This window comes from Cnephaeus nilssonii, assembly GCF_951640355.1.
Source record: "Cnephaeus nilssonii genome assembly, chromosome: 7".
In the NCBI taxonomy this organism is placed as follows: Eukaryota; Metazoa; Chordata; class Mammalia; order Chiroptera; family Vespertilionidae; genus Cnephaeus; species Cnephaeus nilssonii.
This window is the reverse complement of record NC_137078.1, coordinates 91,581,731-91,652,199: the sequence shown is the minus strand read 5'-3', so window position 1 is coordinate 91,652,199 and position 70,469 is coordinate 91,581,731. Positions and strand designations below refer to the sequence as shown.

The following is a 70,469-nucleotide window of genomic DNA, read 5'->3' as shown; positions in this document are numbered from 1 at the left end:
TCTGGTGCCAGTTATGGTCGCCCCACATCAAACCCCAGGAGAAAGAACCAGCACGAGCCTCCTCCTCTGGAAGAAACCTTCGTGTCCTTTAGCCCTCGTTGTACAAATGGGAGACAACACCCTTGAAGACAAGGGGACTTGCTCAGGGTCACACAGCAAGTTGGTAGCAGAGCCAGCTCTCTAGGCAAAGCTTTGCCCATGATGCCTTTCCTGCCGCCCCGTCATTAACAGGTGAGTGAGTGCCAGCGCCCTCCTGCTGCCATGGCAATGCCCCTCCCTGAACGTGCCGCCTGATTACTTTCTGCTGCTCTTACATCCAATCTCAGCGCCAGGAGAGAAGTTACTTATTCGCACTATAAAGTAAGCGGCTGATCAGCGCCCATTTTCCCCCAAATTTTAAAAATATCTCAGAATTCCTCTCCCGTGACACACAGCTGCCACTCAATAACGGCCTTGATGACAGCAGGGAAAGGTGGCAGTGGGCCCACGAACATCAGCAGCAGTTAGGAGGGCAGCTTTGGGTTCAGACAGATCTGGGGTCCGATTCTGAAACTGGCATTTAGTGACTGTGTGATCCTGGGAAAGTCACTCAACGTCTCTCGGCCTCAGTTTCTTCATCCGCAGAGTGGGGCCACACTATCCACCTCTCGGGGATGTGGCAAGGATGAGGGGAAGGCAATGCATGTGGAGTCCTTTACCCGGAGCCCAGAGCACAGTGAGCACTTGGCCGTGTGGATAAGAACCGTCCCCGTTTCAGATGGGGAGACTGAGGCAGCCAATAGTGAAAGGGCTCTCCTCAGGCCACAGCCTGGAGACCAGGGTCCTCACTCTCCTCCTCCCTCTGGACGCTGGGAGGCTGGCTCCGCCTATGGCCCCCCGTCTGTCCACACGTGAGCCCCACAGTGCTGATGCCACCACCAGGATGTTCTCCCAGTGCCGGTTTCGTTTTCAGGTGCTCTAAGGCTGTTGGGGAAACAGAAGAGACCCACACTCCCGTTCACACATGCTGTCATCACTTTGAAATGTCCACCTCTTCTCTGTCACACAAAGGCCACTGGGCCTTCTATGTTGCCTTCCGGCTGCTCCGGTCCGCCCCTGCACCCCGACCGCCCAGGCAGCCGGCCCTGCCCACTCCCCAGCTCCTCTCCCCCCTCATCCTTCTCACCCAAGCCTCCGCCACGCGGGACTGCCTGCAGTGCCTGGGTCTCGTTCCTCCTCCCTCCCAGCCTTTGCAGGTGCTGTCCTTTGGCCTGGAAGGCCTTTCCTTACCCCCCCCCCCCCCGCACACATCCCTCCCCCCCCCCCCCCCCCCCGGGCCGGACCTACACGTTCTTTAGAGCTCAGCCTACGCCAGAGCCGGCTGGGCTCTCGGCCTGCATTCCACGGCACCCAGGACACGTTACACATATTTATAATGACCTAAGCATTTACCACTTAAAAATAGCTTCAATTGCATATAATCATTTCATCCTCGACAGGTTGAGAGCTTCGTGAGGAAAAGCCCTGTGGCTACCTTGGTTCCGTTTGTCTTTCAGGGCCTCGCAGAGCCCCTGGCACCTCACATTTCTTGACTGTCTGACCTACTAAGGCAGAGAAAACTCCCATTTGAGTGTCTGCTCTGGGTGGGTTCCTGTGTGTTATTCTATCCAATCCTCACTAGTAACATGGGGTTGGTTGCCCCATTTTACAGACGAGGAAGCTATAGCTTGGAGGGTGATGCAACTTGCTAGAGGAGGTGAGAGGGACCCCATGGAAACTCAGTTCCTTCCTTCTGGGTCCTCGAGAGTCTCCCCCCGCTTCTAAAACTCCCTGAGGTTGTTAGGGGAGGTCATTGTTACATCCTCTGCCCTTGAAGTCAGTCCAGACGTGCCCCAGGCTCCAAACAGGCTGGAGTGTCCCAGCTCTACTGAGGACCCAGTGCTGTGGAGCGTCCAGGCTTCAAGGCTCCCTAACGGGTCGCAGGCTGATAAATCATAGATGACCATAGCACCTCGGCGCCCTCTAGTGGTGGCAGGAAAGAGCGTCCAAGGGGGAAGGGAGGGAGGGAGAAGGGAGAATGAGCAGGAAGGAGATGGGGAGAGAGAGCTGAGGAAGGGGTTGGGCAGGAGCAGGAAGAGGCAGGCAAGGCATTTTGCCCCTGGCTCCAGAGTCCCTCCTCTACCCCCTCCTCTGCCAGCTGCCTCTGGGTTTCTGTCCTCCAGCTCAGCCTACATCCTGGGGACCTCAGAGGGGCACCCCTGCACAGGCTGAAAGGAAGGACCCATCTCTCCCTTGGGACTGGGACAGTCCATCCCTCTCCTGGGATCGAGCTGCTGACCTCTCCCGCCAAAGGCCTCACCTAGCCTTCCTCTCCTTCCCCCACGGTTCCCCCCCAGAGAGAGTGGGGCTCTGCACGTGGCCCCCCAAGATCACAGGGACCATGAGCCCTAGGTCTGCCCCGCCCCATTCACTCCCTCCCCTCTCCCATCCTACTTCCCAGCCCAGCCACCCCAAAATCCCAGCAGCTGTGGTTGCCATGGTAAGAGCACCCCCAGCCCCTGGCACATCAATAAACTGCAACCTGGGGACCTGGCGCTACCGGAAGAGGCCGAATGTGCAATGTGCGGTGCCAGCTCATTCCCGCTCCTCTCACTTTGGGATAATTAGTGCAAATTAAACTTCACACCCCTTCTCCGAGCAGCGAGAGCTCCCTGGGAATGGATGCCCACGAATCCCGGGGGAGCGTACCCCACGGTCTCTTTGCGACGTGCAAACATGAGAGAACATTTCTCAGCTGCGAGTCCTCAGCGAGTCCCCAAAGTTGTTGACGCCCAGGCTCAGACACACTTACCCGGCGCTGTGGGTGGAGAAGAAGAAGAAGTGGGGAGCGAGTTCAATCCCAGCTCTGCACCCTTCCCCCAGGCTTTCCTCATCTGTAAAACCAAAAGGACGGGCCATAGAAAGGAAGCCCTCGAATCACCAGGGCCTCGAAAACACGGTGCACATCCACACCCACATGCCTGCGCTCAGAGCTGCTTCCTCCCGGGACCTGGGTGGTCACACAGGCTCCAAGCGAAGAGGTCACACAGGCCCCAAGCTTAGAGGTCACACAGGCCCCAAGCTAAGAGGTCACACAGGCCCCAAGCGAAGAGGTCACACAGGCCCCAAGCTAAGAGGTCACACAGGCCCCAAGCTTAGAGGTCACACAGGCCCCAAGCGAAGAGGTCACACAGGCCCCAAGCTTAGAGGTCACACAGGCCCCAAGCGAAGAGGTCACACAGGCCCCAAGCTTAGAGGTCACACAGGCCCCAAGCTTAGAGGTCACACAGGCCCCAAGCTTAGAGGTCACACAGGCCCCAAGCTTAGAGGGCCAGCGCTTGATTTCAGGCTGTCTGCCATCTAAATTTTTAACCAGAGGCCCACATTTCATTTTGCACTGGATCCTGCAAATTCTGTAGCTGGTCCTCCCTGCACGCGTTTATTTACACATAGTAAGTATCTGAATAAGCAAACCGCTACACGCACCTCCACACCAATAATAATGATAGCGGACCACATGCTGCCTTCAGTGCTTCCTGTAACTTCACCCCGTTTAACCCTCGCAGCAACCCCGGGGGGCTGGTTCAGACAGAGCTTCTAGAACTGTGATGCGCTCAGACCTGGGGACCGTGTTAAAATGCAGGTTCTGAGTCGGCAGCTCTGGGCAAGGCCTGTGAGTCCACATTTCTAACAAGCTCCCGGGGGGTGCGGGGGGGGCAACCGGGGGAGGAGGGGAGCCCCTGGAAGGGCCCCAGGGAGTCTCCTGGTGGCAGTGTCCCTCACGGAGGACAGGAAGTGAACACACTTCTCCAGCCCTCAATGGTGGATCTAATGCTAAGCCCTCCCCAGGCCGTTCTAACTGGGCTTGACATTTTCTTCCGACAGCACATTTTCCTGTTTATTACATCATGTCAGGTAGAGCTTTCGCTCATTTTTATTGATTTGAGAGAGAGAGAGAGAGAGGAAAGGAGAGGGAGAGAGAAAAACATTGATGTGAGAGAGAAACATCAGTCGGTGGCCTCCCCTATGCATCCCCACTGGGGATCGAACCCACAGCCCAGATTTGTGCCCTGACTGGGACTCGAGCCTGCCACCTTTGGCCGACGCTCCAACCGACTGAGCCACCCAGCCAGGGCTAGAGCTTTCACTTTTAAGCTTCCAAGTTTATTTACTTATAAAGTGTTGGCTTTACCAAGAAGGATACTGAGTGCACATTAATAAAGCCATGTACCCCCAGCCAACGATATAACCGCCTCTGGTGGAATGGGAGTGAGACCACGTTAGACTCTCTGCCGCATCCTTTTCACCGGCCCTGACACTGAACTTCAGCCCCTGTCAGATTCCCAACTGCAGATGCTTCTTTTTCTCATCTTTCCGAAAAGCAGTGACTCATAAACAAGAACAGATTTCTCTTGCTTGCAGAAAAGGTAAATTGCTGGCAGAAATAAATTTGCAGATGCTAGAAATTCACAGAAAGGAGCTCGTTGGTGGAGAGGGTTTGATATCCTGCCCTGTCCCTCACACACACCCCCAGCCTTTCCCTCCTCCTGTCTGTACCCTTTTTCTTCCCTGCTAAGCCAAGCCGGGTGCTATCGGGGCTTGCTGGGCTCCATGCTGGGGTGCTAGACATGGGGAGGAGGTGGGCTCCGCTCTGGAGAATGACTCCCCTGTTTATCTCCTGGTTCGTCCCAGTTCCTGGGCCTGGGATTGGGCCAGGGGCCCCTGAGGTGGAGAACTCCGGCATCCCGGCTCCACACAGTACACTGACCTCAATTTATGTGGGTTACTCCCAGCCTGTGGACCTGGCGCCTGGTGAGCAGAAGGCCTGTGGGACCTGCCCAGGGCCTGCAGGAGGTGGTTCCTCGCTCAGGCACACTGTGCTGCCCAAGCCAGCAGGAGCCGGTTCTAAGAGTGAGGAGGACCTGGGGGCGGGTCTAGAAACCTCTCTGACACAGAATCCATGGCAGAGGGCAAGAGTGGTGCCATTTCCTGTGCTCTCACCATGCCAGGCCTCCACATGCATCTCCCCGAGTTCTCACCATGACAGGCCTTCACACACATCTTCCTGTGTTCTCACCATGACAGGCCTCCACATGCATCTCCCCGAGCTCTCACCATGCCAGGCCTCCACATGCATCTCCCCGAGTTCTCACCATGCCAGGCCTCCACATACATCTCCCCGAGCTCTCACCATGCCAGGCCTCCACATACATCTCCCCGAGCTCTCACCATGCCAGGCCTCCACATACATCTCCCCAAGCTCTCACCATGCCAGGCCTCCACATGCATCTCCCCGAGTTCTCACCATGCCAGGCCTCCACATACATCTCCCCGAGCTCTCACCATGCCAGGCCTCCACATACATCTCCCCGAGCTCTCACCATGCCAGGCCTCCACATACATCTCCCCGAGCTCTCACCATGCCAGGACCCCACATGCATCTCCCCGAGCTCTCACCATGCCAGGCCTCCACATGCATCTCCCCGAGTTCTCACCATGCCAGGCCTCCACATGCATCTCCCCGAGTTCTCACCATGCCAGGCCTCCACATACATCTCCCCGAGCTCTCACCATGCCAGGCCTCCACATACATCTCCCCGAGCTCTCACCATGCCAGGCCTCCACATACATCTCCCCGAGCTCTCACCATGCCAGGCCTCCACATGCATCTCCCCGAGTTCTCACCATGCCAGGCCTCCACATACATCTCCCCGAGTTCTCACCATGCCAGGCCTCCACATACATCTCCCCGAGTTCTCACCATGCCAGGCCTCCACATGCATCTCCCCGAGCTCTCACCATGCCAGGCCTCCACATACATCTCCCCGAGCTCTCACCATGCCAGGCCTCCACATACATCTCCCCGAGCTCTCACCATGCCAGGCCTCCACATGCATCTCCCCGAGTTCTCACCATGCCAGGCCTCCACATGTATCTCCCCGAGTTCTCACCATGCCAGGCCTCCACATGCATCTCCCCGAGCTCTCACCATGCCAGGCCTCCACATGCATCTCCCCGAGCTCTCACCATGCCAGGCCTCCACATACATCTCTCCGAGCTCTCACCATGCCAGGCCTCCACATGCATCTCCCCGAGTTCTCACCATGCCAGGCCTCCACATGCATCTCCCCGAGTTCTCACCATGCCAGGCCTCCACATACATCTCCCCGAGCTCTCACCATGCCAGGCCTCCACATGCATCTCCCCGAGTTCTCACCATGACAGGCCTTCACATAGATCTTCCCGAGCTCTCACCATGCCAGGCCTCCACATGCATCTCCCCGAGTTCTCACCATGCCAGGCCTCCACATACATCTCCCCGAGCTCTCACCATGCCAGGCCTCCACATACATCTCCCCGAGCTCTCACCATGCCAGGCCTCCACATGCATCTCCCCGAGTTCTCACCATGACAGGCCTCCACATGCATCTCCCTGAGCTCTCACCATGCCAGGCCTCCACATGCATCTCCCTGTGTTCTCACCATGCCAGGTCTCCACATACATCTCCCCGAGCTCTCACCATGCCAGGACCCCACATGCATCTCCCCGAGCTCTCACCATGCCAGGCCTCCACATACATCTCCCCGAGCTCTCACCATGCCAGGCCTCCACATGCATCTCCCCGAGTTCTCACCATGCCAGGCCTCCACATACATCTCCCCGAGTTCTCACCATGCCAGGCCTCCACATGCATCTCCCCGAGTTCTCACCATGCCAGGCCTCCACATGCATCTCCCCGAGCTCTCACCATGCTAGGCCTCCACATACATCTCCCCGAGCTCTCACCATGCCAGGCCTCCACATGCATCTCCCCGAGTTCTCACCATGCCAGGCCTCCACATACATCTCCCCGAGCTCTCACCATACCAGGCCTCCACATGCATCTCCCTGAGCTCTCACCATGCCAGGCCTCCACATGCATCTCCATGAGCTCTCACCATGCCAGGCCTCCACATGCATCTCCCCGAGCTCTCACCATGCCAGGCCTCCACATGCATCTCCCCGAGCTCTCACCATGCCAGGCCTCCACATACATCTCCCTGTGTTCTCACCATGCCAGGCCTCCACATGCATCTCCCCGAGCTCTCACCATGCCAGGCCTCCACATACATCTCCCTGTGTTCTCACCATGCCAGGCCTCCACATACATCTCCCCGAGCTCTCACCATGCCAGGCCTCCACATGCATCTCCCTGAGCTCTCACCATGCCAGGCCTCCACATGCATCTCCCTGAGCTCTCACCATGCCAGGCCTCCACATGCATCTCCCCGAGCTCTCACCATGCCAGGCCTCCACATGCATCTCCCCGAGCTCTCACCATGCCAGGCCTCCACATACATCTCCCTGTGTTCTCACCATGCCAGGCCTCCACATGCATCTCCCCGAGCTCTCACCATGCCAGGCCTCCACATGCATCTCCCCGAGTTCTCACCATGCCAGGCCTCCACATGCATCTCCCCGAGTTCTCACCATGCCAGGCCTCCACATACATCTCCCCGAGCTCTCACCATGCCAGGCCTCCACATACATCTCCCCGAGCTCTCACCATGCCAGGCCTCCACATACATCTCCCCGAGCTCTCACCATGCCAGGCCTCCACATGCATCTCCCCGAGTTCTCACCATGCCAGGCCTCCACATACATCTCCCCGAGTTCTCACCATGCCAGGCCTCCACATACATCTCCCCGAGTTCTCACCATGCCAGGCCTCCACATGCATCTCCCCGAGCTCTCACCATGCCAGGCCTCCACATACATCTCCCCGAGCTCTCACCATGCCAGGCCTCCACATACATCTCCCCGAGCTCTCACCATGCCAGGCCTCCACATGCATCTCCCCGAGTTCTCACCATGCCAGGCCTCCACATGTATCTCCCCGAGTTCTCACCATGCCAGGCCTCCACATGCATCTCCCCGAGCTCTCACCATGCCAGGCCTCCACATGCATCTCCCCGAGCTCTCACCATGCCAGGCCTCCACATACATCTCTCCGAGCTCTCACCATGCCAGGCCTCCACATGCATCTCCCCGAGTTCTCACCATGCCAGGCCTCCACATGCATCTCCCCGAGTTCTCACCATGCCAGGCCTCCACATACATCTCCCCGAGCTCTCACCATGCCAGGCCTCCACATGCATCTCCCCGAGTTCTCACCATGACAGGCCTTCACATAGATCTTCCCGAGCTCTCACCATGCCAGGCCTCCACATGCATCTCCCCGAGTTCTCACCATGCCAGGCCTCCACATACATCTCCCCGAGCTCTCACCATGCCAGGCCTCCACATACATCTCCCCGAGCTCTCACCATGCCAGGCCTCCACATGCATCTCCCCGAGTTCTCACCATGACAGGCCTCCACATGCATCTCCCTGAGCTCTCACCATGCCAGGCCTCCACATGCATCTCCCTGTGTTCTCACCATGCCAGGTCTCCACATACATCTCCCCGAGCTCTCACCATGCCAGGCCTCCACATGCATCTCCCTGAGCTCTCACCATGCCAGGCCTCCACATGCATCTCCCTGAGCTCTCACCATGCCAGGCCTCCACATACATCTCCCTGTGTTCTCACCATGCCAGGCCTCCACATGCATCTCCCCGAGCTCTCACCATGCCAGGCCTCCACATACATCTCCCTGTGTTCTCACCATGCCAGGCCTCCACATACATCTCCCCGAGCTCTCACCATGCCAGGCCTCCACATGCATCTCCCTGAGCTCTCACCATGCCAGGCCTCCACATGCATCTCCCTGAGCTCTCACCATGCCAGGCCTCCACATGCATCTCCCCGAGCTCTCACCATGCCAGGCCTCCACATGCATCTCCCCGAGCTCTCACCATGCCAGGCCTCCACATACATCTCCCTGTGTTCTCACCATGCCAGGCCTCCACATGCATCTCCCCGAGCTCTCACCATGCCAGGCCTCCACATGCATCTCCCCGAGTTCTCACCATGCCAGGCCTCCACATGCATCTCCCCGAGTTCTCACCATGCCAGGCCTCCACATACATCTCCCCGAGCTCTCACCATGCCAGGCCTCCACATACATCTCCCCGAGCTCTCACCATGCCAGGCCTCCACATACATCTCCCCGAGCTCTCACCATGCCAGGCCTCCACATGCATCTCCCCGAGTTCTCACCATGCCAGGCCTCCACATACATCTCCCCGAGCTCTCACCATGCCAGGCCTCCACATACATCTCCCCGAGCTCTCACCATGCCAGGCCTCCACATACATCTCCCCGAGCTCTCACCATGCCAGGCCTCCACATGCATCTCCCCGAGTTCTCACCATGCCAGGCCTCCACATACATCTCCCCGAGTTCTCACCATGCCAGGCCTCCACATACATCTCCCCGAGTTCTCACCATGCCAGGCCTCCACATGCATCTCCCCGAGCTCTCACCATGCCAGGCCTCCACATACATCTCCCCGAGCTCTCACCATGCCAGGCCTCCACATACATCTCCCCGAGCTCTCACCATGCCAGGCCTCCACATGCATCTCCCCGAGTTCTCACCATGCCAGGCCTCCACATGTATCTCCCCGAGTTCTCACCATGCCAGGCCTCCACATGCATCTCCCCGAGCTCTCACCATGCCAGGCCTCCACATGCATCTCCCCGAGCTCTCACCATGCCAGGCCTCCACATACATCTCTCCGAGCTCTCACCATGCCAGGCCTCCACATGCATCTCCCCGAGTTCTCACCATGCCAGGCCTCCACATGCATCTCCCCGAGTTCTCACCATGCCAGGCCTCCACATACATCTCCCCGAGCTCTCACCATGCCAGGCCTCCACATGCATCTCCCCGAGTTCTCACCATGACAGGCCTTCACATAGATCTTCCCGAGCTCTCACCATGCCAGGCCTCCACATGCATCTCCCCGAGTTCTCACCATGCCAGGCCTCCACATACATCTCCCCGAGCTCTCACCATGCCAGGCCTCCACATGCATCTCCCCGAGTTCTCACCATGCCAGGCCTCCACATGTATCTCCCCGAGTTCTCACCATGCCAGGCCTCCACATGCATCTCCCCGAGCTCTCACCATGCCAGGCCTCCACATGCATCTCCCCGAGCTCTCACCATGCCAGGCCTCCACATACATCTCTCCGAGCTCTCACCATGCCAGGCCTCCACATGCATCTCCCCGAGTTCTCACCATGCCAGGCCTCCACATGCATCTCCCCGAGTTCTCACCATGCCAGGCCTCCACATACATCTCCCCGAGCTCTCACCATGCCAGGCCTCCACATGCATCTCCCCGAGTTCTCACCATGACAGGCCTTCACATAGATCTTCCCGAGCTCTCACCATGCCAGGCCTCCACATGCATCTCCCCGAGTTCTCACCATGCCAGGCCTCCACATACATCTCCCCGAGCTCTCACCATTCCAGGCCTCCACATGCATCTCCCCGAGCTCTCACCATGCCAGGCCTCCACATGCATCTCCCCGAGTTCTCACCATGACAGGCCTCCACATGCATCTCCCTGAGCTCTCACCATGCCAGGCCTCCACATGCATCTCCCCGAGTTCTCACCATGACAGGCCTTCACATACATCTTCCTGTGTTCTCACCATGCCAGGCCTCCACATGCATCTCCCTGAGCTCTCACCATGCCAGGCCTCCACATGCATCTCCCCGAGCTCTCACCATGCCAGGCCTCCACATGCATCTCCCTGAGCTCTCACCATGACAGGCCTCCACATACATCTTCCCAAGCTCTCACCATGCCAGGCCTCCACATGCATCTCCCCGAGTTCTCACCATTCCAGGCCTCCACATGCATCTCCCCGAGCTCTCACCATGCCAGGCCTCCACATGCATCTCCCCGAGTTCTCACCATTCCAGGCCTCCACATGCATCTCCCCGAGCTCTCACCATGCCAGGACCCCACATGCATCTCCCCGAGCTCTCACCATGCCAGGACCCCACATGCATCTCCCCGAGCTCTCACCATGCCAGGCCTCCACATACATCTCCCCGAGCTCTCACCATGCCAGGCCTCCACATACATCTCCCCGAGCTCTCACCATGCCAGGCCTCCACATGCATCTCCCCGAGTTCTCACCATGCCAGGCCTCCACATGTATCTCCCCGAGTTCTCACCATGCCAGGCCTCCACATGTATCTCCCCGAGTTCTCACCATGCCAGTTCTCCACATGTATCTCCCTGAGCTCTCACCATGCCAGGACCCCACATGCACCTCCCCGAGTTCTCACCATGCCAGGACCCCACATGCATCTTCCCCAATCCTCACAACCACCCCAGGGAGTTATTGCACCCATTTTACAGATCAGGAAGCTGAGACACGGGAGAGGAAGTCACTCACGCACCCTCTGGTGACAGATCAGCAATTCAAACAGACCCTGCAACTGGTCTCATTTACATTTTCCTTCAGACCCTCCTTCCCTTTCTCCCTGTCTCTCCTCTTCTCCCAGTCCTCCTCCATGCCACCCCATCCTCCCCCCACTTCACTCCTCTACTGGAATCCTTACTCTCTCCTCCTCCCTACTGCTCTTTTCACTCTAAGCACAGAGCATCCAAGAGAGAACATTTTTCCAAAGAAAACAAATGTACTGGAGCCAGAAGTGGGGGTAGGAGAATCTCTGAGCCCAGTAGGAACAACTCAGCTCCCAACAGCAGCAAAGGCCTCAGAGATGGAGGCCAGATGAGGCTTAGACCCTCCCCGTCTGCCATCAACACCCAAGGCCAAGTTAGATTTGCAGTCCCCCACCTGCACTTCCAGACTACCTTAACAACTGAATTTTAAATTGTTTAACAGCCCTATACTTCCCTCCCATACCTAAAGCTTTTCATTTCTATTAAAGTTCAAGTTTCGACACCCTCCCAAGCCCACTACCCTTCCAGAAGAAGTTAGTCATTTACACTCTAGTGTGAATAAGTGTCTGACCACACACACACACACACACACCCCCTGCCCCCTGCTCCCCCTGAAAGAGGATGTTACTAGCAGAGGTTAGCCACAGAGAGAACCATGGGCTCTCTCAATGTCCATTTTTCTCCGGCAGCTGGAGGGACTCCATGCCACATCATCTCTAAGGGACTCCAGGGCTAAGAGCTGCCAGATGTGGCCAATGGCTGTCCCAGAACAGGTCGGGTGCCTCCTCTCACTAAGTCCTAGCATGGCAAAGGCCTGACTGAGGTCCCTATAGACAGCAGATGGCAAGCCAACTTCTGCGTTGCCATAGCAGCCCTGGAAGGGGGGTGAGGAGACTGCGCTGTGTCTTATGCCTAGATTACACGGGGGCACATGGATGGATAGATGCAAGTTTCAGATGTTATTATCCCCTCCCCCAACCTCATCAGGTGGCTGCAGAAGTCCCTGGAGGTGCCCTGGCAGGGTGGGGTAAGATGGGACCCAGGACCTGAATGTCAACAGACCTGGGCTCCAGGCCGCCCAGCTCCTCTGGCTGGATCGAAGCCAGCTGTAAGGTCAGGTGCACCCAAGGGGCTTCCTTCTGGGAGCCCACACACCCCTGCTTGGAGGTTCAAGGACCCCTTATGTATGGGGCCCTCCCAGAGGCAAAAGATCTGGGGGCCACAGATCAAAGGGCAGAGTGCCCAAAAGAGGCCAGAAGAGATGCAGGTGCCGAGGTCTCTCATTGGCACCAGTGTCCGGCTCAGGACCCACTCCGAAGCGATCCCTCTGCCTCCAGCTCCCTATAGGCATCCCAGTCCCTGGGGCTGCCTGAGCTGTGGGAGCAGGCACCCCAGAAGCAGGATCTGAGGCAAGCTAGCAGGACTGGGCAGGACATGCACACAGCGCTGAGCCTTGAAGCCCTTCCCCCTCCACTCTCAGAGCCAATCCTGATTCTCTGAGGACTGACCACCATGTGCATTCACAACGTGTATGGTAAGTGGTGTGAATGCAACTTGCACACATATAATGTGCACGCATACGACCTGCACACATACAATGTGAACACACTCAGAGTTTACATGCAGTACATACATGCAGTGTATACAGTAGGTGCTCAGGGTGTGAGCACATCATGCACCTGCTCCAAGGACTCACTTATCCACCTGTGCATGCACACACACTGTGCACCACTTGTGTGCACACAACTCATGCATAGGAGACCCACACCTTGGGCAAAGAAGGTCCAGCAAGAACTTATGTGAACATACCCGCACACCTACTTCCAGTGAACACACAGAATGAACACGGCATGCATGTGATTAACACGTGTGCACACATGCACACACACACACAGTACCCTCGGCCCTATAGGGCCAGCCTGTGGAAGGAACACAAAGAGGCAGGGAACCCCTTGCCTCCTCCCTGGAGACAAGCTAAGACATGGAGGATCATCCGCGGAGGCAGGCTGGGGCCTGGGGAACTCCTTACTCCGTATCTGTGCTGCCCCCGCTGCAGACAATGAGGTCAGGGATCCATCCCGAGAGGGCCCGGGAGACAGTGTCTGGGCCACAGCCAGGCCAGCGGCCCTGTAATCACCAGGGACAGGGATGGGTTGCAGGACAGCCCCAGGAGGCTCCCTGAGCCAGGCTGAGGCCTGACAAGGGGCAGGCTCCACCCTGCCTGACTCCTGTCTTCTCTTTCAGTTACACCCACAGGCGTCCAGGTGGTGGGGGAAGGAGCTGAGAGAAAGGCCCAAGTTGAGGGTCAGGAGGCCTGGGTTCTAGGCCTGGCTCTGCCTCTACCGAAGTGGACATACTGGGCAGAGCCCGGCCCCTCCTGAGCCTCGGTTTCCCCATGGATACCCAGGGAGCTAATCTTGCCCTCTATGTTCTCACTGAGGCCTGTGTCACATGGGTCATTAGTCACCTAAACACCTGACCTGACAAGGTGGTTGGCCCTCCAGGAGCGGCCCTGGCGGGGCTCATGGGAAAGATCAATGAGAGCTTCACCACCGGGAGGTTCCTGTGCTGGACAGGGGGCGGAGTCCTGCTTGAGCCGCCAAGCCCAGAAGCACGAGCATCCCACCAGCATGGAAGGAGCGCCAGGCTACAGCCAGGGTGTGATGGTTCCAGCCACGGCCTGTGTGTGGCCTCGGGCAGGTCCCACTCTGGGCCTTAGTTTCCCCACCTTTAATCCAAGGAAGCTGAACCGGAACTGGTCTCCAAGGGACACCCAGTTCTGAGATTGATTCCACGTCACCAGAAGCAGCTGGCGGGTGGAGGGGGGGGCACAACCAGCATTTACAGATCAGGACGTGGCAGCTTAGAAAGGAGCCAAGGTCGCACCCCCAGCCAAGGTCAGGATTCCATCTCGGATTTACCTGACTTCAGACCACACGTGGGCCTGGTTTTTCTAAGTGCTTTCCGTGGATTAACTCACTTTATCTACATAGCAATCTCAGAGGTGGCATCCATGATTATCTCTGTTAAGTAACTGGCCCAAAGTCACACAGCTAGAAAGTAGAAAAACTGGGTCTGAAGCAAGGCCGTTCTTATCCAGAACATAAGCGTTCCGCCATCCCACTAACCCCACCCTGCCTGGCCCCCGAGGGCCGCAACAGACCCAGCAGAGGTCACACAGAGGATCGCAGCCACACTCTTCTCCACGGACCACGTGTATCAGTTATCTACTGACTCAGCGATGCTGCGTAACAACCACAAAACCTCAGTGACATGCCAGAATACACATTTATTCCCTCTCACCAGTCTGCAGGTCAGCCGGGGGGTTCTGCTGCTCGGGACCAGGCTCTCCGTTTATCTGGTTCTGGGTCTGCTGACACCTGGCAGGTGGGCTGAGGGCTGACAAGGCTAGGACGGCCTCACCCTCACCTGTTTGACCATTAGCTGGCTGTTGGTTTGGGATGACGGGCGTGACTAGGCCACGTGTCTCTTAAGGGTCACAGTGAGGGAGGGAATGTGAGAGAGAGGAAGGGAGGAAACGAGGGAGGGAGGGAAGGAGGCGAGGAGAAAGAGAACGAGAGAGAGGGAGCTGCAGCCCTCTTGAGGCCTAAACTTGGAACCGCACGTTGCCAACTCTTTCACTTTGCATCGGTCAAAGCAAATCTCCAGGACAGCCGGGCTCCTGGGCTGGAGACATAGGCTCCGCCTGGTGAAGGGAGAAGCTGCGAAGGCATTTTGGAAATGGCGTGACTACAGAGAAAAGGGAAGAACTGGGTACGTTTCTGCAACCCACCAACCACACCGTGTGTCTCTTTTCCACTTCCATTTTCACATATCCTTTTATTCTATTAGAGTCACAGAAAATCAGAGCTGGGGCAGGAGGCTTAGAAATCAGCCCGTCTCCAATCACCCATTCTGTATATGAGGAGCCTGAGGCCCAGAGAGGGACAGGAACGTGCCGGGGGCCCCGGCCCGAGCCTCTTCTCTTTGGCTCAGGGATCAGTGCAGACTGGCAGCCTGCCCTTGCCTCTTAGCTGCCGGTGCCCTCACTACCATCCCACTGAGCTGGCACTTGGCAATTAGCGCCCAGGGAGGACGGATCTCATCTCAGCCTTCACCCCCTCCCACTCTCCAGACTGAACACTTCGTATTTATGAGTCACAAAGCCCTGGCACTTGTGTCATTATCCTCCACATACCAAGGGCCTTCACCCATTATTCAATCCCCATGTTACCAGAATGGGAGGGCAAAAGCAGTCATAACAGTCACCCTAGCATCTGCTGAGCACATTGTAAGGGGCACACATTGTTCCAGGCGCTCATTCAATGCTCACACCAACCCAGTGCAGGAGGTATGATTGTTCTCCCAAATTACAGAGAGAGTGAGTGTGGTTCAGAGAGGTGAAGTGCCTTACTCAAGGCCACTTAGCTAGTAAGTATCAGAGCAGGGACACAAACCCAGGTCAGTCAGTCTAGCTCCCAACTACACGATATGCCAAGTCAGTGAGGTCTGGACCCAGCCCCGAGTGGGCCTGAGGGGAGGGGTGCAGACCCCTGGACAGTGACAAGCCCATAGAGGGGCCTTGGATCTTTAGTTTTATCTCCCCAGAGTTCTGGCCTGGTGTGAGGCTGGGGGAGTGGGGGGAGAGGGCCCCTCACCTCCTGAAAAGGGAGCAGTGCATGAGTTCCACCAGCAATCAGAGTAGTGGGGGTGGGGGGGCAGAGAGAAAGAGAGAGAGAATGAGAGAGAGAGAAATTGAGAATAAGAGCATAAGAGCATGGTTGTTCACTGACCAGGTTCAAATCCTGCTTTGGCCACCCGATAGCTATGACTTTGGGCGATAAATTTTATTTCTGTGCCCTCCAGTGTTCCAGTCTACAAAATGGGGATGCTGATACTAGTCTTCACCTCCTGGATTTGTTGTGAAGAGTAAAGGAGTTGACATCTATAAGGCAATTTCTGGCACATAGTAAATGCTCAATGAACATTGGCCATTATTATGGCTATATGGCCCCTTTTGGCTTCTGGACCGCCAGAGAGCAGCCGGCACCAGCTGCTAACCAGCCAGCTCTGAGAGGCACCCTGCATGGCTTGAATTGCCCACCAGAGGGATGAGAGGGTCGCTGTCCAGGGGTCTGCACCCCTCCCCTCAGGCCCCCCTCAGGACTGGGTCCAGACTTTTGAAGACTCAAAGCCATGAAAAGAATATGGTGCCCTGCTCCCCCACACTGGGTTAAGTCCAAATAAAAATAACCCTAAAACATAAAATGAGCACAAAGCAGTTTAACAACGTTCTGATTTTTTAAGTGAAGTTCTGTCTCCAGTATCATTTGAGTGTATTTTGGTGCCTCCGTCCTGCTGGCATCTTAATCATGTGCTTGGCCTGGCTTGGATTATTCAGCCACTGGCTCCCAGTGGCCTGGGGAACCCCTGGACCCCAGGCCAGGAGTCAGGGTCCGCAGAAAGTGATAAGCAGATCCTTTGCCAAGAGCACCCCACCCAGGCAATGCAAGAAGAAAACCCGCACCCAGGGCGCTAAAAAAAAACCCTCCGACTGACAATTTGGCAGCTGCGGTTGCCAGGGAGATGATGAGGGATCCGTGTGGTGCTGGCGGTGCTGCCTCCCGCTTGGCAGAGCCCCTGCCTCCGCCCCGGGGGGAAGGGGGGCTTCTCCTGGTGTCATCGTGGGGACGAGGGGCCAGGCCAGGAAACAAGAGCCCGAAGATCACTTTCCCCATTGTCACCCTTGTCCTCAGAGCAGAGGGTGTGGATCAGACAATGGGCTGGTGGACAATAGGGAGCAGCAGATGGTGTTCCCTCTACCCCTGCCCCACCAGCTGGTGCCAGCCAGCTTGCCAGGCCTGCTGGTGAGGTCGGGGTAAGGGCACAGGCTCAGCTGGCTACAGACCCCAGCCTTGCACCTGCCCACTTGGAGTTTTTGGAAAGAGGTTGGAACTGGGAATTGAGACCCTTGGGTGATGGAAAATGGGAGGAGGAATAAATAACAACTAGCACTCGCTGTGTCTAAAATAAATCTGCTCTTCGTGTAAAACCCAAACTCCTGCCAGGCCCAGCACGACCAAGCCTGCAGCCCGCTCTCTGGTGTCTCCATAGCACTCTCGCCCCATCTCTGTGCCTGAAACACAGTCAGACCTTTGCAAACTCTGCCTCTTTGCATATGCTATTCCCACTCCCCAGAGCACTACCCCCTCCACCTCCCCATCATTCTGCTCCCACCTTAAATATCGTCTCTTTGAACAAACTCTGATAACCTAGTCCTAAGTAGATGAGAATTTGGCTCCTTCAAATAGCACTTGTCACAATTTATAACTGTTGATTTTGTTCCCATATTTATATCTCCCAGACTGCCTGTAAGCTCCACGAGAGAACATAGAGACTGTTTATCTAATTCTCCACTATATCCCCTGCACCAAGAACAGTGCCTAGCACATAGTAGGTGCTAAATAAATGTTCTTTGAATTTATCAGTCTCCAGGCACTTAATCCTCCCAATCTATCCCATGAGGTTGTTTTTGTCCCCATTCTACAGAAGGAAGAATTGAGGCTCAGAGAGGTTAGTAGCTGATTAAGCCAAGGCTAGACTCTGCAGCTCATCCAACTCCAAAATCCCTGCTCCTACTCACTCCCACTCCCCTCCACTGCCCCCTCCCAGCTCTCCCAGCACCAAATCCCTCTGGGGGGAACATAGGTCACTTCCCTTCTGGAAACTTCTCAAATGTCCATCAGCTGGTGAATGGACACAATGCGAGAGCTCTGTAGAATGGAATACTCTTTGGCAGTGCAAAGGCATGAACTACTGACACGAGCAATAACACAGATGAGTCCCGAAATAACTGTGCTGAGCGGGAGAAGCCAGATGCAAAAGACATATACCATGTGGTGGCATCTGTGTGAAATCCTACAAAGAGCGGAACTGCAGTCACAGAAAACAGACCAGGGGCTACCTGGGCATGAGGGTGATGAACACGTTTTCTATCCGGACTGTGGTCATGGTGACACAACTGTATGCCTTTGTCATCCTCTCAGGAAAGCCACGAGAGTGCGGGGGGAGGGAGATTGTCCTCTCTAGAAAGCTTGGTTGTTTGTATTCTTTGAAGGAATTGGATTGGAACCAACCAAGGAACACCCAGTCATTCCCTGGCATCTCCTCATGTGGAGACACTAGCCAAGGCATCCATGAATCTTCTCCAAAGCCCACAACTCATGGGGGGGGGTGTCTGTGTGCATATCTGTGTGCATATCTGTGTGTCTCTATATCTGTGAGTGTCTGAATGTGTGTGCCTATGTCGATTGGTGCACCTGTGTGTATCTGTATGTCTGTCTGAGTACATATCTGTGTGTTTATGGGCATGTGCGCGTGAGTATGTCTATGTATGTGTTCATGTGTGTATCTCTGTGTTTGTATGGGTAGGTAACCATCTAATGACTTCTGGTAGGTGCAAATGCTCCATGTCAGACCTGGCTCCAGTCCTGTCTACACACTCACTGGCTGTGGGATTCCTCGCCAAGTTGCCTAACTCCTTCAGTCTCCTTCCCTCCCCTGGGAAAGGGGAGAGCGATAATCTAGTCAGCTAAGTTGTGAGGGTCGCCTGAATGGTGTATTATGTGCATCATTCCAGACCCAAGCTGAGTGTTCAGTATGCAAGGTTGTGATATTATTGGGGCCTTTCTCTCCTACACCTTTCTGATACCACTGGCATCCATCCTCTCCACAGCTATGTACTGACTCCCCATAGTGTGCCAGGTACTCCAGCTCGAGGCACTAACTGCCCTTTCTCAGAGGTTACGGAAAAGGAACAGTCCTGGGTTACGTTCTTATTTATTCATTCATTCGATGTTGACTGTGTCCCTTTCTAGCTGTTGTGACCTCAGGCAAGTCATTATCCTAAGTCTCCATTTCCTAACCTGTAAACAGGGCATGGATATAGTGCCTGCCTGCCTGCCTTGTTTGGGCACTGGACGGATGAATTAGAAATAATAGGCCTTAAAAAAAAAAAGAAATAATAGGCCTTTTCACACACACTGCCCAAGTGGTAGTTATCAGTAATATGAGGAGTTGCACCTCCATTTAGGGTACAAAGCTATGCAACCCGGAGGAAAACTCAGGCGATAAATGATAAACTCGGGGATAGTGACAAGGGCCTGCCTGAACCACATCACCCATCTGGTGGGAATTTGGTTGGATGATCACACTCCAGCAGGCTCTTCCCGACTCCATGCCCACCCTGGCCGGGTGGCTCTACTTTCTCTGGGCCTCTACGTTCTTCCTTCCTTGAGACATTCTCTTCTTGGGTTGCTCGGCTTTCTCCCAGCTCTCAGCGCTTTCAATTAGCCTCTGGCCAACTTCCACTCCAGAGAGTGTCCATGGCTCTCACACCTGCATGCAGTTCTCCAACTCCACATCTGCCAACAGCTGTCCCCCCACCTGGCAGCCTCAGGGGTAACCAACAACACACCCTCCCCAGGAACTCATCAAGAAACCGGGTTGCCCATGCTTACCTTCAAAAATACTTTAGGTTTACCAGTTGCCCGGGTCTGGAATACCTCCTACCGCTTCCATAGGACACACACGCAAGTCTAGCAAAGCAGAAGCCGTTCAGGACATTTCCCAGCTCTGCCTCTAATAATGGTGCATCTGGTAAGTTGCTCCACCTCTATTCCTTTATCGGTAAAATAGGGAGAATAATAGTACCTTCCTCCCGGAGTTTTCTTGAGAATTCAATTAGCGTGTGCAAAGTGCTTGGAATAGTGCTTGGCACGTAGTCTATGCTCGATAAATGTTAGTTTATTACTGCATCCTCCAAGATTCAAGTCAAGAAGCTTCCCCTGGCTGCCGATTTCTCCCTCTGAGCTATTGCCGACACTCGTGTAGGTATTGACTTTTTCCTAACTTCATCCATTTTGCAAACATTCACCAAGTTCCCACGGAAATAAATTAAACAGGGTGCTGGCCCCAGGGAGCTCCAGCTCAATGGAGAGGACAGGAAACAGATTATCAAAATCCCAGATAAAGATGCAGGATGGAGATTGCAAGGGGGGCGGCCAGAGAAGCCCAGGGGTCAGCTGGGTTTGGTCAAGATGGCTTCCGAGGAGGAGCGCTAACTGAACAGAGTCTTAAAGGGTGAAAAAGTGTTAGTTGGGTCAGGAAGGAAATAGGGACTCCTCAGGCAGAGAGGAATAAGAAAAGGCCTGACCCTTTGAGGAACTTCTGGTAATGCAGGGTGGGCAGAGCAGAAAGGGGTGCGGTGAGGGGCTAGAGATGGGCTGGGAGGTAAACAGAGGCCAGATCGCAAAAGGCATCCAATGCCCTATTGGAAAGCTGGCACTTCTAGTGCAACCTGGTACCCTGGAGCGGAGCCTGGAAAAGAAAAGGGACAATACTGGAAACACTGATGGAATCTGTCATTTTGTTAATAGTGTTGAACTAGTGCTAATTTCTTGATTTTAACAAACATACCATGGCTATGTGACACGTTAACATTAGGGGAAGTGAGGTAAAGGATAGATGGGAACTCTCTGTAATATCCTTTTGCACTTGGATGTCGAGTGTGACTCGACACGGTTAGCATCAGTAGCAGCTCGAGAAAAAAGCAAGTGAGTGCAAAGGGATATCTTTACAACTCTTCCATGAATCTAAAATTATTTCCAAAAAAATTGTTTTAATGTAAGGCTAGGACTTTATCTTGAGAGTAAAGGGAAAGCCACTGAAGGGTTTATAGCCATGAATATCCAGGTCCAATTTGTGCTACAAAGATTTCTCTGGCTAAAGTGAGAGATTGGAATGGGTAAGACGGGACCCAGAGAGAGAATCTCTCAAAATCCAATAAGCTGTTGGGATGCAGAGAAGGGAGCAGATTTGAGAGCTCATCAGAGGGTTGAATTCAAGGAATTTGCTTTTTCTTGTCTTTTTTTAAATATATATATTTATTTGTTATTTCAAAGAGGAAGGGAGAGGGAAAGAGAGATAGAAACATCAGTGATGAGAGAGACAGTTTTGCGCAGTGGCAATATCGTAGCCAATGAGGTTTATCCGAGGTGCGATTATTGCTAATTGAAAAAAAAAAATGATGAGAGAGAATCATCAAGTGTCTGTTTCCTCCATGCCCCCAACTGGGGAATTGAGCCCACAACCTGGGCATGTGTCCTGACTGGGACTTGAACCATAACCTCCTGGTTTATAGGTCGACACTCAACCACTGAGCCACACCAGCTGGGCAGGAATTTGCTTTTGATTGGACAAGGAATAAAGGGGAGGGCTGAACCAAGGAAGATACTTGAGTTGCTGGATTGAGCAAGATGCTTGCCAAGATTCTTTGATTACAAGTGACAGAAATACAATCAAATTATGAAGGAAAAGGGTAAATGTTACCCAATGACTCACCCCTGTCCTGAAAACAAACTGAAGGAAGTGAAGCGGTGGAGCTGACTTGAGGAGCAACTGGAACCTGGGCCTCAGGCACCTTCAGGATATCCTCTTCCTGAATGTCTTGGTGTCATTCGGTATCCAACAGCAAAGAGCTCAGGGGACTCGTATCTTTAAAGCCTGTAACCATTAGGAAAAGACATTTTTCCCATCAGCTCTAGTTAGAAAAATCCCAGGAAAGAGCTATGATTGGTCAGGCTTAATCAGGTGTCCCTCTCTGCACCTGGCACTGTGGCCTGAGGCCTAGGAAACAATAATTGGCCTAATTTGGATGTTTTCCACTCCCCTTCCCTCTGGCCAGGAGGTAAAATGCTGATAGGCTGGTCCCATTAGAACTAGACTGGAAGAGGAACAATTATGCCAAGAAAAAAGGTGCTGTTACCTGAAGAAATGTGGAAGAAATGGGCAAAAGGATGGATGGCAGTGTCACTTCCAGGGATAGAAAAGGACAAGGGAAAAGCAGGTGGAAGAGGGGGAGCACAAAGGAATAGGGTTTGGTTCTGGACTTGGGAGATGGCAGGTGCCTGGAAGGCCTCAGGTGGAGAAGCTCCACAAGCTCAGGAGGGGTCTTCTCTGTGAACTCCATTTGGTTTCCTGTGAACTTGAACAGTCAAGCTTCCTTTCTCCAAAGCCCCAAGGGCTTCTGGGGCCTGATGCTTTTAGCACTGATTGGCCCTCACAGGCCCTTCTAGTCACACTGACTTATCACAGCCCACTCACAGCACAGCAGCACAAGATGGATAGATGGATAGTTGGATAGTTGCATGAATAGATGACTGTAGAAATGGGTGGATGGATGGATGGATGGATCATGGATGATTGGATGGGTGTTTGGTTGGTGGATAGATGGGTAGGTGGTTGAATGGATAGGTGGTTAGATAGATGGATGAATAGGTGGATCAATGGATAATGCATGATGGATAGTTGCATAAATAGATAATGGCAGAGATGGATGGATCATGGATGGTTGGATGGATATTTGGTTGTTGGATGGATGGCTACAATACTGAGATGTGTAATACATCTTCCCAGTGCACACTGAACTCACAATTCAGTGGAAAACAACGACACAGAAACAGATTATTACAGCAGAGAGAGGCATAGACTCTAGCTGGGGGATGCGGTGGGTAGGGTCAAGCAGGAGTTGGTTAGCCTGTCAGAAGAGGAGAGATAATGAAGGTAGTTTCAGCCCTCAAGGAACTCACAATCTAATTAAATAACTAGCCACTTCAGATTATTTCTGAAACTGAACCAGGCATAAATAAATCTATAAACAGAACACTTAGGTAAGCAAGGTGTTCTTTAAAAGGCAGTGAGCTCAGATATATAATAACTCCTGATTCAAAACATCATTTTCTCCTTGGAACAACCTCAGAGTTAATTCCCCAAATTTGCCAGAACACACGCATTTCTTTGTCCCTGCTGCTCAGCCTCACCTCCTCCCCGGGCCGCCTGTGCTGCCGTGATAGGAAAATAAATACACGAAGCCGTCTCCACTGTGCACGCCCGCAGCCGTGTTACAAGGTGAACAGGGCCCAATCATCTCCTGAGAACAGGCAATCAGAAGCGGCCCAAATGCCCACAAGCTCGTGTGGTGTTGGCCTTCCCATTAGCGGTTGAGGTTTCAGTCTTAAATGGGAAACAATTCGTGGGATGAAATTTGAAAAATTCCCAACCAAGAGTAATTGAATGAGCCCCGGGCTCGGCCTTGGCCCTGATTCTGCCGCTGGTCATTGCACCACGTGCGGGAGGGGGGGGGTCCCCAGGATCCCCCGAGATCATTTCTAAGCGCTCAATTCTGATCTTCAGCAACAGACATATTTTTATTTGTAGTTTAAAAATGAAGGGATTTCAAGAATTTTTCAAAGATCGAATGGCCTGAGGCAAAGTCCCTTCCAGTCTCTGAGCCTCTGTTCACCATCTGACATGAAACTGCTGCGATCCAGCCTCACAGCCGTGCTGAGGAGCTCAGACGTGAGCATGTCCATGAAGTGCTGACAGGCTGTAGAGCTCTACACCAGTGAGTGAGGGGTGGTCTTCTGGACATTCAGAGGGTGCGGGCCCTCCCCGCGGATGTGAGCTGTGTCACATGAGCTCTGAAGGGCCCTCAGAGGTCTGCTGACCATCTCTGGCTGGGGAACCAAGGACCAGAGGAGTGCAGGAACGCCTCCTGAGTCTGTGGGACTGGAGCTAGGTCTCCTCGCAATCAGGACGCTGCCCAGACTGCTGGTCACAGGGCCTGGCCTGGCCAGAGCCTCCATCCTCCAGGGTCTCAGATTTGGTTCCGTTTCAGGAAGAGTCTGAAGTGGCTTCAGATTCCAAATCTCTTCTGCCTGCCGTTCCCCCAGCAGCACCAACCACATGTGAGGTGGCGCACAGGCAGAGACACCCACCCGGCGGCAGTAACAGTGGTTGACAGGGCAGCTGGCGAGTGGGTGGCCGAGGGAGGTGTTGTGTTCCTCTGCTCGGAGCTGGCACACAGGGAGGCTCACGAAGATTGCTGCTGCTGCTACTATCGCGGCTGCAGGCCAGCTGGGAGGTGGCGGGGAGGGGGTCTTAGGGAAAATGTCAATGGTCCAGAGCCATCCTCAGCCCAATCTCTGGGCAGAAAAGAGTGCCGATAACGACTTGCTGCCCTTTGCTGACTACCTGGGATGGGCCAGGCTCCAGATAGGTGGTTACAAGCTGGCTTGTGGAGTCAGGTGCCATGTGTTCAAGTCCAAGTTCTGCCATGTACTACTACCCAGTGTGACTGCAAGCAGAGAGCTCCTCTCTTTAGTCCAGTCCCCTTGTGTGTAAAGATGGTTTAACCATGGTGTCTCCCTCAAGGGGCTGTTGGGAAGACTACATGAGATAGTGTGGGCTAAGGGCTGTCCGGGCAGACTGCTGATAAACAGCCTCTCCGATGAAGATTTGGATGCAGGAGGTTCATGGGGGGTGGGGGGGGGGGGCTCTTGGGAAAGCACCTGCGAGGGGTGTAGGAAGCAGGATTGGGCAGGAGATGCTGACCTGCCCTGAAGCTGCCACAATCTGGAGCTCTGGGACAGGATCACCCTTCAAGTTCTCCCACACTGAGGCCAGGGGGCTGCACCCCAGAAGGGCTGTGACCTTGACTTGGGCTAAGGGCAATCCGAGGAGGCTCTCAGCAGCAAGCTCTCAGCAGGCAACACTCCTGGAAACTGGAGGATGAGGTGCCTCAGTCCTGAAGGGGGGGGGGGGGGGGGTCCTCAGCAGCACGCTGCACCATCCACACTAAGCCTGTGGGGCCAGGGACCAGGTCTTGGTCACTGAACCCAGCACATCAGGCAGGCAGCCTGTGGTGACTCATGAATGAATGAATGAGTGAATGAGTGATTAAACGAAGGAAGTGATGGAAAAAGAAGAGTCACTTGGTGTAATTTACCCCAGTCCTCTAGAAATGACCCCCAAAAAAGGAGAGAGCCCTTGCCTCAAAGTCTTAATATGGCCCTAACTGGTTTGGCTCAGTGGATAGAGCGTCAGCCTGCAGACTCAAGGATCCCAGGTTCGATTCCGGTCAAGGGCATGTACCTTGGTTGCGGGCACATCCCCAGGGGGGGATGTGCAGGAGGCAGCTGATTGATGTTTCTCTCTCATGATATTTATCTCTCATCAATGTTTCTAACTCTCTATCCCTCTCCCTTTCTCTCTGTAAAAAAATCAATAAAATATATTAAATTTAAAAAAAAAAAAAAGCTTGTCGAAGCCAGATGAGGAAACTGAGACCCAGACAGGGTACATGAGCTACCCAAGATCACACCGCAGGCTAGCAGCCAAGCCTGACGCTGCTCCAGCAAATCCAACCAGCTCTTGTTCACAGCTGTGCTAGACCAGCAACCCTCTTGTCCCCTCTCTCTGGGGGTAGTGAGTGGAGGATACATCTCTTCTCCCTGTCCCCACTCGCAACAGGACAACTGGAAGTTCTCTGGAGCCTGCAGATCCCTCGGCCTCCCCTCTCCCCGCTCCCTTCTCCTCCCTGGGTCCTCTTGCCTCACCTTGCCTCTCTGGCCACCAAACTCCGCAGAGGCTGTAAGCGAGCGAGCGTGGGAGGTTGACACCACGGAGGCTGCAGGTTGGAAATAAATTCTAATCAAACACAGAATCATTCCATCTTCTCCCTCCGCTCGGAGGAGAGCGTTTTGGCCGGGTATTACTCATATGTTCGGAGAGAAATCTTCTGAGGCTTCTCAGAGCCAGAGGGGAACTTGCAGGGTTGGGAGGATAAAAATCTTTTCTTTTTCCCCCAGGCTGGTTCTTGCTTTGATTAGCTTCTTTCTCTGCCTCTCATTAGGGCAGGACTTTGAGAAGATAGATTTCACTTGGCCTTTCTCTCCCCATCTTAAAGGCACAGGACATTGGAGGGATGGGGGTGGGGCCAGCCCTGTATGTTATGGAAGGCGACAGGAGGGGACACGGGGGGGGGGGGGGGGGGGGGAGGGGGTGATCGTAGCCATTGAGGACAGGGGCCACTAGCAAGGAAGCCACTAAAGAAAGGATGTCCTTTCCAGAAGCAAGGACCAAAGGAGTCCAGGATAATAACTGTGTTATTCTTGAGGACCTTAATGCCTCTCTATCGTTCATCACAAGCCCACCTCAATCCTAAATCTGTCCACAAAATGGACCCAGAATCCAAACACCTCTCTTCTCACAGCTAGCCACCGCCCCCCCCCCCCCCGCCCCCTCCCCGTTTCTGGTCGCCATCATCTCCTCTTCAGACCACTGTAGGAGCCCCGCCATCTGCAAGTGGGCCCCCCACCCTGTCTTTCCCACCCCCCATAGTCCCTCATCCAAGCAGCTTTTAAAAGCTTAAATCCTGCCCCACCCCTGCCCTGCTGAGAACAGAATCTAATCCAGCCATGGCCGGCGAGGCTGTCTCCTTGTTCTGGCTCCTGTGCCCTCGCAGACTCTTCTTGGCCTCTCCCCTCATCTCCAGGCCCCGGCCACCTGCCCTTCTTCCTGACCCTGGAGGATGCCAACCTCTTCCCCCGGGAATTGCTGCAAATGCCACGTCCTCAGAGGAGCTTTCCCCATCCACCTGAGCTAAAGCAACACCCCACCCCTGTCACTCAACCACATTGTCCCTCTTCATCTCTGGAGAACTTTGCACTGTGTCAGTGCAACTAACACGATGCAATGAACTGCGTTCAAAGGACCTCTCCCAGAATTCCCTGGAGTTCTGGGGTGGCGTGCGGAGTAAGAGACGTCTCGTGTGCGGTCTGGAAGGTGAGAGTGGACCAGCAGCAGCTACGAGTGTTTATTCTGGGTCAGGGCTGGGCAAACCCTTGTCTCAGCGCCACCTCCCCTTCCCCGTTGATGAGGGAGGGCACCTGGACGTGCAGCTCCTCCAGCTCCACCTGATCTCCCCTTCAACTTCTCCGAGCCGTGGGCCAAGTGTGTGTGCAGGTTGATGGTGAAGGGCGCCAGCTTGTCCAACAAGGTCGCTCACAGCATTGAGGTTGGAGGTGGGGAGAGACAGGTGCGGGTTCCAGGGCCCTTGCTCTCGCCCACATCCAGCTTTCCCTCCTGACCACCTGGCCGACTTGCAGCAACACAGGCCTAACCCCAGATGCAGCAGCCTACACAGACTGCCCCACGAGTTCCCACACTTGAATGAGTCTAACCCCTCCAATAAAGTCTTATTCTGCACCATTCCTAGTGGCGCTCTTCTCCGATTGAAGCCTGATGGATATTGTCTATTTTAGCCCTCGGAGGTAGTTTAGTTACAATATGCTTGTTGACTTCCTCACCACGCTAGATGGGGAGATCCTTGAAGGCAAGGATCCTGTCTACCTTTTCACAGCTGGATCCCCAGCACATAGAACAGAATCTGGCGCGTAGCAGGTACTCAGTAGTTATTGAGGGACGGAATAGCTTCCATTATCTGGAAGGACTTGGTGAATAAGAAGACACTATACACATGAAAAGATGACTGGCCCACAGTCTCCTTGTATGCATCTAGGACAGTGATGGCGAACCTATGACACGTGTGTCAGCACTGACACGCGTAGCCATTTCTGATGACACATGGCCGCTGAGGCGGCCGCATGCCGAGGATGAAACATTTGCGAAATAATGTTTGTTCCTCAAAGTGACACACTACCTGAGTTATGCTCAGTTTTTTGGCGAAGTTTGACACACCAAGCTCAAAAGGTTGCCCATCACTGATCTAGGACATGCACAGCACCAAGGAGACCGGTCTCTTCTGCCTCAAACTGCATCCTAACCAAAGTTGTGCCCCACCCAAAGCATATTCCTCCCTCTCACTGCCCACCTCCTCCAAAGGATGGCCAAGGCTTCCCATCTCCCCATCCCACCTCTTCTAACTCCCAACTCCCTATGTTCTGGTGCTTGCCTCATGGTCACAGAGGTGGCCATACCCAAGGTTACCAATGCCCAGATGACCACCAAGCCCTGGATCTCCTCAACACTACTCACCACCACCCTTTCTTCAAGCTCTCATCCCATCTGGTTCTGCTCCTGTTTCTCAGAACATGCCTCCTCTGACTTCCCAGTCTTTCAATGGACTGTTCCCAGGGTTCTCTCCTCCATCCCTGAGCTCCTAACTCCCAAGCCCAGGCAATAACACCCACCACCATCATGTGACCCATTGCCTTCAAGATCATGATCTCAGACGTATATCTCCCAGTTGCAACAACTCTTCTGATTCCCCCATTTCCAATGGTCTACAACCGCTGTCACATTTTGACATAATATTTTTGGGCTCAGAAGCATCAAAATGGTTGTGTCCAATGGTAAATGTATGCTTTTTATTATCAAGTGCCATTCCCAACCCACATCTCTGACCCTAGACCCACTGAATATTGTAAACAGACCCTTGGGAAGGGAAGTGCCTCAAACCACTCATCAGATGCATCCAAGCTCAGCACCAGTCATCCTTTACACCCCATCTCACATGCAGGGCTCAGCACATGACAGGACATTATGAACATGTATTGAATGAATGCATGAAAGGATCAGTGCCATGGGAGGGGAGGAAAGGGGTTGAAGTACTTAGTGGGAGGCCAAAGCACTCCCCCAGGCCAGGAACACAGAGATCCAGGGGTGGATGAGATGAATCCACAAGGGAGAAAGTAGGGAGGGCACCCCGCAATGGTGACAGGTCCTGGGGGACACTGGCGTGGGTGAAATCCTCATCTTCAGCTTGTAAGACTTGCACAATGAGACTCAGGGGAGGGCAGTCATATACTAACCAATCTTGGGCCACCCAGTGGTGACATGACATCTCCCTGGGCACCACGTCACAGCCAGCTCAGAGCTGCCACCCCCGGGGTCCCAGCCCATTCCAAATGCTCCCTGGGCATCTCTCGTCACCTGGGCCTCTGCTTCTGCAGGGGGCAATGTCTGTGGAGAACTTAAAGCTCCTGGAATAACTCTGCATTGACGTGGTGCTTGACAGTTTGCAACGACCCTTTGCACATCATCCAGGTAGGTATCACAGATAACAGATAAGGAAACTGAGGCTCCGAGATGTCACATGACTTACCCAAGAGCTAGCAAGAGGTTTGGTGAGATTTGAACCCAGGCCTCTCTAGCTGGGACCTTACCATCCCCACCCCAATAAGATGTCTTTCGAGGAAAGCTGAAATCTAGACCCAAGAGAAATTCATAGTAGAAGGCACACACATGAGATGTTTGATAATGCAGTCAATGCACATATTCAGTGTTCGAAATACAGGATAATGGCACCAACCCGTGCTGAGTAATGCACAGTCTTTATTGAGATAGGTCATTTCCTAGTGCCCAGTAAACATACCTACTAGATATGGATGGTGATGACAAATGTGACCAGGGAGTGTATCACCGGGACATGTTAATACATAGTTGGATTATCAACCCAATTAGTTGTCACCAAGCAAGAAGCAGGGCTCTGGGGACAGGTACATTTGACAGGTAGTGGGTGGAGATGAGGGAGTCAGGGGAGCGTGTAGAACTGGGCCAGGGAAGGCAGCAGAGTAGAGAATACAGGTCAGGGGTGGGAGGATGAGGGTGCCAGGGACCAGGCCAAGGTTCACAGGCCAGCTTTTCAATGACTCCGTTTGACTGAGGCCCCACCACTGGACAAAGGCATCCCAGTCATCCTGGTGATGACGATAACGGTTCCAAATGGGCAGCCTCCTCCAGTTGCATCAGATCCCTCTTCTCTGTACCCACCGAATCCTGAACTTGCCCCAGTGTCTGGTCATCTATCTGCCTCCCAGATCACAAAATGATTTAAAACGAGGCAGTCTGATCCTAGGGTCGGATGGATGGATGGATGGATGGATGGATGGATGGATGGATGGGAAAACAGGAGGATGGGGAGGCAAGAGGTGGTCAGATGTTGCAATGATAATTATCGTGGTCATATAAACCCATAGCCCAAGAAGGTTTAAGAGAAACATTAAAGTCTAGCATAGACCCCAGGTCAGGGACCACCATCCCAAAAGCCCAGCTCATGCATTGTCAGTAGAAGGGCATCTACTGGCCTTTACTGCCCCCACCTTCTCACCAGGACACACGACAGTCCCCAGGATAGAGTCATGCATACAGGCAGGGCCTAACAAATCTTCCATTGAACTTGACCAGGAGTAATTACTGAACACCTACTGTGTGCCCAGCACAGTCGTTTGCTGACCAGCCGGCCGGCTGGCTGGCTTCCTCTGGCAGGCTGCCGGCCTGGCCAGCCGACTGACAAAATCCATATCAGCTTACACAGCAGTTGGCGCTTCCTTCCCTGTAAATGCCCTTGTCTCCCTGGATAGAGGGAGAGTGTGATGATGACAGGGGTGGTCAGAATGATTTAGTCTCAACTGTGATGCGCCCAGCCTGGGGAATTCTCGTTGTCATCAGGTGGCGACAGTTTATGGCTGTGGCTATTTAAACAGCTCGGCTATATGTTTCCACAGGCATCATATAAAATGGTAAACAAGCAGATGAGAGGCGAAAGGGACAGTCTGATCTGTTTGGGAAAAGATTACTTGGGAGCTGCTGACCCAGGCGAAAGGAAAATATTGACATGGGTGTGTCCTCAGGGTGTCCCCAGGGTTAATGATGGGGCCAACTCCCTCTAGTCACCCTCTTGAGTCCAAGAGAAAAGTGTTCCTGAATGTGTCCCCCACTATTGTGGTTTAGGGGAAATAGTTTATCCTCTCATGATAAAAGTAATACACCTCCATTGTAAAATATTTAGAGAATTCAGGGAAGTAGGAAAAAATAGAAAGCATCCATTAATCCTCGTCCCAAAGAAAACACCATTGACTTTCTCTTCCATCATTTTATTTTACATTTTTTATTTCATATATATATATATATATATATATATATATATATATATATATATATGAAAAGCCGAGATGATGATAATAATTGACAATAACTAAATCTTAACACATATATGCTAGGCATTGTTCTAAGTGCCTTACATGTATTAATTCATATAATCCTCCCAGCAGCTCTATGAGGTAGGACTATTACTGTGCCCATTTTACAGATGAGAAAACTGAGGCGCAGAGAGGTTAGCTCACCTAAGTTCACAGCCACTGAGGAGCAGATCCGAATTCACACCATTCCACAGCACTGTTCTCCCATCATAGATCCAACTTACATTCTCTTTTATGCCTTGAGCTATGACCTATGCACTTTCCCGATGCACAAACTGCAGAAACAACATTTTGAATGGTGGCTCAATGTTCTAAGGGGTGCCCTACAGTTTGCTTAGACACTCCCCTATTTGGGATACCTTTTCCCCTAATTTCCTGTGTTCTATACCAGCACCAGCACAGCGGTGAGCGGAGCTTCACAGAACAAAGCCCCTGCCTCCCACTGTTTCCTTCCAGGGAGTAAGTTTACCCCCACCCAGCCCGCTGCCGCCACACAAAGTGGGCCCAGCTCCTATTGAAGGACTGGAAAGCAATGGCTCCCAGCCCCCAGCTCTCCACATTGCCCCCTCCCCTCCCCGCAAGACAGAAAGCCCGGAACCAGAACTCTCAGGAGACTCCCACCCAGAACCAAATATATCCACGCCTGCCTCGGGCAAGACAGTGGGAGCAGAGCACCTGTCCCATGGCCACCTGGGCAACACACCTAGCTCTTCCAGCCTCGTTCTCTTCCTTGTGAAACGGAAGCACCCGTGCAAACCCTGCCTACCCCCACTGGAAAGTTCTCTGTTAGGATCCGCTGACACAACTGTCAGAAAAAGGCCTTTGAAACTGGAAAAGAGCTCTCCATATGCAAGAGATTGTTATTATTATATTAATTCAAGAGCATTCCCTGAGGCCCGCTGCCTCCAGGCATGTGTGTGAAGCCCTGAGGACATGGAGACCAGCCAGAGAGGCCCAGTGCCGCCCCAGAAGCCGACACAGTCAGATGGAGGAGGACAGACCGGCAGTGACACACAGTGGGAGGACTGCTTGGCCAGAAGGAAGCATCGGGGCTGCAGGAGCCTATGTGAGGCAGCTAATTCAGGTGGAGGAGGCTCCGGGACGGCTTCCTGGAGGAGGTGACATGTCAGCTGAAACCTGGAGGAAGAGTAGGATTTGGCTAGATGGGTAGGGGTGAAAGGCTGAGAGGATAGCATATGCAAAGGCAGAGAAGCTTACAAAGAAGAACATCCTGGAAGGAAAGCATGGCCAAGGCGTAGCAGGTTTATAGAGAATTGGAAAGAGAGGAGGCCTGCAGTGTAGACCACACCCCCATCAGCTCTGTAATTGCCACTGATCCAGTAGCTATGTAGGGAAGAGGGGGTGAGGAGGGCTGCACCATTCACTCCTAGGAAGGTGACTTCACCAGCACACTTGTAGATGATGGAGCAGCATCCCCCACTTTACAGCCTGAAGGCGCACAGCATTGTGGGAAGGAACCCACAGTGATGGGTGGGTGGACCATGCTCCATAGAGCAGTACAGTCTTTAGAGGCCTCCCCCGAAGCCTCTGCCCACCTTGGCCCCCCTTCCTCGAATTTGGCTCCCTTGCACCCCAGTAGGGCTACCCCAAAGCTCACATTTGATGGATCTCCAAGAAGCTCAGGGAAAGAACATTCTAGGCACTGGGTATTCTATCATTGTTAGCACCTTTAAGTCCTTCCAACAATCTTCTGAGGCCTGGGGTCATGGTCCCATTTCACAGATGAGGGCCAGGAAAGTGAAGTAATTATTGGGCCCCAGGTCCCCGGAATGCCTGCTTAGGGTTCAGGTTCATTTAGGCATCAGAAAGGCCGAGCTTGAAGCCCCTGGACTGGTGATCTTGGACCATTAGCACTTCTTTCACCCTCCATTTCACACCCATCTGTGGGTGCAATGGTGCTGCTCCCTCGAGGCCTGGCTGAGACGTGAGCCTAAAGCACGGAGCGTGGAGACTCCACAGCAGCTCAGTGGTCATCAAACACGAGCCTGGCTCTCCCCACACGCCATGCCAGCACCCACTGGCCAGAGGCGGGACTAAGGTTGGCTTAGATGTGAACTCTCCCTGCACTCACAATCCCAGGCACAGTCTCGTGCTGACTGAGCGCTGGCTTGGTCAGAGTCCAAGATGACCGTCCTCTCCAGCTCAGCAGGGACTCCAGGGAGACCCACGGCCCCGTTGCCCTCTGGGCATCTCAGAAATGCCCCCCATGAGGTCCCTTTCTGCCAATGATGGGCTCAGAGCCAGCCTCCAGGACTGATGATCTTGGACCATTAGCACTTCTCTCCCCAGAGAGACCACCAGGAGTTCCGGAGGCCTCGGCCAAAAAGCAAGGAAGTGAAAGTCCTGCTGTGTCTCCAGGCAAGATCCCCAACTTTTCTGTGCCCCTCGTTTCTTCACAGTGGCAGGAGTTTCATGGGCCCATGAAGTCCACAGGGGGTGGGGGTGATATAGTTCCTCCTCAACAAATACAGGGTGGGGCAGGAGCAGGTTTACAGTTGTTCATCCGGAAAATAGCACAATAAATAATAATACAAGAATAAAGTCTGTTTTGTGTACTCACGATTGTATACCTACTTTTGCCCCACCCCGTATTCAGACACTGTTCTAGATGCTGGAGAGAGAGAAAAAAACAAGACATTGCCTGGGGAAGCTTCCATCCCCTTGTGCCTCTGTTTCCCCATTTGTTAAATGGCCATTATCGCAGTCCTACCTCAGAGGTTGTAAGAATTAAATTAATGGCCCTAGCTGGTTTGGCTCACTTGATAGAGCGTCGGCCTGGGGACTGAAGGGTCCCGGGTTCGATTCCGGTCAAGGGCATGTACCTTGGTTGCAGGCACATCCCCAGTAGGGGGTGTGCAAGAGGCAGCTGATCGACGTTTCTCTCTCATCGATGTTTCTAGCTCTCTATCCCTCTCCCTTCCTCTCTGTAAAAAATCAATAAAAATATTTTTTTAAAAAAAGAATTAAATTAGTGAAAATATGTAAAGCGCTCAGTACGGGGCCGGCACCTGAGAAGTGGCCCCACAAACCTCTGTTGTTATGAGCGGTTGCATTCTCTTCTCGGGTTGTGAGCATTGGGTGAGGTCATACAGGTAAGGCACGCGGGGTGTGCCTGGCCCTCAGCAAGCATGGAAAAGATGGCAGCTCTTTCCTTGAAGGCTAGTCAACATAGCCACCCGTTTTAGGGAGCCGGGAATTGAGGCTTGAGAAGTGAGGTGACCCGCCCCAGGTCCCACCCTGGTTGGTGGGAAAGGCTCTTGAGCCCACTCTAACCAGGAGGTCCCAGCCTCAGCACACATGGGGCTGGACCATTCTGCCTTGTGGGGCTAGCAGCATCCTTGACCTCTACCCACTAGATGTCAACAACTCGATCCCTCCCCACATTGTGACAACCGGAAATGTCTCCAGGCATTGCCAAATGGCCCCGGGAGGGCAAAGCTGCCCCCTCTTGAGAGCATTGACCTTGAGCTTATATTTCCAGAACTTCTAGGGTCTGCCCTGAAGCCTCCTTCCCTGCAACCCTGGCAGCACCATACACCCCTTATTCCAGCCACTCCCAAGGACCTGCCCTTTCGCAAGCAACCCCCAAACTGGCCAGCCTCTGCTCCTGGTCTTCCCTACACCAACACTGCCCCTTCCACCCCACCCCCATCTCCAGGGCCCAGCTGCTCACTGAATGGTCTCTCTGCCCCAGAACTCCCTGTTTTGTGCCTAGCCCTTCATTTTTGTATCATAATTAGTCGTGAACTTGTCTGTCCTTGCCTGCTTCCTTGTCCCTAACGTCCACCCTGACTCCAGACAGAAGCAACTTGAAGCAGGGGCTGTGCCTAACTCATCCTTGTGCCCCAGCACCCGGCACAGGGCCAGGCACACAGGGCTGGCTCATTGCTCTGTGCATGTGGCCTATCACCGATGTGGCCGGTGCCACACAGCCTCTGGGGTGCCCGTAAAAGGCCCTCAGGCTTGGGAGCAAGACTGGGGTTCGGGCGGGTTCAGAGTCAAGAGTGTGAGCCAGGCCAAGACCGGTTTGGCTCAGTGGATAGAGCGTCGGCCTGTGGACTGAAGGGTCCCAGGTTCGATTCCGGTCACCGGTGGGGGGTGTGCGGGAGGCAGCTGATCGATGTTTCTCTCTCATCGATGTTTCTAACTCTCTATCCCTCTCCCTTACTCTCTGTAAAAAAATCAATAAAAAAATATATTTTAAAAAAAAAAGAGTGTGAGCCAGACTTGGGCTGTTTGCACTTCCAGCTTTGCTCAAACCCTGTAGGCCTCAGTTTCTTCCTACGTGCAATGGGATAACATGGAGTGTCCCTGATTGGTAGGATCGCTGCGAGGATTAACAAGTGCTCCTGACTCCTAACGCAGTGCTCCCTCGGTTCCGGATGCTCCGGCCCAAGTTGCCGGGGGGCCTGACTTGGGAACTCCAGGGAGGACGCAGGGGCCGCCGCAACCCAGGCTGTGCAAGGCCCCGGGGGCCGGGAGGGCGGAGGCAGGCGGGGCGGCCGCCGGGGAGGCCGCCAGACCCAGTAAATAATTCACACGGACGAACTGGAGATCAGCGCGGCTTCGCGGGGGATCGAGTTCAGGTCGGAGGCGGCTCCGGCGCTGCGGGGGACGGCGGCCTCCCCGGGCGGCGCGGGGGGAGGCACGCGGCTCCGCCGGCCTGGGAAACGCGGCCCCAGGTGCCAACTCGCGGCCACTCCCTGCCATTGGCGGGAGCTCCCCGGAACTGCCCCGCGGGGCCACCGGCCTCGGCCCGCCGCCTCCGCCCAGCCGTCCCCATAGCAACCGCTGGCCCGGTCCAGGGTTCACGGCCAACCGGATCCTCCGCCTCCCCTCCCCCGCGGGAGGACGGGCGTTTTAGGCTCTGCGCGCGGCGCTCTGAGCTGCCAGCAGCGGGGAAAGCTGTGCAGCCCCACGTCCCCTCCCTACGTGGGAGCCGCTGAACCCGGGGGTTCGTGGGGTCGGCAACCCTGGGTGTCGATCCCAGCTCCACTCTCGAGCTGTGCGACCCAGGGCAGGTGACTTCGCTGCTCTGTGCTCCCGCGTCCCTTACCTGTAAAATGGGGGTGATAATGACAGTAACCCCCTCATCGGGTGGTTGTGAACATGAAATGACATAAACGCAGAGTGTAGAACCCTTACCGGCCTAGAGCGAGCGCCTCATAAATAGCATTTTCCATATTGGGAAATGGAGCCCCAGGGAGGCTAAACACTTGGGGGTGACACGCACATGAGGTGTTGTGGCCCAGTTGGGAGTGGAATGCACTGGCCAGTCCAGTCGGAGACACCCACTGGGAATGCTGGTGACACCTATTGGGGCTCCCCAAGGGTTTCCTAAGCTTCCTGTGCACCCCTCTTCCTGACCTCTGGGTTTCACTGTCATTGAATGGTCAGTGACCAGGCAGTGAGGTCCCCCAAAGCCGGAAAAGGCCCTGTCTCCCCAGTGCCCACCCCCCCACACACACACACCTGACAGAGGTGTCCTTGAACGAATATGGATTTAATTAATTCATTGATTACTTAGCTGATTTCCTCTTCCCAAACACCCTTCCAAACCAAACTCTTTCATACCTTAGCCACCCACTTTCTGCCTTACAAGACACCCCCTTCCTAGCAACTTCCTGTCCTCACTGTCTGCCCCCCACCCTCCCCGCCCCATCACCACTCTGTTAGGGTTTCCCATGGCACATTTCCGGGGTCCTGCTCTCCCCTTCAGCCTGTCCTTCCTGACCTCCCTTCCCCTTTAGTGACCTTTTGTCCTCAAAGCAGCTGTTTCTGGGTCAAGGGCCTTCCTGCAGGCCCATGGGTGTGCGCTGCCCGGGAGTTAAGAACAAACCCTCCCATGTGAGAGGTGACGGGAGACACCAATCTTCATTCCAGAAAGGGGGGAAATTGAGGTGGGGGGGGGGGGCAGTGCGGGCAAGGTGGGGCTCTCTTTCTGGGCTCTTGGTCCCACTGGAGAAGCGTCTGGGGCCGGAGGACACAGGCTCTCTAGCCCCAGGACCCACCCCACAGGCTCCTGCCCAGAGGCCAGGTTTCCCCGGATACAGCTCGGTCTCCAGGGATTTATTTTTGCACATGGTTTGGGAGAATCTCTGTTGCTGGAATAACGACAACCGTTTTTCCCCTTCTCCTTCCTTCCAACAGGCAGATTTTATAAACTAGAGCAGCTGCCTGAAGGGTTCCAAGAGAAAATTCTGCACAGTTTCTCAGCAGAGTGACAGCTCCCCTCCACAGGAAGTTGCTTTTATTAGGGAGGTGGTTGTTTTTTTAATCTCTCTCTTTTTTTTTTTCTTTTTTTTTTTCTTTTTTTTTTTTTTGTAAGGTTCCATCTATTGGTCATCAGGCAGTACCTTGGGCCTTGTGGCGTTTTTTGTTTTCCCCGGTTTGCCCGGAACTCACGATTGCATCTAGACCACAGTGGCTTGCTCAACACAGAGGCAGAGTTGAACCGCTGATAAGTGGGTCACTCGCAGCACCTGGGCAGAAGAATCCCAAGTCAAGGTCAGCATCCATAGTGATAAGCCATGTTGACAAGCATGCATCCTTGACCTGATGGGATGAGAATGATCCTTTATCTCCATGGTCTTCCTCCCAAAATCCATCACTCCAGTTGAACTATTCGAGAAACATCAGACAAACCCCAGTTGAGGACAGTCTGCAAAATACCTGACCATCAAAATCAAGGAAAGCCCGCCGGCGTGGCTCAGTGGTTGAGCATCGACCTATGAACGAGAAGGTCACGGTTCGATTCCAGGTCAGGGCACATGCCCAGTTGTGGGTTCGATCTCCAGTGTGGGGCATGCAGGAGGCAGGCGATCCATGATTCTCTCTCATCATTGATGTTTCCATCTCTCTCTTTCCCTCTCCCTTCATCTCTGAAAGCAATAAAAATATGTTTTAAAAAAAGAAGGAAAAAAAAACACAAGGAAAGTCTCATAAACTATCTCAGCCAAGGGCTGCCTAAGGGGACATGATGACTAAAAGTAATGTGGTATTCTGGATGAAATCCTGGGACAGATAAAAATGAGTGAAATCTGAATGAAATGTGGAGTTCAGTTCATAATAAAGGACTAATGTTAGTTCCTCCGTTGTGAAAAATGTACCATCGTAATGACAGATGTGAACAATAGAGGAAACTGGGTCGGGGTAGATGTACTATCTTTACAACTTTTCTGCAAACCTAAAACTATTCTGAAGTAAAATTTTAGTTTTTTTTTTAAGTGGCTCTCATGTTTACATCTCAGACCATCCCAAGACCCAGTTCCCTTTGGTTCCCTCTTTTTGCCAGCATTAAGGATCTGAGCCTCCGACTTTAGGAGTATCCAAGCCCCTAGCTCCCACCTCATTTTCATGGCGACTATCATCATTTTCAAGCCAGGGAAAACTCACTTCCTCACCATGTCATACCCAATGAGCCTGGCACGGGGCCTGGCCCATAGTAGGTGCTAAGTTAACATCTGTCAAATGAATAAAACTCTCGAGGAGGATCTGTAGGAGGGGATCCATGCAGAAAGCCAAGCTCTTCCCTTCTAAGCAAAAAGTCATACCCGCTAGTCTCCATCCATCCAAGGAAATAAACTGACACTTCCCTCAGGAAAGGATGCGGACAGCCTTTCTTCAGCCAAAATCCTCCTCCCAACCCCTCCTTCCCCAGGGGCCTCCATCCCTCTTGGAGGTGCTTTTTGATATTCCTTCAGAGCGAAGACTTCAGACAATCTGGTTAGAAGCGGGTGGAGACTTCCCTTGACACTGCTATGGGGAACAAGCACACAGATTTACTTAGGATTGGATTTGTTGGGGGCTTTGGGGAGCTGATGGAGATAAGGAGAAGCAAGCTGACTCCTCCCCCTGCCCCCAACCCTACGGTGATGCCTCGACTGCCCCTTAGTATCCTGGGTGTCTGCTCTGGGCTGCCAAAAACCACCTGCAAAGAAGCTTTGTGCAGCTAGGTCTTGAAAGTCCATCACTTCGCACATAGTAGGCACTTCACATATATTCATACTGATGGCTACCATTTATTATGGACCAGGTCCTGTGCTGGCAAGGAGAAAGGGGGTTCTGTTTATTTGTGCAGTAGGCATTTTGTCACCCCCATTTTACAGAAGCCCAAAGAGCTTGAGAAACTGGCCCCAAGTCACAACTAGAAAGCATACCAGAGAAGTTTCCAATCCAAGTCACCTAAATCCTAAATTCAGCCGTTTACTCTTACAGCAGCCTCCTTAAAGTCTGTCCCTCCCGCGGGGTCCTCAGGGCCCCGGATTTTGCTGCCTGCTGTCCGAAGAGGTGCCCTGAGCTCACTCCTTCATCTGGGGCCTCCAGACAGCAGTAATTTTTAAGTCTCTTTTTTTTTTTAAACTTAATTTGCCAATTTCCCTCTTGGAGGTGCTTTTTGATATTCCTTCAGACTGTCAGCCTGGACAAGCCACAGAAGCAGAACCCGAAGAGATGGATGCTTATTACAAGCATTCAATTAGTGGCGTTTGAATGATGCAGCCACGGATGCTCCACCCATGCACGGAGGCGTGGACACACCCTCCCCCACCTTGGACTGTAAATGGCCTTTTCCATATGCATTGCTACCTAACCAGATCTCCCGCACTTGGTATAATTTGATATCTGCCCAGTCCCCAAAGTGCCTTCTCAACAAACGCTCGCCCTGATGTTCGAGTGGATGTAGAAGATTTATGTGCCCTTTTGCTGAGTGGAGTCCTCCGGAAAGGCGGACTGACTTCCCAGGCCGAGATTCCTGCTTTGGCTGACGGGGTGGCCTCCAGCAGGAACATTTTAATACATCACTTATTAAAATGGACCTGGAGCCTTGGCCAAGGGCTCCCACGCTCCCCCCTTCCCAGCAGAGGGCAGCTCAGGGCCTTAGCTGACCACATCAAGCCCTGCCCCCTCTGATCCCTTCTGCAGTTGTCTGGTGCAGCACAGCGGGAGCCCAGCCTCAAAACAACAGACCCCCCAAAGGCGCTTTAAGGCTGAAGGACAGTGGCTGCAGCTGAGACTGAGCCCGGGGCTGGGGTCAGCTGACTCTGCATCCCCATCCCGGAGCCTGGGCTCTGGGTTCGAGTCCTGTCCCAGCGACTGAACTAGCTGAGTGACCTCATACAAGCTACTTAATGTCTCTGAGCCCTGGCTGCTTCTGCAGTCAGGATAATCATGCCTACTTCACAGGGCTATTGTGAGTGGGGTAAACAGCCGAAGCTTAATTAATGTGGATGCATGTGGTCCTTTCAGCCCTTTTGGTGTGTCAATTTCCTCCCCGACTAAGGAGAGTTCATGGTGGTGGGTTTCCAGGGTTGCTGGGCCAATTATGTGAAAGGATGGAAGGGCAAGCACTTTGGAATTGCACAGAGCTTTGATCAGGTCAGTGGTAATGATTCCGGGGTGCGAATACGTGTGCCTTCTGAGAGAAGCTTTCCATATGGCTCCTACCCATCTTGGCAGATGATGGCACACAGAAGGTGCAACCTGTCCCTCTCTCTCTGTGAGGAACCCCTGGGCCTTCTCACGGGAAAAGCTGGGCTTCGTGGTAGCTCAAGTCCCATTAGCTCCAAAATGCTGGGATTCTCTGAGGTCAGCAGGGAGCCGAGGCAGGTTCAGGAACAGGGGCAGGCGTCTGGGAAAATCAAGCTCTCCTTCCCAAGTCATCCTGCTGGCACTGCCAGTTCCAGCTTGCCCGTCATTCCTCAGAATGACTGATGGGAGGACCAGCTCTCTGCTGGGTCCTCCTGAGCTCTGGGCCTCCACTGCCTGGGAAGGGGGAATGAGACATCCCCCGCCCCGCCCCCACAGGCCCTCTGGAGCCCCTCTTCCTCCCCCCGAACCCCACCCCAAGGCCTGTCTTACCTGATGTCTGAGTCACAGGCAGGCTCCTGTCACTGTGAGCTGTGTTGTGACTCCCAGGCTGACAGTTTTACAACAAACACATTAAAAGCTCCCGGCACTGGGGCTCCTGGATGTGGAACAGCCGTTCTTCAGCCAAAATCCTTCTCCCAACCCCTCCTTCCCCAGGGGCCTGCTCCACCGCCATTAACTGCCCTGAACACAAGGGGCTGAGCAGTTTTTTCATAAGGAGCCTTTTTGAGCGGTGATTGCAGGGAAGCTTCTGGGTCAGGAAGCCTGAGACACCCCAAGCCGTGGACCCCAGAGGACCAGACACATCCCTCATGCAAGGACCAGTGAACTCAGGAAGGAGAAGCGTTGAGAGGGAGCTAGCTCTTCCTCGGCCCTGCATTTTCGGACAGGTGGCCCTCGGGAAAGGATTATGTGATCCTGAGTGCTAGGTAGTGTGTTAATCCTCCCAACAACCTGGGAGGTGGGAGCTGCATTATCCCCACTTTACAGATTTGGAAAGTTAAGGCTTAAAGAAGTGAAGGGACTTGCTCAAATCCATACCGTTAAGAAGTGAAGGAGCTGGGATTTGAGTCCGAGTCTGCCAGACTCCACACACTGTTCTTAACAAGGCTGCCTCCCAACACACCAGCCCTCCTTCTCTCCACACCCACCGGGGACGGCAGGAACCTCCGGGAAGCGGGGAGACCCAGTGACAATCCACACAGTGAATGAACTTGCTCTTTGAACTTGCTGTCCAGCTTGTTTTTCCTACCATCCCAGCCCAGCCCAGCCCACAGTGCCTTCCACTCTGCCTTTTTGCTTCACAGGCAAAAAGCAAGTCCCCCCCGAACCAAAGCAGAGAAAAGAGAGGAGTGAGACACAGGAACAGTTCTTTTATTGTACATCGGAGAAATAGCCCTGTGTGCTGGTTAAAGGTGCAACATACAGAATGTCGAGTTAAGAAAAGAGGACCAGGGAAGGGAAGGGAAGAAACCTCTTGAGGTCCAAAGTTGCAAACAAACAAAAAAAAATGGTAAAAGATTTCCTCACGCAAGAGGCATTTTTGCAAATACCATGCAAAACAGGCAGCTGGTGTGCCTTAAGAGAACCCCTATAAATAACAGAAAGACACTCTAAGCATTCCTGTACGTGGACTCAGAGACGAAGAAAAAGAAACCAAAATGCCTTTTGGCATTTCAAGATATTTGGCACTCTTGTGATTACATTTTTTTTTACAGTCCATTAAAGAAAATAAACTGACACAATATCAGAGAAAAAAACAGGCTGCGCATCCCACAGACTGCAGAGAGAGGTTAGAAAAAGCTCAAGCATTTTTTTTCTTTGTTTTTTGTTTTTTTATGGTTGTTCTTTCCTGACATATAAAATGTTTCCATTTGCATTAACCTGGGCAGATAGCTTGCAGCAAGAAAGAAACACAGCTTTACAATTCATTTTAAAATAAAACAGGGATTCTTTCTACGTATCCATCATTCCTTAGAAAAGTTCTCTTATCTTCAACACATTCCTGGTAACTTTGAAAAGAGGACCCAAATAAAACAGAGTATCTATACAGATCATTTTCTGGTATGTTTTTTTGTACATCCAAGGATAACAACATAAAAAAAATAAAACTGAACAGCATTTCACATCCAAGTGCACAGGATTATTTTTGCAAGACTAAATAATGTAAACATTGGGAACAGCCAAATCAGCGAAGATTGCCACCACCTCAAACACCCGGCGCTGCTGCTTCATTATTAAAGTGGTTCAAAATCCGGATCTATAATTGCGCAATATTCACTGTATATAAAAAGAAATGGATATTAATTTTGACAAATAGCTGCAACTGAGACTTTATTTCTGTATAGGTGTGTATATAGTGATCTCGTTATTTATTTTTTTAATTTTATTTTTTGCAGAGGAGCCCAGAGCCTTCTCCTCCTCCTCCTCCTCCTCCTCATTCTCCCGCCTCATCATCTGTCTCCCGGCCTGACTCGAGATACAGGTTGTTGATTCCATCGCAGGTAGCAAGCTAGAGATAAATGTCAAAGTGCTTTCTCCTTTCACATTCTTTTTGCCAATAACTGTTATCGCCGTTCTTACTCTTATCCTCACCCTTAACCCATTGTCTTTGGGGGAGTTAAATACCAGGAGGTGCCTTGTCTGTCATAGTTTTCAGCACGTCATCAATCCTATCATCTTCAATAACAACTGCAAAAAAGGAGGGGGGGGGAGAAAAGGAAAAGTGAGCGCGCTGGGCCTCGCCAGGGGTCTCGGTTACGCTCGAGCAGGGGGAGATGGGAGGAGGGCAGGGGGAGGGTTCCTCGCGAGCAGACACAGCCCTATCCTCCCGGGCCTCCGCCCAGGGTCCCTCTGTGGCTTTCCTCTGAAACCCTCCCCCCACCCCCAAAGCCCCACCCCCCGGCTGTGTCCCAGCTCAGTTCTAAGAAAAGGAATCAGAGAGAGGGCGCAAATCGCGCAGCCCCTGCGGCTTCCACCCCACCCATCTCACCCGCAGGGGGGCTGGGGGGCATTAATTTGGAAAGAAGGCTCCAGGTCAGAAGAGGGAGGGGAGGAGAAGCCCAGGTCTCCAGGTCTGGGACCCTCGGGGATGCTCCAAGAGCGGCGCGGGTAGCCAAGCCTGGGCGAGGCAGTGCCGGGAGGGAGAGCGGACGCCGGGGGCCGGTTCCCACGGCGCGCAGCGGGTCCAGGGGTCCCGGCGACCCGCTCTGGAGCGTCCTCGGCCCCTCCGCTTTCCCGCCGCTGCAGAGGTCAGAGCCTCCCTCCGCTGCCTGCCCGGGTCGCGCCCGCCTCTCCGCGCCTGCCTCTCGCTGCGTCCTCCGCCTCTCGCGCCATCCCGACCTGGCCTCGCCTTCCCCATGCCCTCTAGTCTCTCCGCGCACCAGTCACCTGTCGGGATCTCGGGGTCGCTCTCTGCACCTGGGGTGCCGGCCGTTCTCATTGTTTCAGCCGCTTCTCTGCCCTCCCCAGAGCCAGCGTCCCCGCTCACGGTCTCTCCCGCTCTGGCTCCCTCTCTCGAGCTTTGTCTCGGTCTCACCCATCCCGGCCCCCACCCCCACCCCCACCGGCTGGCTCCCTCCCCGTCTCCGCGCCGCGGTGTCTCCCGGCCGCTGCCCGCATCCTCATTGTGCACACGCCTCGGGAGCTCCTCTCGGAGCCGCTCGGTGTCCCAGTCTCTCCCGGGCTTTCCCAGCGCCCAGGCTCAGCCAACTCCCTCCCCCGGAGTCACAATGGAAACCCGAAAGCGCCTCGACTTCGCCGCAGGAATAGGGTCCTCTTTCCGCACTTCCCCACGCCGTTCCTCGGGGAGTCCCGGGACACCACCCGCCCAGTTGCAGAGCGACTACACTGCGCAAAAGGGGGGTGGGGTAGGAATCAAGCAGCAAACTTTGGTGCGGGTGGGGTCCCCGTCCAGCCTTCAGCCCCCGCTGCAGCCCGGAGCGCCACGCCCCCCGGGTGACCCCACCGGGAATCCGGCGGAGGTGGAGGGAGCCCGCGGCAACTGGAGCCGAACCGCAGTGCGGGCTCCCCCGGTTCCGCACGAAGGGGTTCCATGGGGTCGCGACGGGCTCCCGGGCGCGGGAGGTCCTCGCAAACCTCCGCCAGGCCTCGGTGCCCGAGAAAGGGGGTGTCTGGGGAGGGGGCCGCCAACTCACCCCGCTTGCTCCGGCCGATCTGGCCCAGCTTGGGCGGCCGCTTGTTCTGCCCGGCGGCGAAGAAGTTGCTGGTGTCCTGCAGGCGGCTCAGCTTCTCGTCGCCGTAGGGCAGCACCTCCGACATGGCTGCGTCCGGGGGCTCTGCGGCGGCGGCGGCGCCTCCTCCGCCCGCGTCCCCGCCCGCGGCGGACAGGGTCAGCGGCGCTGGGGCCGGGGGCGGCCGGCCGGGGACGGCCCGCGGGCTGCGGCGGCGGCGGCGCCGGCGGGAGGCAGGGGGGGCGCCGCTAGGGCAGGAGCGCGTGGCCCGCCTGGGCGAACCGGCGAGCGCCCGCCGCTGCGCTGCGCTCCGGCTCGGCGCGCTCGGGGCTGCTGCTCGGGCGGAGGAGAGCAGGACTCACATCCTCGGCGCGCTCGCTCGGGCGCGGGGCTGGAGCCGGCGGGGGGGGGGGGGCGGGGGGGCCGGAGCCGGGAGGAAGGGGTGTCCCAGCGAGCCCCGAGGGCGCGGGGCCGAGCGGGGCGCACTCCGGGAGCCGGCGGGTCGGTCCTGCGTGCGGGCGGCGGCGGGCAGGTCCGGGAGGCTGACTGGGGAGCTGAGAGCAGCGGGTTGGTGAGGGGCGGAGGGGGAGGTGGAGAGAAGGGAGGGAGGAGGGAGGACACGAGGGGGGGGGGGTTACCCGGAGGGAGGGGGCGGGGAGAGAGCAACCGAAAGGGAGACGGGGAGAAAAACAGAGACCGAGCGGGAGGGAGGAAGGAGAAAGGACAAAAAGAGCCCGGAGAGAGAGAAAGAGGGGAGAAGGAAGGCGAGAGGAACGACTAGGTCAGCATCGGGGAGGCCGAGGCCAGGGAGGAGCTGGGCAGGGACAGAAGCCGGAGGGAGGGACGGAGGACCGGGAGGGAAGGTGGAGAGCGAGCGAGAGGAGAGGGCGCCGGGGCCGAGGAGCCAGCCTGCAGCCAGCTGCGAGCCAGCAATGCCGGCCGCGGGAGGCGAGGCCGGAGGAAGCCGAGGAGGGAGGGGAGGGGGCCGGGGCCTCGGGGAGAGATCCCTGGGAGCCGAGCGACGTCACGGGGCCGCGCCGGCCGGCCCGGGCCGCGGCTGGCTTCCTGCCCCCGCCCCCAGCACCCGGCGTCCGCCCGCGCGGAGGGCCCCCCCGCGAGCCCCGCCCCAGCCCGGCGGCCTCCGGCACCCCCTCCCCCCGCCCCGCTCCCCCTCCCGCGGGTGTTTACCCGGCCCCGAGCCGGTACTGACGCGGCGGCTCCACGCGGACCCGCCAGCTCCGCCGCCTGCGGGGCGCTGGGGGCCTGGGGCTTCCGGGCAGACCACGCACTCCGGGACGGGCAGGTGGAAGCCCATCTCCCCGGAGGCCCGATGCTGGGGCAGAAGGTCCGAGGGCAACGAGGTGACCCGCGGACACGCCCTCCCCTGCCAGCCTCAAACCAGGGCGCCCCTACCCCCCACGACCACACTTAGGCCAACTTCGGGATCTCAGGACCCGTCCCCTTGGGCCTCCCACTCTCCTCCCCCGCTCCGTTCTCCCGGGAAGGCCCGGCCGGCCGGCTCCCGAGAGGCCGGGGGTGGAGGCGGTGCGGGGAGGAGGGGGCAGCCCCGCTCCCGGGGGAGAGGGGAGCGCCTCGTTACGCCAGGCTCACCCGGGATACCCGGCTCTTGGCGGCGTCCGCCCGAGACGTCGGGGGGCCTGCAGCCCTTGGCCCTCGGGGACCTCCCTTCCAGCAACAGCCTTGAGCCCTCGGGAGAGACTGTGGCTTGTGAGCGGAGGAGCGGGCCCCCTGATCCCAGGAGGGAAACTGGGGCAGCCCCAGAGGCCCGGGAGGCGCATCTGCCAGGCGGACGGCACCCCCGAGGGGGCAAGGTGCACCAGCAGAGCTTGTTCTCCTCGTCCGGAGCCAGCAGCACCTGCTCTCCCCCTGGCGACCGCATTCGCTCAGCAGAGCCAGCCTGACCACAGAGAGGGGCAGCCATCCCAAGGTCAAGCTACTGCTGAAGGCAAGGTTAGGAAACACATCTAGGTCATCATGGCGAGGTCGCCACTGGCTCCACCTGTTCCCTCTCCCCTTCGTTCTAGAACTTTGGGTGTTGGGGGAAGGGGGGCTGGAGGGAAAAGGGGAGTTCGTGATATAACATCTGGTAGAGAGGCTGCCTGACAGGAGCCTGCCCAGTCCCCTCCCCAACTGTTTTCAAAAGCCACCTGGCCTCCAGGGACCAGACATCTTGGGGGGAAAGGGAAGAGGGGGGCTAAGAAATGTGGCAGGTGGAATGAGGGTGACCTTTGGATGAGGCCTGGGTTTGCTAGCTGTGTGACTGAGCAAGTCATGTCCCCTCTCTGAACCTCATAATTTCAGCTATGAAGTGGCGCTTGAAACCAGCGATCTGCCTGTGTCCCTCAGAGGACTGTTATGAAAACAATGCATCAGGCCCTAGCTGGTTTGGCTCAGTGGATAGAGCCTGGGCCTGTGGACTGAAGGGTCCCTGGTTCGATTCCAGTCAAGGGCACACGCCTGGGTTGCGGGCTCCATCCCCAGTGGGGGGCGCGCAGGAGGCAGCCAATCAATGATTCTCATCATTGATGTTTCTATCTCTCCCTCTCCCTTCCTCTCCGAAATCAATAAAAATATATATTTTTAAAAAACAACGCATCAGGCTCCCGGTGCCTAAGAGCGGGTATGTGCTAAACATTTGAGAAATGCCTTGGGAATGAGTGAGGAAGAACAGTAGCACTTTGTTCATTCCCATTCCAGAGGCATCAGAGCTAGACGGTCCGTAGAGATGACCCAGCCAGACCCCTCATTTCCAAATGGGGAAACCAAAGCCCCAGAGGGTCGGGGGTTTGCCTGACTCCCCAGTCGGCAGAAGCAGCAGGTCTCACGCCTCCCTTTGCTTCCCACTGCAAGCCGCCTGTCCCCATTCATTCGGGCTTTACGTGCCAGCCCTGAGGTTAGCACCGGGCCAAGTGCTGGAAGAGAAAAGCATAACACGCAGGATGGTCAAGGCTACAACAAGAAGCTCGTACGTTTGTATCAGGCTTTCTATTTTTCCTCCAAAGCATTTTCACACCCATCATTGACCTTGCTTCTCAAAATAAGTACCTTTTGAGGTAGAAAGAGGAGATGTTGCCTCCCCGTGTAATGGATGTAGCACCGAGGCTAAGGGACTCGCCAAGGTCACGGGCTAGTGATGGGACCGGAGGCAGCCGCTCTCCCCAGCTGTGGTTCCCGGTCCTCGTAGGGGAAACCCCAGTGGTGACAGCGTGCCGGGCTGGAGCCACCACGCTCCTGTCATACTCACCTCGCTCCCTCCTTGCTGCTGAGTGATGAAGCAGTTTACACGGTGAGCACCCACCATCGCCAACTGTGCCGAAGTCAGCAGAAAGCCACAGAGAGGACTGACTGGCAGATCCCTGCACACACCGCACGTCAGAGGAAGGCGAGAAGCCGGGTTTTACAGCCCATTTGTCTTCGTGTTGGCCTTGCCTTGTTCCGACAAGGTCAACGGTGGCGGCACCCACCTCCCCAACTCAGTCCCCACCTGCTCCGCGAACCACACCACACTGCCCTCCCAGGCCCATGGCACTTTCCAGGTAGAAAAGCATTTTCATGACGACTACCTCCTTAGAACCTTCCTTTCCGAAGCAACGAGACAGGGACCGTCAGGCCCATTTTACAGAGGAGGTACCTGAAGGTTGAAAGTGATGTCGCCAAGGTCACACACAAGATCCGCAAGGGCAAGTATGCATCCGAGCGGCATTCGTCCGCCTCCATCACACCAAGGCCTCCCTCAGTCCTCCACTTCCCCTCGCCTTCAGGGGAGGACCCCTAGGCCTCGATCCAGGCCCAGCCTGAGGCTCCATTCCGCCTTCCCCACCCCACAGGGAGCTGGCTCAGGTGACCAGGGCTATGTTAGGTCAGAAGAAGCTAGGGCCAGATGGAGGAAGGGACCAACTAAGATAGGGGTGGGGATGGCCCAGCTCAACCACTCAGCAAGGCAGCCCCGCAAGACGCAGTCTGGTGCCATAGCTCTGGGTGAACGGGGCAGGTCCCCCTCCCCCGCTTTCAAATTCCCACTCTGTCATTTCCTGGATCTGTGATCATTTCACCTCTTTGTTCCTCAGTTTCTCTTTCAAATTCCCACTCTGTCATTTCCTGGATCTGTGATCATTTCACCTCTTTGTTCCTCAGTTTCTCACCTGCCAAGTGGGGATAATAATTGTTCCCACTTGGTGGTTTGTTCCGAGGAGGGAGATCATACATGTATCATATGCCGACACACGGTAAGTCCCCAATAAATGGACTTACTATTATTAGCTATTGACTCTCTTTGTGGCCTTGAATAAATTGATTCTCTCCTCCGGGCCTCTGATTCTATTTCATAAATTGGGAAACTTGGAGAAAATCCCCCTTTTTCTTCAACTGCAAAATTAGCCAGTTAAAACCTGCTTGAGGCAAAGGTGGGGAGCTGTCTTCCCCCTCGAACCCCACCTGAAAGTTCCTTCACCTAACCCTAGAATTTTGCAGCGTTGAGAACCACAGGATGGGACCCTATCCATGGGCTCTTTCAGCACAGTGCCGGCGGGTGGAAAAGGGAGATTCAGCCCCAGGGGGGCCCAGCACAGAGCGGGTGCCCAGCACACATTAGCTCCCTCTGTTTGCTTCCCCCCACTCCTGTCCACATGGGGAAACAGAGGCACAGGCGGCAGCATCAGAGACCTGGAGGGAAGTGTTGGATACCTCAGCCCTGACACGGGGCACCAGCTGGCAGCTCAGGCCCCGGGTCCCAGAGAGGTGGAGCCCTGGGGATGCTGAGCCTGCTCAGGGGTGGCTCCACCCCCGTCGGTCAGCAGGGAAGGCCGGGATGCACTGCAGCATCAGAGGCCAGCTGGTCACCTGCAGAGGTAAGGGGCCTCCCAGCAGGGACGCACCACTCTGAGCCGAGGCTGGATGAAAACCCACATCATCACCACCCTCCTCGACTCAGTGACTGGGACCTGGGTGCAGCCAATTCCCAGCCACGTTGAAAGGCAGGCCACAGGACAGAGGCACAGACACACACAGCGAGAGAAAGCGTGTCACCTGACGAGTGGCGACTTGCACCTAGAGTCAAGAAACAGCAAGAGAAGACTCATTCATCTTCCCTTCATTCAGCAAACATCTGCTGAGGACTCGTGGCAGGCACAGCCCTCCCCCCAATACAACTCAAGGAATATTCGCTTCTTTTCTCTATTTGTTTAATCACCAACACCCTTTCTTCAAACAAAAATCTTAGCCTGGCCAGTGTGGCTCAGTGGTTGAGTGTGACCTATGAACCAGGAGGTCATGGTTGCAGGCTTGATCCCCAGTGTGGGGCGTGCAGGAGGCAGCCAATCAACGGTTCTCTCTCACCATACTCCAGTTGGCCCCCAAGGGGTCTCCAAGGCATGTCCAGAGTGTTACACAGCTCAGTGTAAAACCACATCTAGAGGCATCCAGCCCAACCAACCCCTCCTGTTACAGACGTGGAAACGGAGGCCCAGACGGGGCATGCTGGGACCCAGGCCTCTCCTCCCGGTCTGGATCCCACAGGACCACACTTGCACACTTGGATTCTATGGGGAGGAGGGGTGGGGGAGCTCCAGCAATGCACAGTCAGAAAAGAAAAGGGTTTGGTGTGGTTTGTTTTTTTTCCCCCAACAATGAAGTTGCTGTATTTCTTTAAAATTGAAAAAAAAATTACAAAGATGATGGGGTAATTTTAAAAAATTTTTATTGTACTGACAACCCACAAAGTGAGAGTCCCACGCTCTTCAAGAAAACTTAAGAACGAGTGAGGACAGCTGGGAGCTCTGAGACAGGAGCTCTGCCTACAATACCACCACCCCCCCCCCCCGCCCCGCCCAGGATGAGCAGGTGGGAGGCGCTGGGCCCCAAGTCACCCCGGAAAACAATTGTTCCTCTCAGCCCAAGAGAGGCCTGGCACCACAACACTCTTCCGTGTCCACGTGATCCTGGGGGCAGACAAGGGGTGTGAGTTTATCCCGGCCTGGCCCTGAATACTCCACCCAGCCGGGCCGCTTCCTCCTGTCCAGGGCTCTGAGGCCTGACGTCCCTGACTAAAGAGCCCTGACTTCACCAGAGCAATCAGCTGAGCCACACTGTTACCCCTAAAGGGGGCTGAGGAGCTGACCCCCAACAGTTCAGAAAGGGCACCACCCCTCTCCGATCGCAAACTCTTACCCCCAATCACTATTAAGAGCTCCCCGTGCCCCAGGACCACGCCAACGGCAGGTAAAATGAGGGCAAACCAGAAGACCCACTTCTACCCCAATTCCATCCCTTCCCACCTGTGTGACCTGGAGCAGGCACTCCTTCTCTGAGCCAGAATTCCTTTCAGGGGGTGACCAGATGCACCTCCAAGGGATATTGTGAAGATCAGATGAGGTGCTGATCGGGTCACTATGATATGAGCGGGGGCAGCTGCAGGCAGTGAGTCCCACCACCCAAAGCCCTCCAGGGCCTGCAGGGGCGGACAGAGGGCCTTTTCTTCCTAGGAAAGGAACTGCCCTATCACAGCAAGCGTAGAAGACTGAGGAGCAGTCACTGCCTGGTCACAGAGCCCCCCCTTCCCCCCCGCCCCCCGCCACCCCGTGCCCTGCCAGACCCTGAGCTGAGCATGGGGTGGGGAGGGGGGGAATCGGTCTGGAAGAGTAGGTGCCAGGCACAGGTGAGAAAGATGTGAGGAGAAACAGGCTCCCAGGAATAGAACAGCTTCGAGAGGAAGACAGATCCATGTGCGGAGGAAGAAGCCCTTTCACTCACTCAGGGTCAAGAGACAAGCAGGCCAGACAAGAGGCAGAACTGCCAGGAAAGGCGATGTCAGCTCCCAGAGGCGGCCGAGAAGGGGACAGAGGAGCCTGATCCCACGGGAGACAGAGCAAAAGGCAAAGACAGGACGGAGGAGAGGAGAGCAGGCGAGGCTGGGAGAAGCAGAGTTTCTCCACTGAGAAAACGCTCCTGGGGAGAAAAGCAAAATCCGTGCGGTGCAGTTTTTTTAAGCACCCTTTACCAGCATGAAGTCATTTGGGTATTTTAAGAACATGTGATGCATTATGCATATCTCGTTTCTGTTGAAGGAAATCATGGTTAGTGTATTTGAAGATGTGAATGCCTAGAAAATTATAGGGGGAGAAATGTGGGATTTTTTCTCCCCCTGAATTTTCTGGGTTTCTCACAACGTTCACATCTGCACCCAGCTTCCTGGTGAGTTGGGCAGAGAAAGGAAGGAACTGGAGAGAAAAGTCCTGCTTCCTGCTTCTCCTCTTGGCAGGCTGTGCCCAGGTGGAGCCGGATCAGCGGCCCAGGGTCCGCTTCTGCCTCGGCTCTCAGGCCTTCTAGGCCTTTTCCCCGTTCCTTGGGAAAGAGAAAATCACTCAGGCCTTTGGAAGCACAACCTGCTTCTCCTCCAAGGCCTCCAGCCTGCCTCAACCGTAGGGGCACAGCGCCACCTAGAGGTCACAATGGAGAATGCAGTACTAGGAGGGATTCTATGCCCAGTCCTGCGTGGCGGTAGAAAGAAATAAAAATTATGAGCCAACTTATTGCAAGCATGTATGAAGCCCCATTCTGTGAAACGCCTTAAATATTAGGGAAGACTGAAGGGGTGGGAGGCCTTCAGCTTTGGCAATTTGGACATTAATATTAGTATGACCTCATTTGTACCCCTCTTCCCCCAGCCTAGAGAACATTCAGGTTAGAGACCCACAGTGCCTGGCACACTAGGCTCTTAGTAAATGCTTGTTGCATTCAGCTGTGGCCTTCCGGAGTCATGGTCCAATCCTGGAAGAATCTGGATGTGAGGCAATGGCTCTGTCAGGGTCAGAGGCCAAAGGTTGTATCACCAAGCAGGCCTTCATCCAGGTCTGATTGGCCCCTCTGACCAATGCCAGTGTCTCTGGCTCAGCCTCATGCGCCCCCCCTTCTTGGGTAAGGGAAATGCCAGGTCCCTCGGCTGGCATCTGGAAGACAATGTGGCAGCTGCCGAGGAAGTGACTAATGAGCCCTCCCGGGAGCAATTCAGGACATCATACATGGAAAGTTATCTCAAAAAAAAAGAGAAAGAAACTTATCTCATTCAAAATTAATAAGTTAACACTACCTAATTAGAGAGAATGTGCTGAGCTCCCTGGCTTTCTGGGAAGGTGGTTCTGAGGCTGTGGCAGGTAGCTAGCTTGGAGACGGTCCACCTGCTAGCTCATAGACATGCAAAATATCAGAGCTGAATGGCGCCTGGGAAAGCTTCTCATTCAGATTGTTCCTTTTATAGACAGAACTGTGGTCCAGAGAAGTTAAATCCCTCCATTAAGACCACACAGCAAGAGAGCCAGGACCAGAGAGAGAGAGCCAGCCTTTGGACTCCCAGACCAGACCATTTACCACCATGCAATGACATTGTCCAGACTTGCCTGTGTTGATTCCTCAAAGCTCTAATGAAGCCACTGGGCATGATGTTTCTCTACATGTTCTATCCATCTTTACCTCGGGCTCTAAGAGAGGTCCTTCCCTCACTCCTTAGAACCAAGCCATGGCCCTCATGTCTGGTCCAAAAGCCAACTCCCACAGGCAGCCTTCCAGGATTGTTTTACCTCATCCATTTCATTTGCTAATTTACTCATTAATTCCATGTCCGAAGACCGAATTCCATAGTTAAGACCTCAGGCTCTGGCCCTAGCCTGTTTGGCTCAGTGGATAGAGCATCAGCCTGCAGACTGAAGAGTCGCAAGTTCGATTCCTGTCAAGAGCACATGCTCGGGTTGTGTGCTCGATCCCCAGTAGAGGGCGTGCAGGAGGCAGCCAATCAATGATTCTCTGATTCTCATCATTTATGTTTCTCTCTCTCTCTCCCTCTCCCTTCCTCTCTGAAATCAATAAAAATATATATATTTTTTTTTTTTAAAGAGCTCGGGCTCTGGAGTCAGACTGCCTGGGCTTAAACGTTGTCTCTCTCATGTTCCTGGGCAACACTTGGCCTTCTGGGCCTTGATCTCCTTTTCTTTAAAGTAAGAATGATGCAAACACATGCCTCCGAGTGAGGAATCAATACTATCATGTGCAGCACTTAGCGATACCTAGCAAAGAGCGAGCACTAAAGTTAGCCAATCCGTGTATAGTAACAACTTACAAATTGTCCTGGAGAAGAAATAAGATACAACTCCTGCCCGAGACCTGGGCAATGTGGGTAAGAGCAGGAATAGGAAGACTGTATTATGGAATCTCAGAGGTGGGGCCCCTAACATGGGTGGGGAGGGTCAGGAAAGGTTTTCTGTAGGAGCTACAGCTGAGTGTTAGATGTGAGCGAGGTGAAGAACCAGCGTGGCATGTTTAAGGACCCTCAACAGCGGTGCTGCTGGAGCCACAAGTGTGATACAGAGAGGGATGCGGAGGGGCGTGGAAAGGTGGCCAGGGCCAGGACACGCAGGCTTCCTGTGCCACGGAGGAGCCGGGGTTGGGCCTGGAGAGAAAAGGGAGCCTGGGGGAGGGCTTTCAGCAAAGGGGCCTGGTCAGGTTGGTGTTTCAATTAGCCCAGGCGAGGTTCTGTGGACGATGTTCTCTGCCTGGCTCTTCCTCAGCACGGAGCTACTGCCCTCGGTGGGTCTATCTTGAATAGTCAGGGAATCTGCTCTAACCAGGCCAGTGTCAAAAGCCATTCCCAGCTACCATATCCTGTGAGCCACACGTATTGCCAACCTGTGGGAAACCGATCATTGCCCCCTAGCAGAAAGGTGTGGACAATGAACGGAAAGCTGGTTAACCTTGGAAGCTCTGAAAGGTCGGAGCTAATCACTCACTGTTTAGTTGAGACATTGGTAGCTGAAGCAGCCTCCACCTGTTAGTCTTATGTAAATTCTTGCTGATTGGCTATTATTGGAATTGCCTGCCTAAAGGCTATGGGTGTATCCCATGATCTTAATAAAAGGGATAGCTAGGCCAGAGCGGGGTGTAGTCCTCCCCCTAGAGGTGGGCTCCCGCCTGGCCCCCAATATTCCCAAATTAATATTTTTCTAGTCTCTTTCATTTGTGTGCGGCCTCGTCCGGAACCCGAACCCTGAACCTGAACCCTGACCCTGAACCACGCGGGACGTGAAAGGGGTTCCCGCACCAACCACTGAGAGTCGCCTCACACGCACAATAGGATGCGCTCAGAGACAATTCTGAACCCTGTGACGCCAGACTGTCATACTCACTTCTGCATTTCTAGGCACAGAATGCACATTTAGCAAACGTTAGATGAATGCCCACCAGTGAGCATTCCTGAGGCCCTGGTGGGACCACCAGCCCCGGATCCAGCACCTGCTGGAGTGCACATGGCCCAGGACCAGGGCTGTAAAGAAAGGGCGTCAGATTGGCCGAGTTTGTCAGATTGTTTTGTAGTTTTTTCCACATATTGTTGTTTGCTTCTTGAATTTTTCTTTTTTTTTTTGTTTGGTTGTTGTTGTGGCTAATCCTCACCTAAGGATACTTTTCCATTGATTTTTAGGGAGAGTGGAAGAGAGAGGGAAAGACAGAAATATCGATGTGAGAGAAACACATCAATTGGTTGCCTCCAGTACCAGCCCCGACCAGGGCCAGGGCTAGGGAGGAGCCTGCAACCAAGGTACGTGCCCTTGACTGGAATCGAACCTGGGACCATTTGGTCCGCAGGCCGACGCTCTATCCACTGAGCCAAACCGGCTAGGGCTGCTTCTTGAATTTTTCATAACTGAATTAGGATTCCAAAGACCTGCCTTCCAGCTCCTCCTCCACCAGGGTGAGCTGGGGAACCTCAGAGCCTCCAGCTGCAGTATGTGAGACGGGTGTGACTGGTGACTTGATGCCTGGATTACTGCCTCGAAAAACAGTGTCTGTAATCCCGTTGTCTATTGAACAGCTTTCCTCCTTAGCCTCTCAGGCTTGGTGTGATAAAAGCCCAGGGTGTAGGCTTCCTAGTCAGACCTTGGTAGCCGTGGGAAAATCACATCACCTATAAAAAGGGGTAATCTGGCCCGCCCTGATTGGTCAGCAAAGCCCATAAAGAATGGAACATCGCCTGGCTCTCGATGTGAGGCTATAGGCAAAACACAAGCCCACTGAGCTTCACTCTTCTCGCTTGTAAAGTGAGGAGGGATAACAATATCCACTTTATAGGACGCCAAGCATTACTGCATATAAAATGCCGAGCACAGACATTCAAAACACCAGGAGCAGTTCTTCAAGATGACCCCTGCCTGCCGCTGTGTCCTAGCATTGAAGTGACTGAACATCAGGGTCGACTTGGCAAAGAATCAAAACAACAATCCCAACGTCAGTTGAGAACTTCCAAATTCCTGTCTCTGTCACCACCCACTCCCAACCTGGGCCGCAAGTATCAGTCCACCCAACCCCCCTGCAGATAAGGCCCCTAAAATGCAAAGTGGGAACTGCCACAGTGAACGAGGTCATGAGACAGCCTCGGTCCCAGCCAGGCTAGGACTGCATGGACCTCAAACTCAGAACTAGGGACGTGCATGTTAGCGTTCCCAACCAGCTGCTCGGAGGCAGGGACCATGGCTGCTCCTGCATCTCCCTGGCTCTCTGAGGTACTGGAGGCTGAAGTCTGCCCGGGGGGTTGGGCTGATGTAGCGCAGGCTGGCTTCCCTTCTTTCCCATCCCTTTGACCAGATTTATTCATGAAATCTATGCCAAGGACTGAACTCTTGATATATTTCCACATAATACCCCTCACCCCCAGGCAGTTCATTCATTCTCTACTGAAACCTGGACCCAATTACACAGTAACTGCAGAAAAGACAAGGAAATGGGGGCAGGTGCGTTCAGGGCGCTCAGAGGGCATTCCCTTGGACCACCCTCTCCCCGCAAACACCTGCCCTGCCCCAACATACCCCATTAAAACCAGGGTCTTAACACCTCACTGGACACTCAGCCCTGGTAAGTGGGCTCTCGCCACTTGTGCCTGCTCCTTCACAGTAGCCGCCTTTTCATAACTTGGGGCACAAGTGTCTTGTGGGGCGCTCCTGGGAGCACTGAGGGAATGAGCCCCACTGCTGGTGTGGATGATGATGGGGAGCTTTGGAAACAACTTCAGACCCAGCGCTTACTAGCATTGTGCCCTTGGCCCCGTGAACAGATCTGGGGTTACTCCCTCATCCGGAAATGCAGATCCCATGAGCCTGCACGGGTTCTGTGAGGATTAACTCAGTTCAAGAGCACACACTAGTACAGCACTCTTACTCGCTAAACGTTGTTTCCTCCCTGCTGTTCAACACCCCACCCCAGCCCTTCTCCCACTGCTCAGCTTTCAGGATGTCAGAACAGATTTCTTCAGGATGGAAGACCGGGCTGCCCTCCAGGATGGCCCTCCTGAGCTGGCCAGACTCCTCCTCAGGCCTGCAATTGTGGGAGCCCCAAACCCAGGCCTCCAGGTTTCTAGTTCATTCCATCACAGTGGGATTCCCTTCCACTCCACCGGGGGAGCCTGGGCCTAACCCATGAACCTTACTGACAAAGCAACAGGCTGACACTTGGTTGGAACACGTTTAATTTGTGCTGTCCACGCGGACACTGTGCAGAAGTGGTGTCAGCCCCTGAGAGCACCCCTCCTCCCCCGCACAGAGGAGGATCGGGAGAGAGTGAACATTCAACGCGGGAAGGGAGAAAAGAAAGCTGTGTACGAGACCTCGGACCACTTCTCTTCCACTCACAAACAGGAGGGGCAGGTGAGGGGTGAAGGCAACGAAGGAAGGGGCGATGTGATTACACCCACGGCATGTCGCCTTTTCACTGCGGGAGGGGGAGCCGGGACATGGCTCTGTGCTCGGGATGCTGGCTGGTGAGGGCCTCGGAGAGAAGCTGACAGCCAGGAGAAGCTGACAGCCGGGGCTGGGCAGCAGCGTCCTTATTGCTTCCTGTGGGAGGTGAGGCCTTGCAGCTCCCTCAGGCAGGGAAAACCAGTCCCCATCAGGGAGGTGGGGGTGGGGGGGGCCTACTCTGGCAGCGCTTCCGGGCAGCAGAGGCACCAGGAGGGCTGCAGCGAGCTGGCCGTCCTCACCCCTGCTGGGGCCGCCGAGCCCACCACTCCCACCCCCCCAGGTGAACGCTCTCCGTCTGCTGCTCAGAGTCGCGCCCTGCTCGGGAGAAGCTGATGCTGGACTTCAGTCTCCTGTCCTGATGCAAGGTGCACGCATTTAGGAGGCAAGCAGGTAGGGGAAAGGGACACAGTGACGTGTCCAGCCTTACGATTTTCTCCTGGGGAGCGAGCAAAAGGAAGAGAGACTCGGAGTCTCTCCAGAGGCAGCTCCGTGAGGCGTGCGTCACACTGAGCCCGACTCTGCCCCTCTCTGAGTCATTTAAGGCTCAAGTCAAGAATCAGCAAGTCACCAGGAAGGACCCGAAGACACAGGAGCACGAGCTGAAGATCACTGGCTTCGGCGCTTGAGCGATGAGGTGTTCAGTCACACAGCGGGCTCCGGGGAGGGAGGCCATGCCAGCACACACACCCAGGCTGGGCTTTGATTCTCGTGTGCTGGGAAGGGTTCCCTCTCAGGTCAGAGGTGTGAGGTCTGGTCAGCCCCTCACCTCCCTCCCTCGGTCATACCTGGAGATAACAGCTGCCCCTCCCCACCCTACTCTTCTAAGGCCTAGAGATAAAAACCCCTGAAAGGGGAGAGCTTCCTTTCTTGGGTAACCATGGGGCTTCAGACTGTCAGCTGTTGTACAAGGGAATCACCCGGGTGATCGCCTGCCTGCAGATGGGGCACTTCTTGGGCTCTGGCAACGCCTGGTAGCACTCGGTGCAGGCACACACGTGCCCACACTCCAGGAACACGCAAGACTTGAAGTTGCTCAGACACACGACACAGGTGCTCTTCAGACTCTCCCGGTCCTCGGGCCTGGCTTGGCTCAGCAGCTGGGCCTCGTGCTCCCGGAACTCCTTCTCCATCTGCTTGAGGCGCAGGCGCTCCTGCCACTGCAGATACTGCTTTCGGAGGATGAAGAAGAGGGCCGCGCACGCGGCAAAGCCAAACACCAGCGTCAGGACCTTCCAGAGCCTGACGCTCGACTCCTGCCTCTGCAGCAGGCTGTCAAAGTCCTGGCTGCTCAGGTAGTACTGCATGCCCTGCTTGGGGGGCTGCAGGCGCACGGAGTTGTTGTCCAGGACCAGTTCACCCACCCCTGTGAGGGTGGCCCCAACCTTCAGCATCTCCTCGGTCTCCTGGACGCCCTTGGGCCGCTCCCCGCTGATGTAGTGGCCGATGGTGTCAGCGAGGGACTGGATGGAGGGGTGGAACTTCTCATACACAGTCTCCAGGCCCAGATCCACCGAGTCCAGAGGCTTCAGCACTCGCACGGCCACACCCACGCCCTCCTCGTGGGGGACCAGGTCAAAGGGCACCGTGTTGGTCCTCTGGTGAATGATCTTTGAATAGTCATTCCTAAAACAATAAGAGAACTCAAGATAAAATAAAGGACAAGCAAACACCTCACGCCCAGGAAGAGATGGAGATCGCATACATGCCAGAAGGACAGGGTAAAATCTGGCGTAGCTAGAAGAGGACAAGAGAAATCAATATTATCCAAGTGCCTCAATTTGTTAGGTTCTCAGGCGCTATCAGTGGGCAACAAATACCATCATAGATCACCTCTACCATTTATTTCCTTTAGCCACTTTAAAATAAATATCCAATTCTTTTTTTTATCATTTTTATGCTAAATTTTGTCATTACATTCTTCAAATCTTATACAGTCTTTTTTTTTTTAATATATATTTTATTGATTTTTTACAGAGAGGAAGGGAGAGGAATAGAGAGCTAGAAACATCGATGAGAGAGAAACATCGACCAGCTACCTCCTGCACACCCCCTACTGGGGATGTGCCCTCAACCAATGCACATGCCCTTGACCGGAATCGAACCTGGGACCCTTCAGTCCGCAGGCCGATGCTCTATCCACTGAGCCAAACCAGTTTCGGCAATATCCAATTCTTTAAAAAATTAAAAACAGAACTACCAGGTGATCCAGCAATCTCACTTCTGGGTACTGAATTGAAATCAGGATCTTGAAGAGAGATCTACATGCCCACGCTCACTGCAGCATTGTTCATGACAGCCAAACAGGGAGGCAGCCTACATGTCCGTTGACGGATGTGTGGATAAAGAATGCCACACACGCACAAACACAGAGGATTATTCAGCATAAAAAGAAGGAAATCCTGCCCCGGCGTGGCTCAGTGGTTGAACATCGACCTATGAACCAGGAGGTCACGATTCGATTCCCAGTCAGGGCACATGCCCAGGTTGAGGGCTCGATCCCCAGTGTGGGGCTTGCAGGAGGCAGCCAATCAATGATTCTCTCTCATTACTGATGTTGCTATATCTCTCCCCTCTCCCTTCCTCTCTGAAATCAATAAACTTTTTTTTTAAGGAAATCCTGCCATATGCAACAAGATGGATAAACCTGGAGAGCACTATGCTAAGCAAACTAGGCCACTCACAGAAGGACAAACACGGCATAATCCCGTTTATATGAGGTATCTAAAATAGTCAAACTTACAGAAGCAGAATGGTGGATGCCAAGGGCTAGGGGCAGGGGAAGAAAATGGGCGGTGCTATTGAATGGGTACAAAGTTTCAGTGACACAAGATGAGCCAATTCTAGGTCTGCTGTACAACTGTACGCCTCTAATTACCAAAACTGTACCGTTACACTTAAACGTTTGTTAAAAGGGGCCCAGGCCGGCATGGCTCAAGTGGTTGAGCCTAGTCCTGTGGGCTGGGAGGTCGAGGTTCAATTCCTGGTGAGGGCACATGCCCGGGTGGTGGGCTCGATCCCCAGTGGGGGCATGCAGGAGGCAGCCAATTGGTGATTCTCTCTCATCATTGATGTTTCTCTCTCTCTCTCTCTCTCTTCCTCTCCTTTTCTCTGAGATCAATAAAAATATTTTTTTAAGTTTGTTAAAAGGATAGATCTTGTGAAGTGTTCTTACTATAATAAAAAATAATAAAAAAATACAAAACAAAAACCCACTAGGGTCATTTGGAAAAATGGTACTCCATTTAAAAACAAAATAATCCACAAAATCATTTTAATAAATACTGAAATCATTAATCCATGCCATAAGTGAGTAGTTTCCAACTCTGGTGGTCATATCAACGAATTCCAGCCCCTGTCCTGGAGACCCTGGTCCGGCAGGTCTGGAACGGGGCCCGGGAACCTGCATTTGAACAAGATGCCTAGGTGACTAAGTTAAGAGGTCCTCAGACCACACACAGAACATTAACACCGTTAAGAAACTGGCCTACTCCCTGTCTCAGGAGAAGCTGTCAGGTTTCAGCCGGCGGAGAAAGGCTACGTACCAGAGGTGGGTTGTTCGGTTCCACACCATCTTGTGCTCCTGAAGGGTCAGCCGCTGAATCACCCCCTTGCAATTTTCCACAAACTGGCTGTTGAGCGTTTCTTTAACAGACCGCACAGCTCCTAAATGGAAACCAATTATTTTCTTTCCGAAGCATCTCTGCCTTTCCCTTTAGGGTCATTTAAATTTTGTTTTTAGTTGGAGTTCGTTTCACTAATCAAAATGGTGACAATGTGATCAACATGAGTTATGCTTTGTGGGTACTCTTCCAAGCACTACAACAACCCTGTAAGGTAGACATTCTCTTAGAGATGGACAACAGAGGTTCAGAAAGGCTGGGCAATTTCCCCAAGGTCACACTGCAATAATCCAGGTCTTTCTGAGCCCCAAGTCCAAGTTCTGGACTACTGCCCCACGGATACACACATCAGCCAAGAACAAACTTTTAGAAGAGGAAGTTACTTTTCATTTTACCAAATAAATAAACATACCTTCAATAACAGCATAAGGCACACATTTTCCTGGAGCTTCTGAAAGGATACTCTTTAAGTCTTCACCCAAGTGGATTCTTTTAGCTCCCTAAATGCAAACAACATGTTAAACTGACTACTGAATACTGACATGTTCAATCACACTTAAAGGGCAAAAAAAGAAAAAGACTATTCACTTTTTTCATGTTGAAAGGAGGAGGAAATCAGGCAGGAAGGAGACTAGAGGAGATTCAGACTCCAAAGCTGTGTCTGAGAAGTTTCAACATACAAACAGGCATGGGGCACTGCCTCCCTCTGCCATCTGCAGAATGGGATGTCACATATATTCTTTTTTGTGTGTGTAATATGTTTATTGACTTCTTTAGAGAGAAGAGAGGGGAATAGACGGATAGAAACATCGATGAGAGAGAAACATCATCAATCAGCTGCTGCCGGAAACCGATCATTGTCTCACTAATAGAAAGATGTGGAAGGCTTATCAACCTTAAGCTCTGAAAGGTCAGAGCCGGTTGGGGGACCAGGTCAAAGGGCACCGTAAAGGTCAGAGCCGGTTGGGGGACCAAGTCAAAGGGCACCACTCCATATCTAATTGAGACCATGGTAACTGAGGCAACTTCCCCACCAAATAATCATGTACATCCTTCCTGATAAGATAATCTGCCTGTTACTGGAATTACCTGCCTAAGGGCAATGGGTGTATCCCATCTTACCTTATAATAGAGAAACATGCAAATTGACCGCACCTCCGCTATGCCCACGATTGGCCGGCAGGAGGCTGAGGGCGGGACTCCGGGTGGCATATCCGCCGTTGAGAAGATCAAGATGGCGGTGCCCAGTGGCCGGGCCCATGCCGCTGCTCCCGGGGGTGCCTGGGGCGATCGGCACCCAGGGGGGCGTGGCCGGGCCCATCGGCACCCCGGGGGGCGTGGCCGGGCCCATGCCGCCGCTCCCGGGGGTGCCTGGGGCGATCGGCACCCCGGGGGGCGTGGCCGGGCCCATAGGCACCCCGGGGGGCGTGGCCGGCCCATCGGCACCCCGGGGGGCGTGGCCGGACCCATGCCCCCGCTCCCCGGGGCGCCTGGGGCGATCGGCACCCCGGGGGGGCGTGGCCGGGCCCATCGGCACCCCGGGGGCGTGGCCAGGCCCATGCTGCAGCTCCCGGGGGTGCCTGGGGTGATCGGCACCCCGGGGGCGTGGCCCGGCCCCTCCCGCCCCTCCCGGGGGTCCCAGGGGCCGAGGCTTTCCGGGCCTTGGGCACCAGCGGGGAGCCTGCAGGGATCACAGGAAACCACTGGGGGTCGGCTCCTGCGATCCTTAGCAAGGATGTTGGGTGCCGCTGAGCCCAAGGCCACCGCCCGGGGCCAAGCCCCGACCCTGAAAAAGGCAGAAGGCGGTGGCCACAGCCAAGGCCTGGGTCCCTGGTGCCGGCAGAAAACTGGTGCAGGCAGCCAGGTGAATGAAGGTCTATTGCACGAATCTTCGTGCAAACGGGCTACTAGTAGTCTCAATAAAAGGGATGGCAAGGCCAAAGCAAGGCAGTAGTCCTCCCACTAGAGGTGGGCTCCCGCCTGGCCCCCCAATATTCCCAAATTAAATCTTTTTCTAGTCTCTTTCATTTGTGTGCAGCCTTCTCCAGAACCCGAACCCTGAACCACGTGGGACGTGAAAGGGGCTCCCACATCTTAAAGTAATTAAGGCTTGGTGCAGCCTACCCGCAGGTTGACTTCTCCATCATCTGCCTCCTGCACAGTCCCTATTGGGGATCTAGCCCACAACCCAAGCATGTGCCCTGATGGGGAACTGAACCATGACCTCTTAGTTCCTAGGTCGATGCTCAACCACTGAGCCACACCAGCCGGGCATATCCTTTCTCCAGTTAATGGAAATATACACTCCTTTTCATCTTCATTTTTAAATGAAACTTATGAACCAATTTGTATACCATAGGCTGAATATATTTGAATCTCTTCTTGACAATACAGAACCATACATCCAAAGGTTCATGTGTAAAGCATCTAAACAAGTGCCTAGTAGGCATTATCATCGCCAGGCCTTTATGAACTCACGCCCTGCATTGTACACCATCATAAAGGGGTGCCTTTGCTTTACAGGCACGATCTGTTACCTGGTGCCAAGCACTGTTCTATATTCAGTTTGTCTTTCTTCCCTTTCACAATCAGGTGCGCACAGCGACATCTGCTGCTGTCTTCCTCTGACAACCGCTAGTTCTCCCACCCTTTCCAATTCAGCTTCCAACCTGCTGTGCTTGGGAACCGCTCTTTCAAAACTATGAAAAAAGTTATCAAATCAATAAACATTTCCTGAGCATCTCTGTGCCAGGCACAGTGCTGGGCGCTAGGGATTCAGGGATGAATGAAGGGCAGTTTCCACTTTCACAGTATTGCCATCAACAAATCTTAAGGATGCCAGATAAGTTACCTCTAGAGAGAAGATGAGATACTGCACACATATTAAATCACTCTAAGATTAAGCGACTGCTACACAGTAAATGAGCAAGGTCAACAAACACTTATTAACCACCTACACTGTGAAGAAAAATTTTACAATAATAGCCATAACAGCTAACACAGTGTATTTACTTGTTTTATTGTTTGTCTTTCTCCACTGGACTATTAGACTCTAGGAAAGTTAGGGCCCTGCTTGTCTTGTTCACTAATGTCCCCCTAGTGCTGAGAACGGAAGCTGACACATAGCAGGCACTCAATATGTATTTGCTGAATACATAAGCACTAACAAATGCTATAGCACTTTGCTAAGCACTTTAAATGTATAAATCAATTTAATGCATACACCATCCTTATATAGTAGACATTATTAGCCTCAATTACTAAGATAAGAAAACTGAGGCTCAGAGAGGTGAAGTGACTTGTCCCAAGTCACACAGCTGGTAAAGTATCCACCAGGGGATGGCCAGTTAGAATTTTTTTAAAGGGCTGGAAGAGGAGTATGGTCAGTAAGATGTGGGATTGAATCAAGCTTCAATGCATCTACTGACTGAGCAACTTAATTTACCTAAGTCTCGGTTTTCAAAAATGTAAAAGATGGGGAGCATGATCTCACAGAATTTTTCTGTGGATTATATGGACCTTAAGATGTAAAGAATCTAGCCCAGAGGCTGGCACATAGTAGGCATGCAATAAACATGCATTCCCATCGCTATAAGAAATACGCAGCGATAACACACAAACCTGACTACAGAAGTCCTGTAATCTGATCAAAAAATAGAATCTAAAACATTAGGAGTCCCAAATCTTTTTACAAAAAGGGGCCATTTCCATCCTCATTTAGGAACTAATTGGCAAAGCTTTTAAGGTCATCCAAAAACGGGTGCCGGAGAGTTCACCGTTTCAAAGAATCCCACATCAGGCCCACTTGATGCAACCTGATTTCTGAGTCAGGAAGTGAAGTATCAGTTACACTCACAGCCAATGACTTCCGAAGTAACTTGGCTATTTAATTAGGGGAAGAACAAGGGAGCTGGAATCTCACTAGGACCCCATTCACACCACAGATTCAATTGTTTGGTAACTTGGTTCATTCCAGACAGATCCCAAAACTCCTCTCACAGAGAAGATTTCACACATTTGTTTCTAAAACAATTAACTATCAGAAAACAATCTGATAACGAAGTTGGTGGGTTTAGGAATCCATCTTTCCAATAAATGTCCAATTAAACCCTAACTGTTGTAGCGTAAGAATGTCGGCCAAAACGAATCCACGTTTACTGAGCATCTAATCAAGTACTGAATCAGAAGAAAGATAAGGGCCCTGTTTCCAGCCTAATGAGGTCCATCTCTTTCTCGTGGGCCATTCACCGTAAAGCAATGTCCTCAATCAGAAAAAAAAAAAAAAAAAAAATCCCACACGTGGAACTAAAAGGTCTAAGTGTCTAAGTTTCAGTTTCAACCTGACTAACTTGTAAGACCGTTCCTCTGCGCCCAACTTCCTGATTTGCAATCTGGAGGCAATTTTCACTTTATCTCAAAAATTACTGTGCAGAAAAAAACAACAAGAGGGGGATGTCTTATGTAAGCTGTAAAGTGCAGCTGGAGAGGGTTAGTTTTAAAGTCACTTAAAATATTAAAAAAGGAAGCGTCTGTAGAAGCAAGGAGTTGAGTAGCTACAGTTTCTGCACTTGCTGTTCCCCAAGACATCTGCAGGCCCCCCTCATCCTCCCGGCTCTGTTCAAATGCCACCTTATTTAAAATAGCAAGCCTCCGTTTCTCCAGCATCACACCCCCCCCCCCCTTCTCCCTGCGTGACTCTGTAGTATTTATCCCCACCTGGCACACCACCTGATTGGTTTGTCCCTTGTCTGTCTTGGTTGTAGTAGAATGGACTCTCCATGAGGGCAGGGGCTTTTGTCGGTTCTACCCAAGCGATATCCCCAGAGCCTGCAGCTTAGATGTTCAATAAACATTTGAATCGAGTCGTGAAGTCAAGATTCATTCTGCATCATGGGAGGGGCTTGGCAGAAAAGGAGTCGTGAAGCAGTTATCCCAATACCCGAATTCTGGTCCTAGGTCCTCCATTCCCTGCCCGGAGGACATTCTCCTCGGCCTATTTCCTCTTTTGGATAGTTCCCGACGGTGGCCCGGCCCAAGGCGAACTGTGGGCTCACCATGACCGGAGCCAGAGAGGGCCGGCTGGGGACAGCACTGACCTTGAGCTCTTGGGCGACCTGGGCCTTGTGCCGGTACACGGAGTACAGGCAGGCGGTGACGACGGAGCTGGTGCCCAGGAAGATGAACTGGCCCAGCGAGGGCCGCCCTCCGTTCTCCATGGCTGCGCCGAACCCCGAGAGCAGGAGGGGACGGCGACCTCAGGCCCCGCGACCCCAGCCCAAAACCTCTCCCTCCACCGCGCTCCACCCGGAAACGCAGCCCCCTGGGCCTAGATCTTTCCCGGAAACCCTTATCGGGTCGCCAGGCGGTTTCGTAATCCCACACCGGAAGTGGGGGCGGGGAAAGAGCAGACCGGAAGGTGGTGTTGCCAGGGTGATGGCCGCGCAGCCAGGGCGTCCCCAGGGAGGGGGCGTCCCCAGGGGCGGGGCCTCCGGAGCCGGGCGTGCGGAGTGTTTTGCGGAAGCTGAGCCGGGCGCCTCTTCCCTCCCAGATCCTTTCGCCTTCTGCGCACGGCGCACGGACCACAATTGATTGGCCGGCGTCTAGATAATCTCGGTCCCGTTGATTTCGTAGGGGTTTGGGGCTGTTTAATGCTGTTCGATGTCTCCACCATTAGATTAGAAGGAAAGAGGAGAATGGGTCATAAGCATTTATGAGTATTACACATTTAAGCTTCAGGGCAAACCTTGAGACTTGGATTTTATTCTTCCACTTTACAGATGAGAGAACAGGCGGAAGAGGTTAGGCCGCAGTGGTCGGCAAACTCATTAGTCAACAGAGCCAAATATCAACAGTACAACGATTGAAATTTCTTTTGAGAGCCAAATTTTTTAAACTTAAACTTCTTCTAACGCCACTTCTTCAAAATAGACTCGCCCAGGCCGTGGTATTTTGTGGAAGAGCCACACTCAAGCGGCCAAAGAGCCGCATGTGGCTCTTGAGCGGCAGTTTGCCGACCACAGGGTTAGGGGATGTGCTCAAAATCACACTGCCAATGAGTGTGAGAGAGGAATTTACTAGACTCCAGAGCCCTTACTCCTGTAGAGAGCGCCTGGGAAGGCACATGGGCATTCTCTAATTCAGGGGTCCTCAAACTTTTTAAACAGGGGCCAGTTCACTGTCCCTCAGACCGTTGGAGGGCCAGACTATAGTTTAAAAAAAAAAACTATGAACAAATTCCTATGCACACTGCACATATCTTATTTTGAAGTAAAAAAACAAAACGGCAAAAACACCCGCATGTGGCCCTCGGGCCGTAGTTTGAGGACGCCTGACAACACCCTTGCCTTTTTGGCAAAGCTGTTCCCAGGGCATTCAGAGATCATCATAATCTGGCCACTCAGTGTATTCTATCTATGTTTCATATCTCTAGAAGGATTCATAAAAGCTGAAATGTTGGTTGCTTCCCTAAAGGGGAATTGGGTGGCTAGAGAACAGAGCCACTTTTTAATCTTTTGTACTTGAGTGTGAATGCACATCATATTTTGAATTAATCAAACTTGAATTTTAAAAAAGAGGGAGAACATGCCAGGCACTCCATAACCAACCATTACAAGGGCCTCCTGCATCCCAGCTACGGGAGTAGCACTAGGTTGTTAAAGAGCCAGGCTGTGCCCTCTGGATGTTTAGTGTTTTGTGAAGAAGCAGACAGGGGCAGGGAATCCACTGCCCCAGGCCCAGTGAAATTAGCGCAAGCAAGAGGGGTGCAGCTTACTTTCCTCCCAAGGGAAGAGATTTGAGTTCTGTGAACAGATGGGGGTCATTTCCTACCCTGAACCTGACGTGTCCCTCCGACTCAAAGATATACTCAATGACAGCCAATTTGGGAAACTGGTCTGGGAGCCAGAATTCCACTGGGGGAAATGGACATTGTTTGTAAAATAATCTCCAAGGGTCCTTCCATTTCCACATCTATAATCTCGGATTTTCCCAGCAACAGATGCTGCCAAGGCTGCAGTGGATACTATTAGCCACAAGGGGGCGCAATGAGCACAGGACGCCAAAGGCAAAAATAAGGGGGAAGGAGAGTAGACGGGTCTGTGGCCTAGAGAGGGGAGATAAAGGAATGGCGGGTGAGGGAGCGTCTGGAGATTTAAAGGGAGCACTGAAGCTAACTGTGGGTCCACACTGGGCTGTATCTAGGAGCCCAGTTCGTCCTCAGACCTGCTATTTGCCAGCAGGCCCTGTGACCATCACCCCTGTGATGTGCAGGATCCCACCCCTCCCCTTCGTTATTAACAGCACCTGTTGGTCCGTGGAAGGCACCTGGCACCCTGGGTATTGGGAAAGGATGGTTCAGGACAGGCTTGAGGGTCAGGCGCCCTGAGTCCTCTATCAGCTCTGCCATTTAGCCATGTGACCTCTGACAAGTCCCAGCACCTTCCTGAGTCTCAGCTTCCCATCTGTATTCCAGCTGGGATTCAAAGTGAAGCTACAGCTCCTCCCAGGTACTGGGCAAAGCACTTGGCTGGTCTGAGCTTTCGTTTTCTCAGGCAGAGAAGCGGGTAATATCCCTGTTTCTGCTCCGACTGCTGTTGGCCCGAAGAAGTTGAGATGCGGGTAGGTATGCTAGGAATTCTTCTCCTTTTATTGTTTGTGTTCTTGGTTTGCAAAACATGGGCAAGGACGTGGATGAGTTTGAACAATTGTTTTTAAACCAATTAAACCCATTCAACATCATTTGGTAGGTAATATTGTAATTTCTTTAAGTTTATTGTAGTCACAAGATAAATAAAAGTTTCATGATAAAACTATAGCTGAATGGCAAATGAGAAATAAGAGACACAGAAGTTCAGAGGAGAAAAATGCATTGCCATAGGCTTCTATGGTTAGGAAATAACAATAGTAACATTTACTGAACACCTACTATGTGCCAGGCACTAAGCCAAGCATTTTATATACAGAATCATAAATCTTTTATTTGAAGCAACTTCAGCGATCATTCTACCACACATGTAATTATACACTTATGTGTATAATTATTCATTTAGGTTCCCTCTCCCCTGCTAAATTCTACGCTATTAGAATGCAGCCGTTAGCAAAACAGGTACAACTTGAATGAGCCCAGGAGTTGTACCTGCCTTGTTAACTGCTGCATTCTCAGTATTTAGCCCAGTACCTAGTATATAATAGGTGCTCAATAAATATTTGTTGACTAAATGAATGAATGGATCAACAACCCTGCTCCAAACTGACTCCCAACAGGAGAAGCCCTTCTGCATTGACTCAGAGAGGGACATCAGTCTTTGCCTAAACAATTTTCTTGGTGGAGAACTCATTACCTCACAAAGAGTCTACTGTCAACTATCTGGTATCCCTGGCACTTCGCCTCCTTGGCCCTGGTCTGTCCCTGAGTCTTTGTCCATCAAGAGGAAAAAGTTGGCCCTAACTGGTTTGGCTCAGTGGATAGAGCATCGGCCTGCGGTCTGAAGGGTCCCAGGTTCGATTCCCGTCAAGGGCATGTACCTTGGTTGCGAGCACATCCCCAGTGGGGGGTGTGCAGGAGGCAGCTGATCAATGTTTCTCTCTCATTGATGTTTCTAACTCTCTATTCCTCTCCCTTCCTCTCTGTAAAAAATCAATAAAAATTAAAAAAAAAAAAAGAGGAAAAAGCTGGGTATGGAGCCCTTCTGCACATCTCAGTAACTTCCTTTGAGTTCTGCCAACCAAGAGCCCACCTAATGCTGATGGAAGGAAAAAATATTATGGTGGCTAGAAAGGGTGCAAGGTCGTTTTTCCTGAAGATGGGAGAGAGCTGTCTATGTGTGAGGCAAATGGAATGGAACTTGAAGAGAAAACAGACTGTTGACACCAGAGAGGAAAAGATAAACGTGGGACCCTGTGTGGGACCTTGTGCTGCAGAGAGGCGGACCTTGGCCTGAGCCCCAGCCAATCATGGTGGTCCTGTTCCCATTGCCAGGGATTGGCTTAGGAATGAGCATGTGATCCAGTTCAAGCCAATGAGCCACAGGGGAAGGTCTGCTGAGGAACTTCAGGGAAGTCGCTTAAGAAGCACAAACTGGCCTGGCTCAGTAGTTGAGAGTTGACCTATGAACTAGGAGATCACAGTTTGATTCCCGGTCAGGGCAGCCAATCAATGCTTCTCTCTCATCTTTGATATTTCTATGTCTCCCTCTCCCTTCCTCTCTAAAATCAATAAAAAAAATTTTTTTAAGAAGCACAGCTGAAAGAGATAGTCCCTGTTCTG

The 70,469-nt window shown here is 53.5% G+C and overlaps 2 protein-coding genes across 3 annotated transcripts; both read right to left on the bottom strand.

Moving 5' to 3' along the window:
- Positions 1-41,953: 41,953 nt before the first annotated feature.
- On the bottom strand, positions 41,954-45,838 carry CAMK2N1 (calcium/calmodulin dependent protein kinase II inhibitor 1). 2 transcript variants are annotated; one of them, XM_079778223.1, is made up of 3 exons: positions 44,758-45,837; positions 43,229-43,291; positions 41,954-42,880 (listed from the first exon to the last, which is right to left on the bottom strand). In XM_079778223.1, the coding sequence occupies exons 1-3, from the start codon at positions 44,879-44,881 to the stop codon at positions 42,861-42,863; spliced, it is 207 nt and encodes a 68-aa protein (XP_079634349.1). In that variant the 5' UTR covers positions 44,882-45,837; the 3' UTR covers positions 41,954-42,860. The 2 variants fall into 2 exon arrangements, with proteins under 2 accessions (XP_079634349.1, XP_079634350.1); XM_079778224.1 differs by having other exon boundaries at positions 41,954-43,291; positions 44,758-45,838.
- Positions 45,839-57,296: 11,458 nt separating this feature from the next.
- On the bottom strand, positions 57,297-66,575 carry MUL1 (mitochondrial E3 ubiquitin protein ligase 1). The gene is made up of 4 exons (XM_079778352.1): positions 66,301-66,575; positions 61,617-61,704; positions 61,127-61,247; positions 57,297-59,207 (listed from the first exon to the last, which is right to left on the bottom strand). Exons 1-4 carry the CDS (start codon positions 66,418-66,420, stop codon positions 58,478-58,480), a joined length of 1,059 nt encoding a protein of 352 aa, XP_079634478.1. The 5' UTR covers positions 66,421-66,575; the 3' UTR covers positions 57,297-58,477.
- Positions 66,576-70,469: the final 3,894 nt, after the last annotated feature.

Excerpts from the sequence above, each read along its gene's own strand:
- CAMK2N1 (XM_079778223.1), bottom strand. The coding sequence starts at position 44,881 with ATGTCGGAGGTGCTGCCCTACGGCGACGAGAAGCTGAGCCGCCTGCAG. Across the intron at positions 43,292-44,757 it reads GATCGGCCGGAGCAAGCGGG|TTGTTATTGAAGATGATAGG; the intron begins GTGAGTTGGCGG and ends CCTTTTTTGCAG. Across the intron at positions 42,881-43,228 it reads GACAGACAAGGCACCTCCTG|TGAATATTGCGCAATTATAG; the intron begins GTATTTAACTCC and ends TTTTATATACAG.
- MUL1 (XM_079778352.1), bottom strand. The coding sequence starts at position 66,420 with ATGGAGAACGGAGGGCGGCCCTCGCTGGGCCAGTTCATCTTCCTGGGC. Across the intron at positions 61,705-66,300 it reads AGGTCGCCCAAGAGCTCAAG|GGAGCTAAAAGAATCCACTT; the intron begins GTCAGTGCTGTC and ends GTTTGCATTTAG. Across the intron at positions 59,208-61,126 it reads AACCGAACAACCCACCTCTG|GAATGACTATTCAAAGATCA; the intron begins GTACGTAGCCTT and ends TTATTGTTTTAG.